General features: G+C 38.6%; 1 protein-coding gene, 1 long non-coding RNA gene and 1 pseudogene across 10 annotated transcripts; 1 reads left to right on the top strand and 2 right to left on the bottom strand.

The window, feature by feature from the left end:
* Positions 1 to 4030: 4030 nt before the first annotated feature.
* On the bottom strand, positions 4031 to 28085 carry ZNF510 (zinc finger protein 510). 9 transcript variants are annotated; one of them, XM_070589849.1, is made up of 8 exons: positions 27975 to 28061; positions 27183 to 27253; positions 26114 to 26401; positions 25282 to 25340; positions 13954 to 14050; positions 12165 to 12291; positions 11773 to 11868; positions 4031 to 9420 (listed from the first exon to the last, which is right to left on the bottom strand). In XM_070589849.1, exons 5-8 carry the CDS (start codon positions 14035 to 14037, stop codon positions 7715 to 7717), a joined length of 2013 nt encoding a protein of 670 aa, XP_070445950.1. In that variant the 5' UTR covers positions 14038 to 14050; positions 25282 to 25340; positions 26114 to 26401; positions 27183 to 27253; positions 27975 to 28061; the 3' UTR covers positions 4031 to 7714. The 9 variants fall into 9 exon arrangements, with proteins under 9 accessions (XP_070445950.1, XP_070445953.1, XP_070445952.1 ...); XM_070589852.1 differs by lacking the exon at positions 13954 to 14050 and adding an exon at positions 27366 to 27418 and having other exon boundaries at positions 27975 to 28039; XM_070589851.1 differs by lacking the exon at positions 13954 to 14050 and having other exon boundaries at positions 27975 to 28085.
* Positions 27707 to 31060, top strand: LOC139078455 (uncharacterized). Its single transcript, XR_011531407.1, has 2 exons — positions 27707 to 28146; positions 30945 to 31060. It is a non-coding gene; the product is annotated as an uncharacterized lncRNA (long non-coding RNA).
* A 19070-nt stretch (positions 31061 to 50130) lies between these two features.
* On the bottom strand, positions 50131 to 50832 carry LOC103566192 (small ribosomal subunit protein uS2 pseudogene; annotated as a pseudogene).
* Positions 50833 to 51092: the final 260 nt, after the last annotated feature.

The following is a 51092-nucleotide window of genomic DNA, read 5'->3' as shown; positions in this document are numbered from 1 at the left end:
TGTACATTATTTCTTGACTGTCACCACATAAATGCTCCCCTTCACCCCCTGTGCCACCCCCCACCCCCTTCCCCTGGTAACCACTGAACTATTTTCTATGTCCCAGTACTTGTTTATATTCCACATATGAGTGAAGTCATCTGGTGTTTGTTTTTCTCAGACTGGCTTATTTCCCTTAGCATAATTCCCTCTAGGTCCTGCCATGTTATTGCAAATGGGAAGAATTTGTCCTTTTTTCTGTTATATATATATATATATATATATATATATATATATATATATATATACACACACCACATCTTTATCCAATCATTGGTCGATGGGCACTTGGGTTGCTTCCATGTCTTGGCTATTGTGAATAGTGCTGCTATCAACATAGGGATGCATATGTTACTCTGGACTGTTGATTGCAGGTTGTTTAGGTAGATACCCAGTAGTGGGATAGCTGGGTCATATGGTATTTCTATTTTTAGTTTTTTGAGGAATCTCCATACTGTTTTCCATAGTGGCTGCACCAGTTTGCATTCCCACCAGCAGTGTATGAGGGTTCCCTTTTCTCCACACCCTCCCCAACATTTGTTATTTTTAGTCTTAGTGATTATAGCCATTTTCACATTTCTGATTGATTCTTCTCTATAGTTTCAATCTCTTTTGTGAAGTAGCTCCTGAACTTGTTTCTCTATATTCTCTTTTACCTCATTGAGTTTTTTGATGATAGCTATTTCGAATTCATTGTCATTTAGTTTACTTATTTCTGTGTCCTCAGGACTGAGTTCTGGGTGCTTGTCATTTTCCCTCTGGTCTGGAGATTTGATGTGGTGCCTGATGTTGGAAGGACAGGACTTTCCCATTGTGATATTATTCGGTTGCAGTTACAGCCTGTCTCCACTGGGCAGGGGGCAAGTGGCGTATTCTGAGCCCTCAGCCTTCAGCCGAGATGGTGCAGCATGGATTGGGGGAGGGGCACTTTCTCCTGCATGCAGACCCGGGTTTCCTGATCAGCTCTCCTATCTGGTCTCCTGGGATCTTGGCTTGAGGAGGTCACCCCACATGAAAGCTTTCACCTCGTTAGAGGGCTTCCCTTTAGGCTGCCAGGGTGCATGGGAGTCCTGGGTGATTCCACAGTGGCGCAACCCCTCCCCCACTCCTTCCCTCATGGAGCCTCCTGTGGCAGCAACCACAGTCTTTAGGGGAGAGAGCGAAGTTCTCTCTTACTCCGTTCCAGCTCCTCCAAGAGGGCTCCAGCCTCTCCACCCTCTGTCGTGTGGCTGCTGTGACTCTCTAAGGATTTTTGTGCTGTTACGGTATTATCCATTGGAATATGGTTGCTCCTTTTTGTTGTATGTTGGAGGAGAGAGAGTCCCAGGCAAGCTCACTCTGCCATGATGCTGATGTGAGGTACCGCTGGGAGTTTTTTTAAATCATAAAGTGGTGTTGAATTTTGTCAAATGCTTTTTCTGCAATGATGTGATAATGCCATTTTCCTTTTTACTTTAATATGGTTGATTACATCAATTTATGTTCAAATGTTGAATGAGCCTGACATCCTGGAATAAACTCCATTTTGTTGTGTTTACTTGTTTTTATATATTGCTGGATTTGATTTGCTAGTAGGTTTTTGAGAACTTTTGAATATAAATTCATGGGGGATATAAATATTTAGGGTTTTTTTCTTTCTTTTTTCTTACTAACTTTGTCCTATTTTGGTACAAATAATACTGGCCTCATCAAATGAGTTGTAAAGTATTCCCTCCTACTTTTTGGAAGAGTTTTTGTAGCGTTGGTGTTAATTGTTCTTTAAATGTGGAAGAATTCTCCATTGAAGTCAACTGGGCCTGAACATTTCTGGAATCATTTTTACTATAAATTCTACTTATTTACTATAAATATCTACTTATTAGAAAAATTTAGATTATCTGTTTTATCTTGAGGTTTTGTAATTTGTGGCTTCAAGGTACTGACCTTAGTATTGGTCAGTTTCACCTAAATTGTCAAATTGATGCCTACAGAGTTGGTGTTCTTTGATTATCCTTTTAATATCTGTGTGTACTGATACCATCTTTTCCAGCCCCGAAGTGGTAATTTGGATCTTCTTTTTTCTTTCAGTCATGGTAGAGTTTTATCAATTTTTTCAAAAGATCAATTTTAGGTTTCATGGATTTTCTCTATTGTTTTTCTGTTGTCAATATCATTCAATCTTGCTCTTATATTATTTCTTTGCTTCTTCTTGCTTTGGATTTATGTTATTCTACTCTTTTTGTTTGTTTCCTGAAATGAGAGTTCGACTATTGATTTGAGACCTTTCTTCTTTTCTAATATAAGCATTTGGTGGTATAAATTTTCCACTTAGCACTGCTTTAGCTCCAAGGCATAAATCTTGATGAGTTTTTCCTTTTAATTCAGTTCAAATTACTTTTTCATTCTCTTTGTAACTTCCTATTTATCACATGGGATATGCAGAAGTGTCATGTTTAATTTCCATGTGTTTGAAGATTTTTCCATCCTTTTTTACTCATTTTTAGTTTTATTTACTATAGTCACAGGTCATACTCTACAAGATATCAATTTTTTAAAATTTTCAATTTGTTTTATGTCATAGTGTGAGGTTTATCTTACTGAATGTTTCATTTATTCTCAAAATGTGTATTTTGCTGTTGCTGGGTGGAGTCTTCCATAAATGCACATTATATTCGGTAGGCTGAGGCGCGGTTCACTGTTCTCTCCTTGCTCACTTCCTATTTAGCAGTCCTATCAATTGCTGAGAGAGATGTTGAATTTGACAACTATAATAGATTTGTGAGTTTCTTTCAGTTCTCTGTGTCAGTTTCATGTATGTTGATGTTCTGTTGTTTTATGCACACAGGATTATTGTATTCTTGGCAGATACAGCCTTTTATCATGTAATGTCTCTTTCTACCCTGGAAGGATACTTTGCTGTGAAGTCCACCTTTAATGTTTGGCTTCTTTCAGTTTAGCACGTTTTGGGGTTTATCTGTATTGTAGTATGTCTCAGTACTGCATTCCTGTTTATGGTTAAATAGTATTTTGTTTTACAAATATACCATTTTGTTTATCCATGCATCTGTTAATGGACAACAGGCTTGTTTCCATCTTCTGGCTATTGTAAAGAGTGCTGGCAAGATATTTGTGTATAAGTTTTTGTTTGAACTCTTTTCCTTTTGGACATATATATATATATATGAATAGAACTGCTACAAAGCCAGGGCCAAGTAGCTTCTTAGTTTATTACTGATGTATCAAGAGTCAGCTGATAGTTAAGCTAATTATACTGTTCTGTGAGTTGGGCAGCCAGTTCCTTAGAACACTGCAAGATCACTTAAACAGCCAGTTGGCCAGGCAGGTTAATGGTACTTTGAGATTGTGCAATCTCCAACAAGAAAATAAACTTGTTTCTAGCCCATTATAGTGTGAAGCTGCCTTGGTAGAACAAAATGTATTATTTCTTCTGGGCTTTTGTACCTGGCAAGGAAGGACAAATATGGAGGCAGGCCAGAACAGGTGCTATGCCCCTTCTGTGGGGGTCAGACATGTCTCTCAGACGACAGATTCTTTTTTTTGCTGAGGAAGATTTGCCGTGACCTAACATCTGTGCCAATCTTCCTCTCTTTTGTATGTGGGACACTGCCACAGCATGGCTGCCAAGGAGTGGTGTAGGTCTGCACATGGGAACCAAACTTGGGCCACGAAAGCAGAGCACCCTGAATTTCACCAGTGGGCCATGGGGCCCAGTGAGAAACTGAGAGACATTTTCCGTGCAGCTTTCAGGAAGACGATTTGGAAGTAAAAATGAGGGGAACTACTGGTACAATGGACTAAAGGGATGATTCCCAGACCAATTCCTTTGTCTTCCCATTTGGTTGATCTTGAAAATCTGATTTACCATTACTACTGTTTTGTAAAATTGCTTGGATTGGTATTTAGAAGGTATTTGCGCAGAAGCAAAGCCAAAAAAAATAAATTAAAAAGCTGCACTTTACTATGCTAATAAAAAACTGGCATGCAGACATAGTTTTGAATTCGGAGTATTAGTTTATTGGAGGTAAATTCTGTTTTGGTGGCACAGATTTGAGGAATAGTACTGTACAGTTCTGAACGTTAAGAACAAGTTTTAGCAATTTTAGAAAACATCCAAAACAGAAGAGTCTGAGTGGGAGCTTACAGCAACAATTTTCCTTACCTATTTATAATAAATCATGACTCTAAAAAGAGAATTTCCAGCATTGAAAGGAAAAATGTTCAGATTTCATTTAGATAATTCTACCTTCAACAAGTATTTCTGAGTGCCCAATAGATAGAGGGACTGTTTCCTATGCTTGGGATACAGTATGAACAAAACAGATACAAATTCTTGCCTTCATGGAGGCTTTTTTATTAGCTTGAAGACCCTTAGTAGGCAGGCAGATAGAAAATTGACTCCTCCAGTGTCTCTAGATGAGGCATCCATCTGTTGAAATAAAAGTCCATAACCTGGAGCAATGAGCCAGGTGGGGGAAGGGAGCTATGACTACAGCACAGATCACAGTCTCCAGTTGATAATGTATGATATAGAAGAGGTGTCCTGCCAGCAAGGGCACAGCAGGTGAGGCCTGAGTGTCCAGTCAGGGGACTTTTGTCACCTGGCCTCCCAATGCATGATTCAGGCCACTTGGCTGAACTGGTTCCATCCTAGTGGGCAGATGATCCTGAACTTAATAGCAAATCCAGTCATAATCCTAAAAGATTATATATAAAAGTAGACATGATTCTAAATATCATAAGAAACCGAGAAAAAATTTTAAGACTTTCTTGATATTACCAACTATTATAAAAACAGTAAAGTTATCTCTTGATTTTCAGAGAATAGCACTAACTGGACATTATCTGCTCTTATTATAGATGCATATTCTTGGCAAGGCTGCTGGCAGCTCGAGAATAACAACGTAACTGGTCTGTGATGCTCCATTTCCAGAGTCCTAGGAGGCATTGTCCTTTACTAATCTTGATTTGAATACACTTCAGTGAAACATTATCAGGCCAGAAAGATAGGATTTTTGGTGCCTATGAGGTATGTGCCAGTCTTGTTCCAAAACATGTTATTAATAAAACAATGTAGAGAATGGGTCATGAGTAGCCATATGCAATATCTTTACAAGTGAGAATTTAGTACATAAAAATATTTAAAATCAGTAGGAAAGGGGTGAATTAATCAAATGGCATATGGAGCATTGACTATTAACCTGGAAGAAAAAAATGTAGGTTCTTCTATCAAATGACATCCAAGGGAGCACTGGATACACAGAAACCTTTCCTTTGTATCCAGTGTAAAATGGTGAATGTTTTGCCATTCAGTATGATGAGGGATCCAGGTGGCAATGCTAGCAATCAGGGTAGTGAAGCTTGATTAGCAGCTTGATTCCAGTCTTATCACAGAACATCTAGGGCATCTAGTTGAACAACTCAGACATTATGCTCAAAACCTGTGACTTTCCCCCCACAGTTCACAGCACCAAAGAGGGGTGCTCTTGTCTGTCTATAGTTTTAGAACCAGCATGTCAAATAGCTAGGCACAGTAAGAGCCCAAGAGTCAATAAAAATGCACCAAATTTCATCAAAGGGAACAGTGGCCAGAGTTGAGAACAACCTTGTGTTCTGTTCAGTGAGAGGAACAGCCACATCAATTTTGGGGTCTGCATAATACTAAGGTTGAATAATCATAGCGTCTGAGTGGTTTCAACTAGCCAAACCATCAGAGAACCAGGCCCAATTAGAGGAACTTCTATGAATAGAGGGCCTTACTGAGCCAGCAGCTATGCTCCAGGCAGCAAAGCAAGGAATAAACGTCCTGAGGGATAGTTGCTGTTTCATGCACAGCTGAGATGCTGCTGGGACCAGGACAGCTACATTCTTGATTTCACACATGAAGCTTGAGTTCTTCGCATCTTGTCAGTTGGTAAGTCCAAGATGGCACACTCCCAAATTGGAACATTAAGTCAGAGGCCTCTGCGAGTCAGGTGTAATGTAGAAGAGCTCAAAAGTAGGCCAATGACTGCGTTACAATAGGGGTATATGTGGGAGTTGTTAGGGCATCAAGTCAAACCACCCTTCCCCGCCCCCAAGCGTGCCTCCTTTTGCCAGAAGTTCCAATCAACAAAATCACCAGTCAGAGACCTGAAGCCCAAAATGGTCATTAAGGCTGTGAGACCTCAAAAGTAGTTCTTTACATGCAACTCTTCCTGACTGGGAGAATGCCCTCTGTGACTTCTGGGAAGGGGAAGTACAGCATACAACATATTAATTCCTACTACACTTTCAGATGTAGAAGTAACCACAGTACATTACACTGGCCCAAAGGACCCAATTTATTCCTAAGATTCCATTCGTTTCCCTTCCCTACTGTAAACTCTGCCCTAATGACATTACATAAATCTAGATGCCCCTACCTCTATGGGAACTGATAAGATGTTGCCTTGGGCAGCTGTCTCCCAGAGAACCATACAAGTTTGAGTTCCCCCCTTCCCTCAATGTTCCCCAGAATACTTCAGTGGGTGCCAATGGCCTTTGGTCCCTTTTCTAGACAGGAAAACCTCTTTCCCTTAAACCAGCTGAGATTGGAGTATATGGAGATGTGGAGAGTGGCTTCATGACATTAAGAAAGTCCCCTTTATTTTAGTCGCATGATGGCTACTCACCCTTCAACCAAAAATCTTCCAACTTTTTAGGTTCATCCAAAGCCCTGTATCAGGCGGTCCTGTCTATTTCAGTGCACTGAAAGAATGTCTTTTGTACAAATTCTCTGATGATCTTTGAGGGACTCCTTGACACACCAACTCTCTAATAAGGTTTGCACTCTCTGGCTGACGTAAGTTTAGCTTTTACAGTAATTTTCTGCCTTCCTAGCAGAGACATGGCTAAATTGTGTGCAGAAACAAACAGAGCCAAACATGCAGCTCAACAGAATACAAGCCTAACTCTTGTTCACAATATATTCAAGCGATAAAAATGTAGAAGAGAGAATCTTGTTCCACACATTCCAGGCACCCTGGGTGTCTTTTGGTGAGGAAATTCATGCTGAGCTAACATCTGTGCCAATCTTCCTCTATTTTGTATGTGGGATGCCTCCACAGCACGGCCACTGAGTAGAGTAGGTCTGTGCCCAGATCTGAACCTGTGAACTGGGCCTAAGCAGAGCGTGTGTTACTTTAACCACCCTGCCATAGGGCAGCCCCAGGCACAGGCACCCTAGCTTTGATCCTGTGCTGTGCTGTTAAAGCATGGCGCCCAAGGTTGTCCTGGAAGTCGTCTCCATGTTCTGACAGTGGCCTGGTAGTTTGTCAGGGAGGTCTTTCTTTGTGAGAACTGGGTGTGGCATCCACATCCCACTAGCCAGTTACAAAGCCCCAGTTAGATGACAGGGAGACTGGGAAGTTTAGATCAGCTATGTGCCTCAACAAAAAAAAACCTAAATTCTTACTAGTGAACAGATTACCAGCTCATGTGATGTGTGAGTCATCTAATAGGACATGACATCATTCAAAAGGGCTTCCTCTAGTACCTTGAAAGAAATAGAAGCTTGAGGGAATTCTTTAATATACTCTCAGGGTTGCCTCTTGGACAAATTCTTCCCACATTCATTTTTTACACAGTTTCTCTCCTGTGTGATTTTCTGATGTCAAATGGGTTGGTTTTTTAGCCAGGAGTTTCCGTACTTATTATATCAATAGGGTTTTCCCCCTCCCTGAATTCTCTGACATACATTTAGGGTTGATTTCTTATACAATTTTCCATATTCATTACGTTCATAAGATTTCTCCCCACTGTGCGTTCTCTCATGTATTCTGAGGTTTGATTTCTGGCCAAAAGTTTTTCCACACTTATTACATTGAAAGGGCTTCTCCCCTGTATGAATTCTCTGGTGATCACTAAGGATTGCCTTCCGGACAAATTTTTTCCCACATTCATTACATTTAAATGGTTTCTCCCCAGTATGAATTCTCTGATGCACTCTGAGGGTTGATGTCCTGGCGAAAGTTTTCCCACAGTCATTACATTTAAATGGTTTTTCACCTGTGTGCGTTTTCTGATGTTGAATAAGATGGTCTTTTCGCCAGAAGGATTTTTCACATTCACTACATTGATAAGTTTTCTCACCACTGTGAGTTCTCTGATGTATTCTGAGGTTTGACTTTTGGCCAAAAGTTTTCCCACATTCGTTACATTGAAAGGATTTCTCCCCTGTGTGAATTCTATGATGATCTCTGAGGGTTGACTTTTGAACAAAAGTTTTTCCACATTCACTACATTTATAGGGTTTTTCTCCTGTATGAATTCTCTGGTGTCCCCTGAGGGTTGACTTCTGCACAAATGTTTTCCCACATTCATTACATTTATAGGGTTTCTCTGCTGTGTGAATTCTCTGATGTGTACTGAGGTGTGACTTCTGGGAGAAAGTTTTTCCACATTCATTACATTCAAATGGTTTCTCTCCCGTGTGAGTTCTCTGATGTTGAATGAGATGTCCTTTTTGACAGAAGGATTTCCCACATTCATTACACTTATAGGGCTTTACTTCAGAGTGAGTTCTCTGGCATACTCTGTGGGTTGATGTCTGGTAGGATTTATTTTCACAATATTCAAAGGATTTATCCCCAGTTTGTGTTTTGCCATTACATACCAATGGATTCTTTTCTGTGACAGTTCTCTGAGGTTGAGTGAGGTGTGACTTCCTGATGAAAGTATTCCCACTTGTATTACATTCATAGTGTTTCACAGCTACATTAAATTTATTGTACTCCTTGACAACTGACTTCTCACAAAAGGATTTCCCACATTGGTTAAAACGACAGTGTTTCTTCCCTGTCTTAGTTCTTTTGTGGTCAAAGAGAGTTGTCTTATCACAGTTTTCCCTAAATTCATCATCTTTGCAGGATTTTTCTCCTGTGTGAGTACTTTTATGTGTAACAGAGACAGCCTCATTATAGAAAGCTTTTCTAATTTCATCATATTCAAAAGCTTGCTCCAAAGTTTGACACTTTTGATGCTCAGTAAGACTTTCCTTATAACTGAGGGCTTTCCCATTCTTATTATATTCAAAACATTTTTCTCCAGCATGAGTTCTCTCAAACTTAATTTTGAAAGGCAAATTTTCACATACACTACAGGAATCTCTTTTTTTGGTTGAATAGGTTCTATTATTAAGGATAAACTGAGAACTATTTTGCGAATTCACTCTCCATGAGTCACAGTGACAGGACATTTTTGTTGAAGAAACAGAAGCTATGTGCAGATTAAATGGTCTTCCCCCAAATTTCTCTTCCTCTTTAGTCAATGGTTTATTATTGATGAATATTACTTGCTGTAAGGGTTTCTCTTTGATTCTCTTATTCCTCTTGAACAGGTTATCACCTTTGCAATCTCCTAAAACTGAGGAAAATTGAAAATATGAGTCTTACATTTCTTATGGTTGGAGCTTATAGAATATAGCTGATGTTCCATTTCATTTTTTGATTTCTCAAGATTAAATAATTTGTGTGACTATATAGATATATTCACCCTCCTTCAAAAAAACAGTATTTTATCTAGTGAAAATGAGAAAGGAAACTGGTAAGAAACACATATCTGTATTTAAATTGTGATAAATTGGAATTTCCTACCAGAGTGGAGAAGGGAAAGAAAAGAAAATAGAAATTAGATTTATAGGAGTGATTATTTTAGGGAGCTGGAAAACCAAATAATGGGATGAATACACCAAGGACTATAAACAAGTAGAGTTGCAGGAAAAATTAGGAGATAATGAGCACTGATGGGCTAGACCCAACAGGGAAAGGGTTTGGTTTGAGGAAGTAAATTACAGTATAGATCCTACATTATCTAAACTATACTGGTGCAATATGCAAAGAGTCTACATACTTCCAATTTGCCATCATCCCTTATTTCCTTTCAATCATTCAACATCCAATTAAATCGATAGCACCAACTTCCTCATGATTTAAGGAAGAAGTTTATAGCTCAGGATCTAAGCCATCTTTCAGCTGTGAGTCACAGAAATAAAAACAAGTTTAAAACTGATGAAAAGAGAATCCATTCTTACAACTAAATTGGATTCACTGCTCAATTCTGGCTGTGGTACCTTTGATTCAGTCTATCAAAACTGTCAGTGAACCTGATCACCTCATCCTAAATTTCTACATTTCAATTTGATATGAGGGGTACTATTTTATTTTTTTAAAGATTGGGATCTGAGCTAACAACTGTTGCCAATTTTCTTCCCCCCCCCCACCCCCCCGCTTTTTCTTCCCCAAATCCCCCCAGTACATAGTTGTATATTTTAGTTGTGGGTTGCTCTGGTTGTGGCATGTGGGACATGGCCTCAATGCGGCCTGATGAGCGGTGCCATGTCTGCGCCCAGGATCTGAACCAGAGAAACCCCAGGCTGCCAAAACAAAGCACGGGAACTTAACCACTCGGCCCCACGGCTGGCCCCAGGGCTACAATTTTCAATGGAGTATCATGGAAGGCCTTACTGCAAAGATGACACTTGAGATTAAGGTCCAAATTCTTTATGCATTCTAGATGCCCATGCTTAATGGGTTCATTATATGAGTTGTAAATATCATCTGCTACTTCTGGCTCATCTCTTTACTCTGTTAAGCATGAAACACAATTTTTATCTGTATAAAACTTCTATTTGCAACTTAAGAGTATAGGGTGAATATTCATGGAACTAGAAACCATGTCAAGAAACAGAACACAAACGACTCTGCAGAAATCCCTATTTATCCCTGTCCAGTTACAACTTCTTCATGCTTAAGAGTTTCTCACTTTCCTAATATTTATGTAATCATTCCTTTGATTTTCTTTGTAGTTTTACCACCAATATATGAATTCCTAAAAATGTAGTTGAGTTTTGCCTGTTACTGATATTTACATAAATATATCCATACAGGCATATTTATATTTTTTGGTTTCTTTTGCTTAATGTTCTGTTTGTAATCACTGTTTAAGATTTTATGTAGTGTATAATTCTCCCTTAAGGAATATAACTATTTCTTCATTCTACTGTTAATGATACCAATTTTTGGCAAAAATAAACAATATTTCCATAAAGATTCTTTTATTCACTGTAGACAATACAATCATGCTTCCTGTAGGGAATACAGTTAGGAAAGGGACTGCTTGGTTACAAGGTATGTAAAACTTCAGCTTGATTTGATAACATCCTCCTGACTTCACAGTGGTTTTACCAATTTACATCTTCAGTCAGTGAACACCAGTCTTTAGTATTTTGCATCTTCACTAGGACTTGGCATTGCCAGATTTATTAATTTCACCTCCTATCATACATATCTCTTATCTCACCTTATCTTTGGCACTCCATGAAAACTAATGAGATCGAGCACATTTTTAAAGATTTAATGCACATCTGAAAGTTTCTGTTCAAAGTCTTTCATCTGTTCTTCAGTTCGGCTGCTACCTTTTCCTGTAGTGACTTGTGGAAGTTCTTACATTTTCAAGACACTTACCCTTTTCTAGGGTAAGTGTACTGTATACATATTCTACTCTGTGGCTTATCTTTTTATCCTTTTAATGATATCTTTTTTGAAAAAATATTCAATTTTAATGTAGTCCAATTTAATCATTTTCCTTTGATTGGTGCTTTTTGTGCTTTTGGCTTTATAAGAAAATTCTTGAAATATGAAGGTGTTCCCTAGTAAACTGACCTTTTGGACTCTAACTACCCTCCAGGATTCTGTCTGCTGGTGCTCAGTAACTCACCTTGGAGGCTCTGGTTTGAGAATTCTTCCTCTAAGAACCAAGGCTCTTCTCCTTGCTCCAACTTAAAGATCACCTCGGGTTTGTAAGTGCAGTTCCCTGTAAACAGGGAACAGTGGAGTACTTAGGCCAGATGATGAGCTCTTTCGTCTCCAACAGTGGAAAAAGACACAGCTGTGGGAACAGCATCCTGAAGGTCCTCATCTGAATTTATCATTGGGAGCTGACAACACAAACATTCCTACCATTCCTTAAATAGATGTAGTTACTTTATATTCCTGAGTGAAAAGCCTAAATAACAGTAAAATTTAAATAAAGTATTCATGTGTATTGGTGCAAAAAAGGAAATGCCTTCTATATGGAGTTATGAGGGTAAGTTATGCTTATATGCTCACCCACTAAGACTAGGTTTTTGTAGTTCTCCAGCATCACATCTCTGTACAGGGTTCTCTGAATTGGACCCATTTGTTGCCACTCCTCTTGGGTGAACTCGACAGTCACATCCTTGAATGACACTGATGCCTGCAACAGTACATTTCTGTTCAATCTGAAGGGTTCAGAATTAGGTGACATAGAAAATACCTAGGAAAACAATTCCTATGTACTGTAAAGAACTTAAAACAAATGATATATTAACATGAAAAACATTAGATTTGAAGGTAGGAGTGATAAAACATAACGAATAACAATTTATAATGATAAAATGGTCCTTTTGACAGAAGATACAACAAACATGAATTGGCATGCAATTGAAAACATAGCTTCCAAATACACTCAATCCTCATTATTCACAGATTCTGAATTTGCAAACTCACCTACTCACTAAAATTTACTTGTAACCTCAAAATCAGTACTCATAATTTTGCAGTCATTTGCAAACAAACACAGAATGATAAAAAATCCTAGCTAAGCAGAGCAAGATAATGGTTTGCCTTCTTGTTTCAGCTGTCCTAAACAAGCGTCCTTTTTGCAGTCTATATAGCACAATTTTTGCATGTTTGTGCTTTCTCCTGATGATTTCCGTCTCAAATGGCCCCCCTGTGAAGTGCAGAAGTGCTGTCCAGTGTTCCTAAATGTAAGAAGGCTGTGATGTGCCTTATGGAGAAAACAAGTGTGTTAGATAAGCTTTGTTCAAGAATTAATTATGGTGCTGTTGGCTGTCAGTTCATGTTTATGAATCAACAATAATATTAAATGAAGTGTTTTAAAACACATACATACATAAAATAAGGTAATATATTGACTGGTTGACCAAAATGTTGTGACCAGAGGCTTCCAAGAACCTAACCCTGTATTTCTCCTAGCAGTGATTCAGTATTTGTTAATTCAGTGTTAACGGCAACTTTACAAAACATAACCGCTGAGAATGAGAATTGACTGTATATAAACAAAACATGACAGAAATGAGATAGATTCACAATTATAATTAGTGATTTTAACTCTTTCAGTAACTCATAGGACAAGCAGGTTGAAAAAACCAATAGGGATTCAGAATAGTGGAGAGCAAACTACAGCCCAAAGGTCAAATCTGGTCCACCCCCTATTTTTTTAATAAAAACTTTTATTGGAACACAGTCACATTTGTTGTATGTATTATCTATGTCGCCTACAGCACTGTAACTGTAGAGTTCAGTAGTTCCAACAGAGACCGTATCTCCCACAAAACCTACTATCTGACATTCACAGGAAGTCTGCTGACCACTGATATAGAACATTTAAATGACAGAATTAACCAAGTTGACTAATTGAAATATATAGGATAGCCTGATCATAACAAATTATTTTCTAGTACTCTCTGCATATTAAAAAGCAATATGTCTCACCAAATTAGAAAAAATTGTAATCATATAGTTTGCCTTTGAATTTTAGTTCAGAGAGGTAGACAGCTGAAAAGAACAATACCAACATCCTTACAACAAGATCAAATCTGGGTAAATTGGAAATTGTCCTTTTTTGAACTCATCAGAGAAATCAAACTGCATGGCACACCATCTGAAATCAGGAAAGAGACAGGCACCTGTAGGGAGAATCAGGACCCACTTGTTTGCTTACTGAACCATATGCTACCAAACTCCATTGAAGACAGCAGGAAGACAAAGCCAGAAAAATTTTAACCTGCTAAAGGCCACATGTGTGCAAATGTTAGAGTATTAAGTCCCTGGGGAGTCACAGGGTGATTTCTACCTTCTTGTGGAATTTTCTCCAGGAATCCAACCTGTCACAGAGAGGACTGGGGGAGAATCCAGACGAAGTCTCTTTCTGCCCCATGTGATGCTGGCTACTGTTGGGGAAGAACAGTCACTGCCTAAATTCACTTAGACCCATACTGCATATCTCCACTACATAATACTTCATCTGTAAGGGGAAAGTCATCAAAACACATTAACTTTGATAGGATATCAGTGCAGTAGGGGGAAAGCACTAGCGGACATTATCAAAATGCTGCCCAGACTCACATGCCCTATCTTTTGTAAGTAATAAAATGTTGAGACTCAACTTTTCAGTGCCTAAGACTGAGGTCCAATTAGAAGATAAGCCCCATTCCTAGACAACTGTCATTATTTGATCTGTCTGGTGGTTCCCTGGAACATCTCACTCATGATGCTGTCTACATTTCTCATGACTCAAAGCTCACCCACTGCAAATAGCATTTTCCCTGGGGGCATGCCATTAGTGGGGAAAAAAAAAAATCACGGGATATTGTTTACCCTCATGGCTACTTCACATAGTTTATAATGGAAACAAGAGTCTAACTAAAAAGCTTAAAAGGAAAAGCTGGAGAATGAGATATCCCACCGGGGCTTTGAAAAGCTCAGACATATCCTTGGGAATCTAGAAGGCAACATACATGCCCTGGGCCATGTGCATACACAGGAAAGACCTGAGAAGGCACTGAGCCCCTAGCTCTCGTTAGCCTTGAGGCTCTGTGCAGGGAAAGTGAAGGCTACTGCGGAGCAGTAAAATGCCAGCTAACTGCTGAAGGCATACCCCAAGATACACACAGAGCACCTCAGCAAAGATTGGAGCCTTACTGGGTACAGGTACTTAAGGAAGTCAGTCGAATTTATTAGCTGACTCTTTAGCTAATGGAGCAGAGCCTTCAGTGGCCACACATGACAAAGAATATAGATTCTATGCTTAATTCAAAAGAGTCACTAAACAAACACATAACAGCTGTGGTGGGGGAGACTCTGATTACAAATTACTACATTATATTTGAAATGTCCAGTTTTCAACAATAATTTGAGATATGCAAACAAATGAGAATGTATGAGAAATGTATGGCTCATACACAGGGAAAAAAAATTATGCATGAAACAGTGTAGAAACTGTCCTTGAGGAAGTCCAAACATTGGACTTATTAGACAAAGACTTTTAATCAACTGTTTTAAATGCACAAAAAGAACTAAAGGAAATCATATCTAAAGAACCAAAGGAAAGAATGAGAACAATGTCTTACCAAATAAACAATATCAATAGAGAGACAGAAATTATATATATAATGAAAAGGGAGACCAAAATTCTGGAGTTGAAAGTATAATAATTGAAGTAAAAACTTCCCTAGTGGGCTCAAGAGATCTGTGCATGCAGAAGAATCATCCAATTTGAATATAAATCTACTCAGATGATCCAATCTGAGAACACAGAGTAAAAAGAATGAAGGAAAAGGAACAAATACCTCACCGACCTGAGGACAAACACAGCAACATCTACATAACAGGAGCAAAAAGAGAGGCGAGAACAAGAGAGGTGGAAAGCCAACAAATGAATGTGAAAGCAGCAGGAGAGAAGTGACTCATCACTTCCAAAGGCTCTCAAATAAGATCAACAGCTGATTTCTCATTAGAAACCAGGGAGGCCAGAAGGCAATGATATGACATTTCAAGTGCCGAAAGGAAAGCCTGTCAAGCAAGACTTCAGCATTCAGCAAAACCATTCTACAAAAATGAAGAAATTATGACACTCCCAGATAAACAAGGATTGGGAAAATTTGTCACTAGTACACCTGCTGTGTAAGAAATATTAATAAGGGTGTCATTCAGGCTGTAATGAGAGTACATTAGATAACTCAAATCCATATGAAGAAATAAAGAAAACTTCTAGGTAAAAGTAACTACACAGGTAAAAATATAAAAGGCACCATAATGTATAAATGTATTTTTATGCATTTATTTTTCTCCTATATGATTTCAAGACAACTACATAAAGCAGTAATCAGAAATCTCTGCTGGTATACATATAAGGCAGGAAAACGTAATTTGGATGACAATAACAGTACAAAGGAGTAAGGAGGGAGTGGAGCTACAGAAGAGCAAAGTTTTAGTATACTATGGAAATTATGCTGGTATTCATCTGAACAAGACAGTTATTGTTAAGATATTAATTGTAATCAACAAGATAATCACTAATAACAGACAAAAAATGTAGCAAAGACATAAAATAATGAAAATGGTACACTAGGAAATACTGATTTAACACAAAAGAAGGCAAAAATGACAAAGTAGAAAAACAAAGAGCATATCACCTACTGAAGACAAATGTTTAAATGGAAGACATAAATGCTACTTATCAGTAATTACATGTTAATGGTTAAATGCTTGAATTAAAAGGCGGAGACTAGCAGAATGGATTTTAAAAGACATGATCCAATTATATTCTGTCTGCAAGAGACACTTTACATTCAAAGACAATAGTTTGAAAGTAAAAGAGTGGTAAAAGATATACCATGTAAACAGTAATCAAAAGAAACCTGGATTGCTTACACTAGGATTAGACAAAATAGAGTTTAAGACACACACAAAAAAGGAAGGACAAAAAAATAGGCTTTAAGAACAAAACAAGGAGAAACAAGGACATTTTATGATGGTAAAAGGGTTAATACATCAAGAGGCTGTAACAATTATAAACTTACATGTACCTAACAACAGAGCTTCAAAGTGCATGAAGCAAAAACTGACAGAATTGAAAAGATAAATAATTCAACAATGATGGTTGGAGATTTTAATATGCCATTTTCATAATGGATAGAGCTAGCAGATGGAAGATCAATATGGGAAAAGCACACTTGAAGATAACTCTATATCAACCAGACCAAGATGTCTACAGGAACACACAGGCCAACACCTTCTTCTCAAGTACACATAAAACAGTCTCTGGTATAGACTAGAAGTTAGGCCACAAAACAAGTCTTGATACATTTTAAAGGTTAAAATACAAAGTATCTTCTGTGACCAAAAAAGAATGAAACCAGAAACCAGAAACCAGTAAGACAAGGAAAATTTAAAAACGTGGAAATGAAACAACACACTCTTAAAAAACCCAAAGGATCAAAGAATAATAACAAGGGAAATCAGAAAATATTTTGGGACAACTGAACATGAAAACACAACATATCAAAACTTAGGAGATACAGCCAAAGCAGTGCTTAGAGGGAAATTTGTAGCTGTAACGTCTACATTAAAAAGATCAGAAATCAATAACCTAACATACACTTTAAGGAACTAGAAAAATATTAAAACTAGCAGAAGAAAGGAAATAATAAAGATTAGAGCAGAGAAAAACAAAGGATAGAAAAACAATAGAATCAACAGAATTGAAAGCTGGTTCTTTGAGAAGATCAACAGAATTGATGAACTTTTATGCAGACTGACCAAGAAAAAAGAAGAATCAAATTTACTACTGACCCTACAGAAATAAAAAGAACTGTAAGAGAGTACTATAAACAGCAGTGCACCAACAAATTAGGTAACTTAGTGAAAAGGACAATTCCTAGAAATACACAAACTACTAAAACCGACTCAAAAGGAAACAGAAAATCTGAACAGATTCATATAAGGAGGCTGAATCAGTAATTAAAAACCTCCCTACAAAGAAAAGCTTAGGGCCAGATGGCTTCTAATGAATTCCACCAAACATTTAAGAAGAATTAACACAAATCCTTTTCTAACTCTCCCAAAAACAGAAGAGGGAACACTTCCTAATACATTCTACAAGTTACTCTGAACCAAAGCCAAAGAAATCACAGGACTAAAATTTAATATCTCTTATGAATATAGATACAAAACTCTTCAAAAAAATACTAGAAAACTGAATATAGCAGTATTTTAAAATTAAACACCATGACCAAGTAGGATTTATCCCAGGAATGCAGGATTGGTTAAACATTGATAAATCAATCAATACCATTCTATTCCTTTAACAGAATAAAGGAATAGAATTATATTATTATCTCACTAGATGCAGAAAAAGCACTCGACAAAATTTAATACCTACGTGTGATAAAAACTCTCAGGAAACTAAAAACAGAAAGAGAACTTCCTTATTCTAACAAAGGACATGTACAAAAAACCCTACAATTAAAAGCAGACTCAATGGTGAAATATTGAGTACTTTACCCTCTAAGGTGAGGTTTAAGAAAATGATTTCTATTATCATCACTTGCATTCAACATTGTACTGGAAGTACAAGAATAAAGCTTAAAAAAAATTAAACACATAAATATTGGAAAGAAAAAAGTAAAATTACCTTTATTTGCAAAGGACATGATTGTACCTATTTAAAATCCAAAAGAATCTATAAATAAGCTACTAGAATAAGTGAATTTGACAAAATGCCTAGACAAAAGATCAACATGAAAAAATCCATTGTATTTTAAGATTAATCAACAATAAACCACTAGAAAGTGAAATTTAAAAAACAGTACTATTTAAAGTAATATAAAAATAGATCAAATATGTAGGAATACATCTAATGAAACATGTCAAAGACTTCACCTCTACTATGAAAAACCACCCAGCAGGATTTTCTGTAGAAACTGATGAAATTTCTATGAAAATGCAAAGGAACTAAATTAGCCAATAATTTTTTTGAGGAAGTAAAACTTTAAGGCCTTATACTACCATATTTCATGACTTACTGTAATGCAACAGTAATTATGACAGTGAAATACCAGCAGAAACAAATAACTGGATCAAAGGAAGAGAATATACAGTCTAGATATAGACTCACATATATATATGGTCACCTGATTGACAGCAGAGGCCTTACTGCAATTCAGTGGACAGAAGATGGTCTTTTCAACAAATGGTCTAAAGCAACTGGGTATCTATATGGAAATAGGAATCCTGACACTTACCTTATACCATACACAAAAGTAATTCCAGGTGGGTCAAGCTCAAATAATCAAGCATCTACTCACAACGTAGGAAAATATCTTCAGGATCTTGGAGTAGGGAAAGATCTTTCAAACATTATACACAGAGAACTACCATTAAACTTCATTAAATTTAAGAACTCTGTTCATCAAAAAAATTACTAAAAAAAATAGTCAAGCTACAGATTTAAATATATTAGCAATACATACAGCTGGCAAATGACTTGTATTGATAATAGAGAAATAACTCCTAATCAATAAGAAAAAAAGCAAACAATCCAATTAAAACACAGAACTGAACAGATACTTTACATAAAAGGACATCCACATGGCCAAAAACCAAATAAGGGTGCTCAATATTAGTATTTATCACTGAAAAGCAAATCATAAATTTCAATGAGACCACTAAACAGCCACCAGAAAGGCCAAAATCAAAAAGGCTGACAATAACAAGTGTTGGTGAGAATTTGGTACAGCCAGAATGCTGGTGGGAGTATAAACTGGTTCAACCACTTTAGAAAGCTACTTGTAGTATATATTAAAGCTGAATATGTTTATTCTATGAATTAGCAATTCCATTTCTAGGTATAACAAGAGAAATGAAGAAATACCAAGAGACACAAAGTAATGTTCACAGCAGCTTTATTCATAATAGTCCCAAACTAGAAAAATACAAATGAAAAACTCACCAAAATTGAATGAGCAAATAAATCATGTAATGAAATACTGCTCAGAATAAAAAGGAAGTACTGAAACACACAGCAACATTGATGATCTAAAAAATGTTATGTACAGAGAAAGCAGACAGACCTCCTTTTCCTCTGAAAAAAGAGTACACATCATATGATTTCATTTCTATGATGTTCAAAAAAGAATTTATCCTTTTTTTTCTGACATGTGAAGTTAGAATAGTGGTTGCTTCTGCAGAGGGGACAGCGATTATTAAGTAGAAATTGGAAGGAAGGAAATTTCAGGAGTGATGGAAGTGTTCTCCATCTTTACCTGGGTGGTAAATTCCATGTGTATACATATGTAAAAATCCAGGCAGTTCACACTTAAGAGTGCACTTTACTAGTATTAAAGCTGTACCTCAGTTAAGGAAATGATAAACAAAAGGAAAAAAATAGAGTGCAAGAGAAAAATTTAACAAAATTTTATAGTTGGTAATTTGGGAAGGTAGGAACATGTCTATTACAACATTATCCCTTGCATCTTTCTATATTTAAAAAATTTCTCAAAATGCCACTAGCAAAAATGAAATAACTTGGTCTAGCAGACAAAATATGTCCAAAGACAAATGATGAAACAGGGAAAAATATCCGTCACACTTGTCAGAAAAAAAGGATAAATTCTTTAATTAAAAAGCCTCTAAAATTAGCAAAAAGGAAGACTGATTCACAAAAAAAGAAATATAAATGACTTAAAAAATATATGAAACTATGTGCCATCTCAGCTCTCATAAACTTCTAGAACAGCGATCACCATTCTGCCCTCCTGTCTGAAAAATTCTGGAGTCATCTTGACTCTCACCTCACTCCTTTCATGTCTTTCACATTCCATTAGTATTTCCAGATTAAAAACAAAACTGCTTTGATTACATGCATTTCTTCCCCATGTTATGTATTAGAACTCATGATAAAACCAAGCCCTTAAGAATGGCATCCAAGGATTTCTAGTGATAACGGGCTTTTTGTCCGACCCCAAACTCACATACTGAAGTCCTCACCCCCCGTACTTCACGATATTACTGTATTTGGAGACAGGGTCTTTACACGGTGATTAAGTTATAATGACGTCATCAGGGTGGGCCCTAATCCAATATGACTAGCGTCCTTATAAGATGAAATCTGGACACAGATGTGTACAGAGGGAAGATGAAGTGAAGACACAGGGAGAAGACAGCCATCTATCTGCAAGCCAAGGAAAGAGGCCTGGAACAGATTCTTCCCTCACAGCTCTCAGAAGGAACCAGCCCTGTCCATAGCTAGATTGCAGACTTTGAGTCTCCAGACCCTGAGAAAATAAATTTCTTGTTTAAGCCACCCAGTCTGTGGGTCTTTATTATGGTAGCCCTAGCAGACTAATACACCGAGTCTGGTCCCAACATTTATCTCCATCTCTATCGCTTATTATTCCCTAAGAAGAAGTCCACAGTGTAACAAGCAGTCTTACTGGACCTTCCTGCCTTGTTTAGTCCACTTCATGCTGTTCTCTCAAAATGCAGTAACCTCCCCACACTCTGCAACAACTCAAATCCCACCTGTTCTGCAGGACTGACACAATCCTTTCCAACTCTCCATCCATGATCAACTGAAACTACACCACCAATGTGTTCTTTCTTTGACAAATTGCAAATCCTGATGCCGACTCAATTCAAATGACTAATTAATCAGCTAATTCCTTTAATCATGACTTGATTATTTCCCTTGTATGAGGAAGAAATCTTCACATTATTCCTAGTATCTCCTCCAAGGGGACTGTACTTGCCCACAGGAAGTTTAGTCCTTACCAGCAAACAAACAATCTGGAAGAGATAAGGTCTTAAAGATTAGGAGGCTACATGACAATGCATGAGAGGAAACACAAGACAGAGAGGAAGTCAGGAAACCTTCCTCTTGGAGGAGTCCTTCCTTCACAAGAACAGGCCAATTTCTCACGGGTAGAACAAGTGTGCGCAGGTTCCTAGGAGAGAAGATAACAATGGCATGGGCTCCACGTTGTGAGAAATGAGGTGGTGTTCTAAGAACGGAAAAACAGATTCTTTCAGTGGCCCAGTTCTGTATTCAGAGGAGATCATCTTTTATTCAGAACAGAATTTAATGAGCAATCTGAACTAGAGAAGCTGAGGGCCTGGCAACAGAGCCTATGAAATGAACCTGTGGTGGTTCCAGACTGTGAAGGTAATGCTCTAATTGGAGAGACAAATACATATCAGCTTATTTCCACCAATGTGTGAAGTGCCGACAGGAGCAAGACAGGGGGCTATGTGGATTTAGAAGAGGAAGGGAAATTAGTCCAGCAGGAGATAGGGGGAAAGAAAACAGCATTGTTTCCTCGCTGAGGCAACCAAAGCTGACTCATGATAGGTCAAAAGTAAAGAGCCAGACCTCACAGCCATTAGAATGGCTACTATCAGAAAAATAGAAGTGTTGGTAAGGACCTGGAGAAACTGGAACCCTTGTGCATTGCTGGTGAGAATGTAAAATGGTGCAGCCACTGCTGAAAACAGTATGGCAGTTCCTCAAAAAATTAAACATAGAATTATCACATGCTCCAGCAATGCCACTTCTGGGTATATCCACACAAATGAAAGGCAAAGTCTTGAAGAGATATTGTATACCTATGTTCACAGCAGCATTATTCCCAACAGCCAAAAGGTGGAAGCAACTTAAGTGTCTGTCATCGAATGAATGAATAAGTAAAATGTGGTATATACACACAATGCAGTATTATTCTGCCTTAAAAAGGAAGAAAATTCTGATAAATACTACAACACAGATGACCTTTGAGGCCTTTATGCTAAGTGAATTAAGCCAGTCACAAAAAGACAAATACCGTATGATTCCACTTACATGAGTAGGGAAAGTCAGACAGAAAGTAGAGTGGTGGTTGCCAGAGGCTGAAGGGAGGGAGGAATGGGGGGTTGTTTAATGGGTATAGAGCTTTAGTTTTGCAAGATGAAAAGAGTTCTCAAGATTGGTTGCCCAATAATATGAATGTACTCAACACTACTGAACTGTACACATAAAAATGGCTAGGATGGTAAATTTTATTTTTGCAGTTACCACAATTAAAAATAAAATGAAAAAAAAAAAGGAAGCAATTGAGCCAGGTGTCTTTTTTGCATGGGCTGCCATAACAAAACACCATAGACAGAGTGGCTTACACAACAGAAATTGATTTCCTCACAGTTCTAAAGGCTGGAAGTCTGAGATCAGGGTATCAGCATGCTTGGGTTCTGGTGAGGTTCTCTTCCTTGCTTACAGATGGGCACCTTCTCCCTGTGACCTCACACATGGTCTTTCCTTGGTGCCAGGGCAGGGAAAGATAGAGAAGCTTCTATCTCTCTCTTCCTCTTCTTATAAGGCAACCAATCCTATCAGATTAGGATCTTACCCTATGACCTCATTTACCCTTAATCACCTCCTAAAAGCCCCACCTCCAAATACAGTCACGTTGGGGGTTAGGGCTTCAACATACGAACGTGCGGGGGACACAATTCAGTCCATAGCACCAGGTAAACAGAATGAGGACACGGTTCTAAAGATCACTCCAGAGAAGACAAAGAGAACATGATACGAGGCAGAGTCAGCAACAGAAGGATGCGTTTAAGAAAGTAAATGAGGTTTGGTGGTGTTCTAGAATAGTCACATATTGAATTTTTTAATGTCTTCTTTCCCACTGAATGATATTAAGAAAGAAAAGTATCTGTACTGTGTAAGCTGTGACTATAGCACGTGTCACTTCCCTGGAACACCTGCTGCTCAATAAACAGTTGTCAAAAGTCGGAGCAGCAGTAAAGGAAAAAGAAAAAATGGGAAGGGGTAACGCCTCCCAAGCCTGAAGGTCGCCCTGAGACTGGGGACTGTACCGTACGGGAGTGAGGAGCCATGCAGTGATTCACACACGCAGGAGACGTGACCTCATTCGCACTGAGACGAACTTCTCCTGTGGAAGAGGGGCTTAGGAGGTGAAGACAGAGGTGGGCAGATCAGCAGAGAAGCTATTCCAACAGTTCAGTCAAGAGGCCATGAGACAGCAGTAGGAGGGATAAAGTAGAAGAATGCATTTAAAATGTCTTAGGTTGAACCATATAAAATTGCTGTTATCTTCGACCTACACAGATAAGAAAAGCAGCAAGACACGACTACAGACCAGACGTGGCAGGAGATGAGCGTACGAGCAACAGGAGCCAAGGACGTATCCCACTTTTATGGCTTGGGTGTCTGGCTGAATGGGCTTGTATCATCTAACAGGGAAAGATGGGGAGGATCTGTCTGGGAAGGGCTGTAAATATTAACTCTGATTTTGAATCAGCTGAGCTGGAGATGCCCTTTAGATACCCACAGAGATGTGGAGTCAACCATGTCCAACATGGTAGACATCAGCCACACGTGATTATTTAAAACTTAAGTTAAAAACTCACTTCCCCAGTCACACTAGCCACATTTAAAGTGCTCAACGGGCACATGTGGCCAGTGGCCACCATTCTGGACAGCGCAGATACAGATCATTTACATCATCACAAAAAGTGCTATTGGTCAGAGTGGGCTGAAGAACCACATTGTGGAGAAGCAGCAAATACATCATGGTTAAAACCAGAGAGGGGATGAAATGGGTCACAAAGATTAGTTCGAAGAACAACGAGAAGGAATCCAAACTTGTGGATGAGACACGTGAAAGGGGAAGAGAAGGAAGACGACTCCATGCAAGAAACACAAGAAGACAGTGGCAGGAGGGTGTCACAGACACTAACTCAGGAGACTGTCCCGAGGGAAAGGGTCGGGGCAGAGGCAGGCGCAGCAGAGAGGTCCACTGAGGTAAGGACTAGGGAAGACCCACTGGATTTGACTTTCATTAGGTGACTGGCGAGTGCGGGTCACAGGCATACGAGCAGAGACACCAAGGCCTCGTGCACTGGTCGTAACTGGGAACAGCAAGTGTGTAACAGATGCCAGAGAAGAGAATTTAAACAGTCTCTGAACAACTTGTTATGACAGGTACTTGAGAGACATATTCACAGAGCTATTTTAAGGACATGAACATGCAGGCCATTCAGTGGACCTCTAGTTAGTTTTGGTAGTATTCCTAGATCCAGCAGGATAATCAGAAAAATGTTTACCTCAACTTCTGTTTTAGTTACCTGAACAAGTGTGTTATCAAAAGCCCTGCTTTGGCAATATGCCCACTACTTCCACTGAGGGGAAAGTGGGAACAACCGCCTGCATTTATTTCAGGGTTGTTATTGGAAAGATTTGCACTATCACCCACATGAAGACCAACAAATACATTTTTCCTAAGTTTGATGACTTTAGATTCCATGAGGAATGTTTGGTTGAAGCCTCTCATCAATGCAAATCTTCAAACAAATATAGTCTGTCTGACTCCGCCAGGGCTATCAGAAAGGTCAGGACGAAACCTGCAGCTGCACTTCGGACAATCTGTAGCATCAGAGGACCTGCATCTAGGCATCGCCACCTCTGCTGCGCTCCTCCTCTGCTGCGCTCCTCCTCTGCTTTCCTCCGTCTTCCTTCAATGATTCTGATCCACTGCTCTTTCTGCTACGCTGTGTTAATGTATATGGTTCCTTAACCACCTTTAAAATCCATTATTAAAAAACGTGGTAATCAATAACTCACCTGAGATATGTTCATTTTCTGCTGCTCTGGGGAAAGTGCAGAGAAGTGTGCGGGATAAGCTGGGGGTAAGGAAAGAGGAATGGAGGCATGAGAGGTCTGGTGAGCTTCTGTATTCACTTGCCTCAAAATCTCATCACACCAGTTAGGGAAAAGGCCTCCCTACAGAGAACGTTCTGCTGACCCTTGAGAAGGGGCAGGAAGCACCACAGAGACAGCACTTCCTGATAGGATCATGTGGATGTAACCTTGCTGTTTTTCACTGGATGACTGTAAATTATCTTCCTATTGACTTAAAAAAATGTATGTCCCCTCTAATTAACAAAAAATTAAAACAGGATTAATATTAATATCCTAGAATATTATTTACACCTTGAGTTAGAAAAGCAACACAAAACTCTGGAAAAAAAAGATAAGATGCTTAATGACAAAATATTTTAAAATCTCTTTGTTCCAATTTGTTGCAAATTCTCAAAAAGACAGAATGAATAGCACTGTGCTTTGCTCCTAGCTCTATCTTAGGTGACCAGGGGACATACATCTCAGGCTCAATATTTTTTTAAGGTTTCAAAAGAGTCAGAAACGGAAGTCCCTTCCTATACTATCATTTTGTGATTTATTATGTTCAGAACAAAGGAATCTTCTGCATATCTCCAGATGCCACATGTGATGGACAAGGTGTGAGAGTGGCTCAGAATCTGGAAAGAGTGAGAGAAGAATGAAGAAAATGGGGGGCTGTTTCCGGAGTGAAGACAGACCTTTCTCAGCTCTGGCTGTGGCTGGGGCATTTCCTGTGCAGCCTGACAGTCCCCCAGCCCTCTCAAGCCCAGCTTACCACCTGCTGGAAGCTGGTCCAGTGTCCACTGTCACATAGTCTATGACGGCTTCTGGATGTGGGGACATCACCAAGTCTGGCTCTCTCTGAGCAAGGTGATTAACAACAGTGACTGGTAGAGCAAACAGGACCCGCTCCTTTCTGAGTTCTTCTGCATCTGTTCTGAAGCTCTGGTGAGGGTGGTCCCTGTCAGATGGGCTTTTCTTCCATGTGGGACTCCTGTCCCCAGGGCTCCGTCCTTCCTTCCAAACAAGAGCGACTTTGTTCCTGAGATATTGAGACTTAGGCCTAGGAATCAAATCCATTTTAGTTGAAACTTCCATCGGCAGTATTTCTCAACTTCACTACTGACATTTTGGGCTGGATAACTCGTTGTCATGGGGGGCTGTTCTGTGCATTTTGTAGGATGTCTAGCAGTATTTGTGGCCTTTACCCACAAGATGCTAGTAGCACTCCTCCCAGTTGTGACAACCAAAAACGTCTCCAGACATTTCCGGAAGTCCTCTGGGGAGCAAAATTACACTGCTTGGGAACCAGTGGTATAGAGCCTTACACCTAATTCTCTCGGAATTCATTAGAAGTGTTCAATCCGTTATTGTAGTCACCAGCCACATCCGACTATTGAGCACTTGAAATGTGGCTAGCCCACATGCTGAAATAACATTATGGATATATTGAGAGAAACACATGTTCCTAAAATTAACTTCGTATGTTTCACATTTAAAATTACATATCTGGCTGACTGTGTCTTTCTGTGGGACAGCAGTGCACCACGATATCAGACTGAGCCTTCCGGGGACGGGCAGCCTCGACAGTGCAGGAGGTGCCGGAAGCCTTAGTCTTACCCAGAGGCTCTGGAGACACACTAGAAATCCCAGAACAAGTACACTCGCCACAGACTGAACCTCCGTTCACACTGACTTGACAATGACAGCGCTGGGGACGTGGCAGAAAGTCCCCCTGCGAGCGCTGCGCAGGCTGCCGCACTGGGTTTGAGGCAGGCCTGCTGTTAGGAACAGCCTGATGGGGGGCGGGGAGCCCATCTGCGTTTGCATCCTAGCTTCCTCACCTTTGCGACCTTGGGTCTGGAGCTGCACTCCTCTGAGCCCATTTTCTTATGTTTTAATGAGATGGTTATACCTATAATTAGGGTGGTTGTGAGGATTAAACGAAATACGAAATAAAAAGAACAAAGTGTCTTCCAAACATGACGGGAGCCGACACTACACGTTGCTTATCAGGCGGTACTTACCAGCGCTTATTAACTAGCACTTGGCTAAACGCTTTACAGACGACGACTTCTCTCTGCGTAACGCCACGAAGCAGCTTTCACTAATACCCTTATTTTCAGATGACACACCTGACCGATGCCCGAGCGACACACGCGGAATCGCCCGGGCCCTCGGTCCCCTAAGCTCAGCCCCGCCACGGCAGGCTCTCAGGCAGCCGCGCCGCGCCTCCCGCACGCGCACGCCCAGCGACTGCAGTCCAGGAGGAGGCCCTCACGCGCCCCTGGGCCTGGACCCGCCCCCGCCCGCCCCCGCCCGCCCAGGACGAGGCTCTCTGACGCCCCCGGGCCTGGGCCCGCCCCCTCCCGCCCGCGCCCGCGCCCGCGCCCGCGCCCGCGCCCGCGCCCGCGCCCCCTCCCGCCGCGCACGCCTAGCGTCTGCCCCCCAGGACGAGTCCTTCTGACGCCCCTGGGCCTGGGCCCGCCCCCTCCCGCCCTCCTAGGGCTGCGTCCGGGCCTGGCTCCGGCCCCGGGCGGGGGGAGTCCTTCCTGTTCCCTTCCCCTGGGCACAAGCCCACCCCTCCACGCTGCCCCCCGAGCTGCGCGGACGCGCAAACCCGCCAACGCTCTCACTTGAGGCGCGAAACCTCCACACTCGAGAGGCCGGAGACGGCGGAAGCCGAAAAGCGGGGCTGACTGCACATGCGCAGGAAACGCAGGCCATCCGTTCCCAGAATGCTGCGCGAGAACCCGTAAAGTTCGAGACTACGTATCCCGTAAAACACCGCGATCGCTCACATAATGCGTGAGTGTGGGGGCGTGTGTGGACGTGGGTGGGGTGGCGTGGGGAAGAGTTAGGGAGTAATGAGATGTTATAAACAGTCTCTACTGATGACTGGTGTCCCGACTCTGCCAAAGCCCAGAGGTTATGGGTTAAATTTTGCCATAGCACATATACCGTGTGGGTCCGTGATCGGATCCTGGTTGGAGAAAATCGGGGAAATCTGTATATGCATTGGATATTAGAAATATTAAGGGAAGTTGTTACTTTTGTTGATTGTGATAACATTGGGATTATGTAGGTAAGTTTATTATTTTTTTAGAGCTGCGTATTAAGGTACTTAGCATTGTATTATATACTTGTAATTAAAAACAAATAACTTAGAAAAGGCAAATATAGCAAATTGTTAAGAATTTCTATCTCTGGAATATGGTATGCTCATTTTACTATTTTCGGCTTTCGATGTGTTTGGAAATTTTGTAATGTAAAGTTCATAAAGGGAGAATTTTGAACTGTCTTTTCAAAAGTGTGCCTTTTAACTCAGAGCTGCCAAGAAAAGTAAAGATATATGTGTCAAATAACAAAACCAAGAGAATTTAGCAATGAGTTTGATGTCCTTTATTCAAAGGAAAACAATCTATGGATTACGGGAGTACAGTGCCTAACATGCAGTGGAGCACTCTTCTGAGGGATTTTGGGCAAGAGTGAATTTTCTAGAATGTTAGAAGAGGAAACGTGGAAGCGGAGCATGATTGGTAGGAGGTCAGAGATCTTGAAATTTTCTAGGGTAAAGTAAGCTGGCTAAAACTGAGTTGGAGGATTGTGGTTGTTGTAGTTAGTTTTCCTTGACAATGAGACGTGTCCCACAAGTGCGGGCTGACTGAGGTTTAGATTTGTGACATGAGCCCCCACTTTGTGGGTCCCAATATACAGTTGACTTTATCATATGTAAACAGCTTTTGTAAATAAAATTGTAAAATGTAACAAATACTAGAAAATGGAGCCTGTCATTAGCATAAAGGAATAATATCTATAATCCTCAGCATTTTTCTCTGGGAAAAAAAGAAAAAAGTACATAAGCTGTTCAGTCTTACATAAGTAATACCTGAAATTACACACAACTCGATAAGAAAATGATTATGCAAATTATGCATCTCCTAGGGATGAATTTGCTTAGAATTTATGTGCACACTTCTGAAATTAGAAGCCAAATTAGGAACCTCTGAACACATTTTATGACCTTTATATGTACATATACTTATAAACACACAGACTTTTCTTGGTTAATATTTTGTAATATAGATAATTTTATATTGCAATGCTAAAAAGACAGAGACTCAGTTTTGGTGAGCAAGTAAAAAATATTAATGTTACCAGTAAGTTAGTGCAGTTTATGCGAATCAAGGTGTAAAACTTTGTTCTGTTGACACTTAAACTTTAATAAATAATAGTTTCCTAGATGGAAAGAATAAAATTAAAGTTCCAATCAGAATTCTAAAAAAAGTTTTGTGTGTTTTTTTCTCTTTGACATTTATGTATTTTGTTTGTTAAACGTAAAGTAACAATTCCAACTTTCATTCCAATAAAGACTTTTAGTAATGATCAGAAAAGAATTGAGAATGTATTAACAGTGTGTCTATATTAACATGGATGCTATTGCTAAAATATTTGAAAACTGATCCTGGGGCAATAAAAGTTCAAGTCCGGGAAGAAAAGCAAGTGAGACAGTAGTATGTATCAGAGCCGGGGTTTAAGCAGTGGAAAGAGAACTTTCAGTAACCTTGTAAGAACAATGAGGTAGGTGCTGGAACAGAGTAAGGTTATATCTATGGCATAACTTTCATAGGGATTCAAGCTATATGCAATTAAAAGACAATTTCTAAGTTTTTAAATTAAATTTCTAAATTAAGTGCTTAAAGAATACTAGTGTTTTTACAATGTAAGACCTCTCAGCTCCTTTCCTAGGAAATGCTGGCCCTTCACTCGTATCCTCTGCGTGAGACCCTGCCCCACGCCGGGTTGCCTAGCCTGCATGTGCTAAGAAGGGCTGCAAACCTGAGCTGCGCCCCACCTCGTCCGAGTCTGGTGCTGCCAGTGTAAGATGGGGCACCACTACAGTAACTAATAAATATTTGCGGAAAGATATTTTGAGGCTATAAAACATCTTGTTTCTACTCAAAGTATCGCCCACCAATTTAGCATTCGTCAGTGGATCTTGCCTACATCAATTATTACTCTGGTGTTCTAATGGTGATTTTCAATTTCCCTCATTGGTTTGAGGAAATATGAAGCAGCCTCTGACATGCAGGAACTGACTGACACTCAGAGCCTGGCTGTGGCTAACTGCTGTTCTGGTGCTCACAGCGAAGAGTGATGTTTTCCTGTTGGACCTAAATAATGTCACTGAACACCAATCAGACAAGGTCATTCTGTGACCTTGTAAGACAGGCACAACCACTTTATTTTTATTTATTTAAAAGATTTTATTTTTTTCCTTTTTCTCCCCAAAGCCCCCCGGTACATAGTTGTATATTCTTTGTTGTGGGGCCTTCTAGTTGTGGCATGTGGGACACTGCCTCAGCGTGGTTTGATGAGCAGTGCCATGTCCGGGCCCAGGATTCGAACCAACGAAACACTGGACCGCCTGCAGCGGAGCGCGTGAACTTAACCACTCAGCCACGGGGCCAGCCCAAGGCACAACCACTTTATAATTTTGCATAAGTATGGACAAAAACAAGGTCGCTCTACCACTCTCAAAATGCTAAACATGATTCTCTCAGCTGATATGAGTGACTGTTGCTTTTTTTAAATTTTTTTTACAGCATCCAACCCAGAACAAATTCAACTGCCTTGGAACCTCTGCAAAATGAACTAACCAAAGCTCAAGTCGTATAATTCCTTTCTAACACCATTTTAATAAAACATTTTTTGGTTCCCATATGGTGTTCACTCTTTCTCATTGCAATGACTATTAAAATACAAATTGTTCTACTACAAGTGTGTTGCTGGTGGTATTTGGCTGAAGTTCACTGCCGTTTTCTACAGTGACTCATTAGAATCTGTAAGAAAGACTTGTCCCGTCTCTATTTATTTATTTATTCAATTATTTGTTTTTATCTGTATGGACACATGGAGTTTTATTTCATTCTTTGGGCTATAATCCATTTCTACATTTATTATTTTGCTAAATATGTTCCAGCTTTAGCCATTGGGAGCTCTTTCAGGCTGGCTCTGAGCAGAAAGTACAGAGAGTTCCTACATACTTCTTGCCCCCATACACATACTGCCTTCTCCTCTGTGAACATCCTGCACCAGAGTGGTACATTTGTTGCACTCAATAAACCTACATTGATACATCATTTTCACCCAAAATCTACAGTTTACATTAGAGTTCACTCTTGGTGTTATACATTCTAGGGGTTTTGACAAATGTATCCACCATTAGAGTATCACATAGAGTAGTTTCACTGCCCTAAAAATCCTCTGTGCTCTGCCTGTTCATCCCTCCCTCCCCTCTAACCCATGGTAATCACTGATTTCTTACTGTCTTCATAGATTTGCCTGCCTCAGAATGTCCTTATAGTTTGAATCGGACAGTATGTAGCCTTTTCAGATTGGCTTTTTTGACTTAATAATATGCATTTTAGGTTCCTCCATGTCTTTTCATGGCTTGATAGCTCATTTCTTTTTAGCACTGAATAATATTCTATTGTCTGGATGGACTCCAGTTTATTTACCCATTCACCTACTGAAGGGCATCTTGATTATTTCCAAGTTTCGGAAATTATGAATAAAGCTGTTATAAACATCCATGTGCAAGTTTTTGTGGGGACTTAAGTTTTTCAGTTCATTAATGCGGGATCATATGGTATGAGTAAGCATAGTTTTCTAAGAAATTGCCAAACTCTTCCAAAGTGGCTGGACCATTTTGCATTCTCACCAGCAATGAATGAGATCTCCTGTTGCTGCACATCCTCGCCAACGCTTGGTGTCAGTGTTTTGGATTTTGGCCATTCTAATAGGTGTGTAGTGGTATCTCGTTTTAATTTGCATTTCCCTAACGACATATGATATTGAGCATCTTTTAATATGCTTATTTGCCATCTATCTTTGGTGAAGTCTATTCGTATCTTTGCTCATTGTTTAACTGAGTTGTTTGGTTTTTTATTGTTGAGTTTTGAGAGTTCTTTGTATATTTTGGATAACAGTGCTTTATCAGATACATCTCTTGCAAATATTTTCTTGTAGTCTGTGGCTTGTCTCCTCATCTTCTTGTCTTTTGCACAGTGGAAATTTTTAATTTGAACGAAGTCCAGCCTATCAATTATTTCTTTCATGGATCATGTCTTTGGTGTTATATCTAAAAAGTTATTGCCAAACCAAGATCATCTAGATTTTCTCCTATGTCATCTTCTAGGAGTTTTAAAGTTTTGCACTTTACCGTTAAGTTTATGATTTACTTCAAGTAAATATCTGCAAAGGATATAGGTCCAGACACAGTTTTCTCTTTTCTCTTTTCTTTTTTTGTCTTTTTTGCATGTGGCTCTCCAGTTTTTCCAGCACCATTTATTGAAAAATCTCTCCTTTCTCCATTGTGTTACCCTTGTTCCTTGGTCAAAGATCTGTTGACTATATTTGTTTGAGTCTATTTCTCAGTTCTCTATTCTGTTCCATTGATCCATCAGTCTAGTCTCTCATCAATACCACAGTCTTTGTTACTGTAGCTTTATAGTAATTCTTGAAGTTGGGTAGTGTCAGTCCTCTGACTTTGTTCTTCTCTTTTAATATTGTGTTGGCTATTCTGGGTCTTTTGCCTCTCTATATAAACTTTAGAATCAGTTTGTTTATATCCATTGTTTATATGTGGGATTTTGATTGGAATTGCATTGAATCTATAGTTCAAGTTGGAAAGAACTGACATCTTGGTAATATTGAGTCTTCTTATCCATAAACATGGAATACCTCTATATTTACTTACTTATTCTTTCATCAGTTTGTAGTTTTGCTCACATAGATCTTGCATATATTTGTTAGATTTATATTTAAGTTTTTCATTTTCTTGGGATGCTATTGTAAATGGTATTGTTTTTAATATCAAATTCCACTTGTTTATTGCTGGTTTTTAGGAAAATGATTGGCATTGTATATTAACCTTGTATCCTGCAACGTTGCTATAATTGCTCGTTAGTTCCAGGAGGTTTTTTTTTGTTGATTCTTTCAGCTTTTCTATGTAAGACAATCATATCATTTGTGAACAAAGATGCTTTTATTTCTTCCTTCCCAGTCTGTAAATGTTTTGTTTCCTTTTCTTTTCTTATTGTATTAGTAGGATTTCCAGTATGATGTTGAAAAAGAGTGGTGAGAGGGGACATCCTTGCCTTGTTTCTGATCTTAGTAGGAAAGCTTCTAGTTTATAGCATTAAGTATGATGTTAGCTGCAGGTTTTTTGTGGATGTTCTTTGTCAAGTTGAAGAAGTTCCCCTCTTTTGTTCCTGGTTTGCTGAAAGTTTTTATCATGAATAGGTATTGGATTTTGTCAAATGTTTTTTTCTGCATCTATTGTTATAATCATGTGATTTTTCTTCTTTAGCTTGTTGATGTGATGGATCATATTACATTGCATTGATTTTCAAATGTGGAACCAGCTTTGCATACTTGGGATAAACCCCACTTGGTGGTGTATAATTCTTTTCATCCATTATTTGATGCAATTTGCTAATATTTTGTTGAGAATTTTGGCATCTCTGCTAATGAGAGATATTGGTCTGTAGTTTTCTTGTAATGTCTTTGTCTGGTTTTGGTATTAGGGCAATGCTGTCCTCATAGGATGAAAGGAAGTATTCTCTCTGCTTCTATGTTCTGTAAGAGATTGTAGAGATTCCTTAAATGTTTGGTGGAATTTACCAGTCAACTCATCTGGGCCTAGTGCTTTATGTTTTGGAAGGTTAGTAATTATTGATTTAATTTCTTTAATAGATATGGGCCTGTTCAGATTGTCTATTTCTTCTTGTGTGAGCTTTGGTATATTGTGTCTTTTAAGGAATTGGTCCATTTCATCTAGGTTATTACATTTTTGGGCATAGAATTGTTTGTAGTATTCCTTTATTATCCTTTTAATGTCCATGGGACTTGTAGTGATGTCCTAACTTTACTTTCTGATATTAGTAATTTCCGACATTAGTATTGTGTCTTCTCTCTTTTTTCTTAGACTGACTAGAAGTTAATTTTATTTATCTTTTTAAAGAATCAGGTTTTAGTTTCATTGTTTTTCTCTCTTGACCTCATTTTCAATTTCACTTATTTCTGCCCTAATTGTTTCTTATTTCTGCTTACTTTGGATTTAATTTGTTCTTCTTTTTCTAGTTTCCTAATGTGGAATCTTGGATAATTGATTTTAGAACTTTCTGCTTTTCTAATATATGTATACAAGGCTATAAATTTGCCTCTAATCACTGTTTTCACTGAATTCCACAAATTTTAAGTTGTATTTTCATTTAGTTCAAAATATTTTTAAATTTCTCTTGAGATTTCTTCTTTGATTCATATGTTATTTAGAAGTGTATTGCTTAATCTCCAACTACTTCGGAATTTTCCAGCTACCTTTATATCTTGATTTCTAGTTTAATTCCATTGTGGTCTTAGAACATACATTGTATAATTTCTATTCTTTTAAATTTGTTAAGGTGTGTTTTATGATGTAGAATGTGGTCTGTCTTGCTGAAGGTTCCATGAGAGCTTGAGAAGAATGTGTATTCTAGTGCTTTTAGATGAAAGAGTTTATAGACAATAATATCCAGTCGATCCATGGTGCTGTTGAATTCAACTATGTCTTTACTGATTTTTTTGCCTGCTGTATATGTCTGTTTCTGATAGAGGTCTGTTGAAGTCTCCAACTGTACTAGTGGATTCATCTGTTTTTCGTAGCAGTTCTATCAGTTTTTGCCTCACATATTTTGATACTCTGTTGGTAGGTGCATACGCATTAAGGACTATTATGACTTCTCAGACAACTGACCCCTTTATCATTATGTAAACCCTCTTTTTTCCCTGATAATTTTCCTTGCTTTGAAGCTGCTCTGTCTGGATTCATACAGCTACTACAGTGTTCTCCTGATTAGTGTTAGCATGGGATACCTTTCTTCATCACCTTACTTTTAATCTATATGTAGCTTCACATTTAAAGTAAGTTTCTTGAAGACAATATATAGTTGGGTCTTATTTTTTGATAAACTCAGACAATCTCTGTCTTTTAATTGGTATATTTAGGCCACTGACATTTAAAGTGATTATTGATATAGTTGGATTAATATCTACCATATTTGTTACTGTTTTCTACTTATTGCCCTTGTTCTATGTTCTTATTTGTCTTCCATTCTTTTTCTGCCTTTTGTGGTTTTAACTGAGCATTTATATAATTCTGTGTTCTCTCCTTTTTAGCATATCAATTTTACTTCCTTTTTTACTTTTTTTAGTGGTTGCCCTAGAGTTTGCAATATATATTTACAACTAATCCAAGTCCACTTTCAAATAACACTATATCACTTCACGGGTAGTTCAAGTACCTTATAAAGACAAAATATTCCTAATTCCTCCCTTGCAGCTCTTGTAACATTGCTGTCATTCATTTCATTTATATATAAGCTATGATCATTGAATACATTATTGCTATTATTATTTTGAACAACTGTTACCTGTTAGATCAATTGGGAATAACAGAAATAAAAGTTTTTATTTTACTATCACTTGTTCCTTTTCTAATGCTCTTCCTTTTGTAGATATGAGTTCCTGACAAATAGAATTTTCTTTCTCTTTGAAGAACTTTAGCATTTCTTGCAAGGCAGGTTTACTGGCAACAAATTTCTTCAGTTTTTTTTTTTTGTTTGAAAAAGTGTTTATTTCTGCTTCGCTTTTGAAGGATAATTTTGCAGGATATAGAATTCTAAGTTAGTGGGTTTTTTCTCTCAACACTTTAAATGATTTTTTCTACTCTTTTGTTGTTTGTGTGGTTTCTGAGAAGTCAGATGTAATTCTTATCTTTGCTCCTTATAGGTAAAGTATTTTTCCTTCTGGCTTCTGTCAAGATTTTTTTCTTTATTTTTTATTTTCTGCAGTTTTAACATGATATGACTAGGTGTAATTTTTTGGGGTATTTATCTTGCTTTGTGTTCTCTGAGCTTTCTGGTTCTGTGGTTTGGTATCTGACAATTCAAGGAAATTCTCAGTCATTATTACTTCAAATATTTCTTTTGCTCCTTTTTCTCTTTCTCCACCTTCTGATATTCCCACACTTTTTGGATGTTCTGTTCCACTTTTTCAGGCTTTTTTTCTCTTTGTTTTTTAGTTCTGGAGGTTTCTATTGATATATCCTTAAGCTCAGAGATTATATCCTGAGCCATGTCTAGTCTACTAATGAGTCCATCAAAGGTATTCTTCATTTCTGTTACAGTGTTTTTGGTCTCTGGCATCTGTTTTTTTGAATTTCCCTCTCTCTGCTTACATTGTTCATATGATCTTGCATGTTGTACACTTTTTTCCATTAGAGCCCTTACCACATTGATCATGGTTAAATTGCTGGTCTGATAATTCCAATACTCCTCCCATATCTGACTCTGCTTCTGATGCTTGCTTTGTCTCTTCAAACTGTGTTTTCTTTTACCTTTTAGTATGACTTGTAAATTTTTGTTGAAAGCCAGACATGATGTACCAGGTATAAAGAACTCTAGTACATAGGCCTTTAATTGTGTTGTTGTGAGGTGTTGCGGGAGGGGAAGTGTTCTAAAGTCCAGTGATTAGGACTCAGTCTTTTAGTGAGCCTGTATGCCTGGGCTCTGTACTTCACAAGTTCTCATTAGTGCCCTTCCTCACATTAGGAAGGGGAGTGAGTTCTCCTTCCTAATGGAGGCTGGAGTTGGGTATTTCTCTCCCTCCAAGTCATTTAGGTTCTGATAAAACCTCAGCAGGTTAGCCTCTGATCACAGTTTCCTTTGAGGGCAAACCTTTTGTTAAGAAGAACAGAATGCTCTGGCTGACTGTAAAATGGCTACTTTCCCCCTCCCCCTGCCTGAAGCATGAGAAGATTTTTCTCCAGTCTTCACTGGGAGAACTTGATAGAGCTTCTGGAGGTAAAACTCATGAAAGTGTGAGGACACTCCCCTAAGGCTGGGCCACCTTGAAGTTTCTGATCTCTTAAACTTGCTCCTACCTAGCCTCTAGCAGTTCATCAGTTACAGTTCAGACTTTTCTCAGTGCTGGTTTGCCATGGAAGTTTCTGCTTACGGGTCTCTGTTCCAGTAAGTCATGATTCTCTGTATCTGCCTCTGTGTCTCTTCAATTTTTGGGGCTGTAGTTTGTCTTGTGACTTCAATTCTTTGATGTTTCTAAGAAGAGTTGTTGACTTTCAGCTTGTTCAGCTTTTTACTTGTTACTGGGACAGAGTAACAGCTTCCAAGCCAGACATTCAGACTATCTCCATCCTCTTTTTTCTTTTTCTCTTTTTTAATTTAATTGTTCTCTGGCACTAAAGAAACTCCAGGTTAATGTTATATTTTCCTTGCCCCCTTCATCAAATCAGCAATTTCTACAAGGAGCCCTTGCTCCTTTCATTTAAGAACCCAAGATATGGGCACTAGGTATGCTTATTACTATTGGGGTATCACTGCTTCTATGTACTCTCAGCAGACAGAGCTAGAATATATTTATATGAACCCACACTTAACTTAAACATGAGTTCATACTAATGTTTCTGACTCTAATCTAGCACCACAGAGTCCATTGTAGCATCTTCCCTCTTGCTAATTTGTAACTTATTTCTCTGACAGAGAGAAACCTAGCTCTCTACAATATATTTACTTATTTGCTCAACTCTCATATACATGCAGCTTCAGAATTGCTAAACTCTATCCCTGTTAGAACAAATTTGCTAGCTAAAGTAGTGGTTATATATAATTCATTTTGTCTTTGGCCTTATCTTATCTAGACAAAACATTGTTTTCTGGATTTATATGGGTCAGCTCCTTCCCAACCACGTTCAGTGAGGTTATGTCGTTTGTCATAGTCTACATTCCATCCTGAGTTCCTTCGACTCCAGTCAATTTTTAAAATTTGCATGTAGTAAGTCACTCTTACTGGGCTACAGTGCTAGGGGTTTTCAGAGATGCACAGAGTCACGTATCCTCTGCCATACAGAACAGTGCCATCACACTAAAAATTCCCTTGTGTGGCACTTTTGTTGTCAATGACTCCCTATACTGCCAACCCCTGGCAACTACTGAACTATTTTTCACTCCTCGTTTGACATTTTACAGAATGTCATGTAAATTAAATCATAGAATATGCAGCTCGTGAGGTCTGGCTTTGATCATGTAGCAAAATTCATCTATGTTGTTATGTGTGTCCATAACTTACTTATTTTTACTGAGGAATAGTATTCCAGGGTATGGATACACTAAAGTTTGGTTGAAGGACACTTGGTGGCTTCCAATTTTTTACAATTATAAATAAAGACACCGTAATGTAACATTCACATACAGGTTTTTGTATGAAAATTAGTTTTCAATTCTCTTCTTAAAATCTTTTCTTCTTTGAATTGTCTTATATGTCTATTCTTTTGTAGATATGCTGTTTGGATTACTCTACCTTTATAGAAAGTCTTGGAATCTCTTAGTGTGAATCTTCCAATTTTGTTCCTCTTTTGCAGAATTGTTTTAGCTCTTCTCGTTCCTTTACTTTTCCATGTAAATTTTAGTATTAGTATGTCAATATCTATAAAAAGATTTCAGAGATTTGGGAGAATTGATATCTTAATCCTTTAATCCATGGAAATGGTATATCTCATTTAGCTCTTTGATTTCTTTCATCTGTGTTTTGTAGTTTTCAACATACAGATCCTGCACATATTTTGACAGATTTATGCATAAGTGTTTTTTTCCTCTCCTTTTTTTGTGTTATTAGATTTTTGTATGAATAGGTTTTTTAAAAAAACATAAGAAGTGGGGTTCAAGATGGCAGTGTAGGAGACTCTGAACTTCGCCTTCTCTCATGGACACAACAAATTTGCCAGTACATATGAAATAATTTTCCTCTGAAAAGGACCTGAGATCTAGATGAACAGTGCCTCTAAAACAAAAGGGAAAGAGACACACCACCTCAGGCACAGTGACCCACATTTGGGAAAGTATCCCCCAAATACAGAACTTTCCCTCAAGGAGTGAAGGGATTGTGCTGCACATCTGGCACCCCAACCCTTGGGCCTGGCACCAGAAAGGCAAGCCCTCAAAATGTCTGTTTTGAAAATTAACAAGGATTAAGTCCAGGGGAACCATGGAACTGTAGGGAATGGAGAATCTGCTCTTAAAAGGTTTGTGCACAGACCCACTCACCCTGAGATCCAGCACAAAAGCAACAGTTTGAAAAGCACCAAGGCCATAAGTGAGGGAGTGCCACTTAGTAATCCTAAAGCAGCTGCTGAAGAGGCAGGAACCTGCAGTGGCTTTCTCTGGGGATGGAAGCACTGGTAGGCACCATTTTGGGTGTCCTCCCTCTAGGCTGCTAGCACTGCTGGGTGTGCCCCACACCCCACATTCCCCATGCAGTAGCTGTGCCACAACTGTGCTCCACCCACCCACACCACATCCACAACCCTGCCACAGCTGGCCAACACACATAGCCCACACAAGGGCTCTAGTGGCCAGGGAAGATATGCTTCTGAGACCCACAGATCATCTCCTACATAAGACCACTCCTTCAAGACTGGGAGAGGTAGATATTTTGCCTAATACATATAGACAAACGTAGAGAGTAAGGCACAATGAGGCAGAGTAATATGTTCCAAGCCAAAGAACAAGACCAATCCCCAGAAAAAGACTTGATGAAATGGAGATAAACAGCCTACTTGATAAAGAGTTCAAAGTAATGGTCATAAAGATGCTCACTGAACTCAAGAGAAGAATGGATGAACACAGTGAGAACTTCAACAAAGAGAGAAAATATAAGAATGCACCAAATAGATGTTATAGCTTAACTGAAAAATACACTAGAGGGGTTCAACAGCAGAATGGATGAAGTAGAAGCATGAATCAGTGAGCTGGAAGACAAAGCAATGGATCTCACCCAGACAGAGCAGCAAAAAAAAAAAAAAAAAAAAAAAAAAAAAATTGAGGGGTCAGAAGATGGGCACGGATGTTAGCTCAGAGCTAGTCTTCCTCAACACAAAGAGGAGGATTGGCAGCAGATGTTAGGTCAGGGCTAATCCTCCTCAAAAAAAAAAAAAAGAAAGAAAGAAAGGATGCCTTAAGGGACCTCTGGGACAACATCAAGTGGAATAACATTTGCATTATAGGAGTAACATTTGTATTAGAAGGTTTGCATCTCAGAGAAGAGAGAGAGAAAAGGCTAGAAAAATTATTTGAAGAAATAATGGCTGAAAACTTCCATAATCTGGGGAAGGAAACAGATATTCAGGTTCTAGGAAGACTGGAGAGTTCCAAATAAGAAAAGCTCAAAGAGAACCACACCAAGACACATGATAATTAAAATGGTAAAAGTTAAGGATAAAGAGAGAATCTTTTTTTTTTTTTTAGGAAGATTAGCCCTGAGCTAACTACTGCCAGTCCTCCTCTTTTTTGCTGAGGAAGCCTGGCCCTGAGGTAACATCGTGCCCATCTTCCTCTACTTTACACATGGGACGCCTACCACAGCATGGTGTGCCAAGCGGTGCCATGTCCACACCCGGGATCTGAACTGGTGAACCCTGGGTCGCTGAGAAGCAGAACATGTGAACTTAACCGCTGCGCCACTGGGCCAGCCCCTAAAGAGAGAATCTTAAAAGCACCTAGAGAAAAATAACTTCTTACATACAAGGGAAATCCCATAAGGCTATCAGCAGATTTTTTAGCAGAAACTTTAAAGGATGAAAGGGGGTAACATATTCAAAGTGCTGAAAGAAAAAAATTCCAAGCAAGAATTCTCTACCCAGCAAGGTTATCATTCAAAATTGAAGGAGAGACTAAGAGTTTTCCAGATAAGCAAAAGCCAAATAAATTCACTACCACTAAACTGGCCTTACAAGAAATGTTAAATGGACTTCTCTAAGCTGAAAAGAAAAGACACTAATTAATAATAAGAAAAATATAAATATAATAATCCCACTGGAAATGGTAAATATATAGTAAAGGTAGCAATCAATCACTTATAAAGCAAGGATGCAGGTCAAAAGACAAAAGTAGTAAAATTAAGTAAAATTAATTCATTAAGGGATGCATAAAATAAAAAGATGTAAAATGTGTCATCAAAAATATAAAACGTGGGGGCAGGGGAGTAAAAATGTAAAGCTTTAGAATGTGTTCAAACTTAGGTTGCTATCAACTTAAAAGAGACTAGGATATACATAGGATGTTATATGTGAACCTCATGGTAAACATAAAGAAAAAACTTATAGTGAACATACAAAAGAAAATGAGAAAGGAATCTAAACATAATACTAAAGTAAGCTATCAAACAACCTGGGAAGAGAGAAAGAGAAGAAAGAAACAGAGAAGAACTATAATGATAGAGAAGGGAACTCTTCCAAACACATTTTATGAGGCCAGCCTTAACCTGATACCAAAACCAGATAAGGACACCATAAAAAAAGAAAATTACAGGCTAATATCCTCGAAGAACATAAATGCAATTAGTTTACGACAAAGGAGCCAAGAACATACATTGGAGAAAGGACAATCTCTTCAATAAAGGTGCTGGGAAAACTGGACAGCAACGCGCAAAAGAATGAAACTAGACCACTATCTTACACCATAGACAAAAATTAACTCAAAATGGGTTAAAGACTTGAATGTAAGACCTGAAACTCTAAGACTCCTAGAAGAAAACCTAGGTGGTGATTTCCATGACATTGATCTTAGTGATGTTTTTGTGGATCTGACTCGAAGGGCAGGGAAACAAACGGAAAAATAAGCAAACAGGACTAATCAAACTAAAGAGCTTCTGCACAGTGAAGGAAGCTATAATGAAAACAAAACGACAACCTACCAATTGGGGTAAATATTTGCAAGTCATATATCTGATAAGGAGTTAATATCCAAAATTTATGAGGAACTTGTACTACTCAACAAAAACAAAAAAACAGATTAAAAAATGGGCAGAAGATCTGAAAAAACATTATCCCAAAGAAGACATACAAATGGCCAAAAGGCACATGAAAAGTTGTTCACCATCACTAATTATAAGGGGAATGCAAATCAAAATCACAACGGGACATCACCTCATAACTGTTAGAATGGCTATGACCAAAAAGACAAGAAATAACAAGTGTTGGAGAGTATGTGGTAAAACAGAACCCTCATACACTGCTTGTGGGATTGTACATTGGTGCAGTCATGGTGGGAAACAGTATGGAGATTCCTCAAGAAATTATGGATAGAAATACTATATGACCCAGCTATCCCACTAGCAGGTATTTATCTGAAGAATACAAAAACACTAATTCAGAAAGATATCTGAACCCCTATGTTCATTGCAGCATTACTTACAACAGCCAAAGATACAGAAACAACCTAAGAGTCCATCAATGGATGAATAGATAATGATGCAGTATATATGCAGTGGAACACTTTTGTTTTTGTTAGTGCTGTTGAGTCATTTCTTTTTTTTTTTTTAAGATTGGCACCTGGGCTAACAACTGTTGCCAATCTTCCTTTTTTTTTTTTTTAAAGATTGGCACCTGGGCTAGCAACTGTTGCCAATCTTTTTTTTTTTCTGCTTTATCTCCCCAAACCACCCCCGTACCCCCCCCCCCCCACCGTACACAGTTGTATATCTTAGTTGTAGGTCCTTCTAGTTGTGGGATGTGGGACGCCTCCTCAACATGGCCTGACGAGCGGTGCCATGTCCGCGCCCAGGATCTGAACCCTGGGCTGCCGCAGCAGAGCGTGCGAACTTAACCACTCGGCCACGGAGCTGGCCCCTGTTGAGTCATTTCTGACTCCTAGCGACCCTGTGTACAGCAGAGTGGAACCCTGCCTGGTCTTTTTGCACCATCCTCTATTCTGGTGCCATATCACAATTCTCCACTGTTGTTCATAGTCTTTCATGGCCAATATTTTCAGAAGTGGGTGGCCAGGTCCTTCTTCCTAGTTTGTCTTAGTCTAGAAGTGTCACTGAAACCTGTCCACCATGAGTGACCCTCTAGGTATTTGAAATACTGGTGGCATAGCTTTTAGCATCACAGCAACATGCAGCTGCCACAGTATGAAAACCAACAGATCAGGAAAAAACCCAGGCTGCAATGGTGAGACCACTGAATCTTAACCACTAGACCATAAGGACTGGCTAATGGAATACTAGTCATCCATAAAAAAGAATGAAATCTTGCCATTTGCAACAACATAAATGGATATTGAGGGTATTATGCTAAGCAAAATAATTCAGAAGGAGAGAAATATTGTATGATTTCACTCATATGTGGAATCTGAAAACAAACCAAATAGAACAAAAACAAACTTATGGATATAGAGAACAGATTGGTGGTTACCACACAGGAAGGGTTTGGGATTGGACAAAAGGGGTGAAGGGTGTCAGTTGTAGGGTGATGGATGGTAACTAGGCTTTTGGGGATGATCACCTTGTAGTATATATGGATGTTGAATTATAATGTTGTACACCTGAAACCTGTATAATAAAAAAGAGAAATCCCCTCATCAAGTTCCTATTCATTACTTGTATACAGGAATATGATTGACTTTAAAAAAGATTTGAATTGAGGTAATATTAGTTTATAACATTATATAAATTTCAGGTGTACATCATTATATTTTGACTTCTGTATAGACTGCATTGTGTTCACCACCAAAAGTCTAGCTTCCATCCATCACTATACACATGTGCCCCTTTACCCTTCTTGCCCTCCCCCGGCCCCTTCCCCTCTTGTAACACCAAGCTGTTCTCACTATTGATGTGTTTGTCTATCTTCCACATATGCATAGAGTCATATGGTAATTGTCTTCCTCTATCTGACTCATTTCACTTAGCATAATACCTTCAAAGTACACCCATGTTGTCACAAATGGCAAGATTTCATCTTTTTTATGGCTGAGTATTATTCCAGTGTGTGTGAGTGTATGTTTGTGTGTGTGTGTGTATATATACACACCACATCTTTATCCATTTGTCCCTGATGGGCACCTAGGTTGCTTCCAAGTCTTGGCTATTGTGAATAATGCTGCAATGAACATAGGAGTGCATATATCTTTTTAAGTTAGTGTTTTTGTGTTCTTTGGATAAATACCCAAAAGTGGAATAGCTGGGTTATATGGTATTTCTATTTAAAAATTTTTAAGGAATCTCCACACTGTTTTCCACAGGGATGCACCAATTTACATTCCCACCAGCAGTGTATGAGGGTTCCCTTTTCTCTACATCCTCTCCAACTCTCATTATTTTTTTGTCTTTTTAATAATAGCCATTCTAATGAGAGTGTGGTGATATCTCATCATAGTTTTGATTTGCATTTCCCTATTAATAGAGATGTTGAATATCTCTTCATGTCCCTGTTGGCTATCTGTATATCTTCTTTGGAAAGATTTGTGTTCATATCCTCTGCCCATTCTTTGGTTAGGTTTTTGTTTTCTGTGAGGAAGATTGGCCCTGAGCTAACAACTGTGCCAATCTTCCTCTATTTTGTTTATGGGTCACCACCACAGCGTGGCTTGATGAGCACTGTGTAGGTCTGCACCTGAGACTCGAACCCATGAACCCCGGGCTGCCAAAGCAGAGCATGCGAACTTAACCACTACGCCACTGGGCTGGCCCCAGGTTGGTTTTTGTTGTGGTTGTTGTTGAGTTGTATGAGTTCTTTATATTTTGGATATGATCTCATTATTAGATATATGATTTGCAAACATTTTCTCCCAATTAGCATGTTGTCTTTTTGTTTTGTTAATGATTTCCTTTGCCGTGCAAAAGGTTTTTAGTTTGATGCAGTCCCATTTGTTTACTTTTTCTTTTGTTTCCTTTGCCTGAGGAGACATGATATTCAAAAAGATACTGCTAAGACCACTGTCAAAAAGTATACTACCTATGTTTTCTTCTAGGAGTTGTGTGGTTTCAGTTCTTACATTCAAGTCTTTAATCCATTTTGAGTTAATTTTTGTGTATGGTGTAAGATAATAGTCTGCTTTCCTTCTTTTGCAGGTGGCTGTCCAGTTTTACCCACACCATTTATTGAAGAGACTTTCTCCATTTTATGTTCTTGGCTCCTTTGTGGAAAATTAGCTGTCCATAGATGTGTGGGTTTATTTCTGGACTCTCAATTCTGTTCCATTGATCTATGCATCTTCTTTTCTGCCAGTACCATGCTGTTTTGATTACTATAGATTTGTAGTATATTTTGAATTCAGAGAGTGAGATACCACCAGCTTTGTTCTTTTTTCTCAGGATTGCTTTGGCTATTCAGAGTCTTTTGTTGTTCCATATACATTTTAGGATTCTTTATCCTATTTCTGTGAAAATGTCACTGGGATTCTGATTGGGATTGCATTGAATCTGTAGATGGCTTTAGGTAACTTGGACATTTTAAGTATGTTTATTCTTCGAATTTATGATCATGGAATATCTTGTCCTTTCTTTATATCTTCAGTCTTTCAACAATGTCTTATAGTTTTCAGTGTACAGGTCTTTCACGTCCTTGGTTAAATTTATTCCCAAGTATTTTATTATTTTTGTTGTGATTGTAAATGGGATTGAATTCTTGATTTCTCTTTCTGCTAGTTTGTTAGTGTATAGAAATGAGACTAATTTTTGTATGTTGACTTTGTAATCTGCCATTCTACCGTATTCAATAATTATTTCTAATAGGTTTTTGGTGGATCCTTTAGGGTTTTCTATATACAGAATCATGTTATCTGCAAGTAGATAAAGTTTTACTTCTTACTTTCCAATTTGGATCCCTTTTACTTCTTTTTCTGAAACTTCCAATACTATGTTGAATAAGAGTGGTGAGAGTAAGCATCCTTGTGTTGTTCCTGTTCTTAGAGGAATAGCTTTCAGTTTTCACCATTGAGCATGATGTTGGCTGTGTGTTTGTCATATATGGCATTTTTAAGGTGTACTTTCCTTATGCATCTTACTGATAGTTTTTATCATAAATGGATGTTAATCTTGTCAAATGCTTTCTCTGCATTTCTTAAGATGTTGATGTGATTTTTATTCTTCATTTTGTTAATGTCGTGTATCACATTGATTGATTTGCAGATGTTGAACCATTCTTGTGTCCCTGGAATAAATCTCACATGATCATAGTATATTATCCTTTTAATGTATTGTATTCGATTTGCCAATATTCTATTGAGGATTTTTGCATCTATGTTCATCAGTGATATTGGCCTGTAATTTTCCTTTTTTGTGTTATCCTTTCTGGTTTTGGCATCAGGGTAATATTGATCTCATAAAATGGGTTAGGAAGCATCCTGTCCACTTCAATTTTTTGGAAGAGTCTGAGAAGTATAGATATTAAATCTTCTTTGAATGTTTGGTTTCACCAGGGAAGAATTCATCGGAGAAGCTGATTTATCCTGGATTTTTGTTTTTTGGGAGGTTTTTAATTACTCTTTCAATCTCTTTACTTGTGATTCATCTATTCAGATTCTTTATTTCTTCTTGATTCAGTTTTGGGAGGTTGTATGATTATAAGAATTTATCCATTTCTTCTAAGTATCCAATTTGTTGGTGTATAGTTTTTCATAATATTCTCTTATAATCTTTTGTATTTCTGTGGTATCCATTGTAATTTTTTCTCTTTCATTTATGATTTTATTTGGTCCTTCTTTTTTTTTTTCTTAGTGAGTCTAGTCAAGGGTTTGTCAATTTGTTTATCTTTTCAAAGAATCAGCTCTTAGTTTCATTGATGTTTCTATTGTCTTTTTAGTCTCTATTTCATTTATTCCTGCTCTGATTTTTATTTCCTTCCTTCTACAGACTTTGGACTTCATTTGTTCTTTTTTTCTAGTTCTTATTGTTAGATTATTTGATATTTTTCTTGTTTTTTAAAGTAGTCCTGTATTGCTACATACTTCCCTCTTAGAACTACTTTTGCTGCATCCCATAGGTTTTGGTATGTTTGTGTTTTCATTTTCATTCGTCTCCTGGTATTTTTTGATTCCTCTTTTGATTTCTTTGTTGATCCAACAGTTGTTCAGTAGCATGTGATCTAGCCTCCAGATATTTGTGACTTTTGCAACTTTCTTCCTGTAGTTGATTTCGAGTTTCATACCACTGTGGCTGTAAAGAGGCTTGATATTATTTTAATCTAAATTTATGGAGACTTGTTTTGTCTCCTAATATATGATCTATCTTTGAGAATGTTCCATGTGCACTTGAGAATGTGTATTCTGTTGCTTTTGGATGGAATGTTATATATACATTAAGTCCACCTGGTCTAATGTTTCATTTAAGGTCATTGTTTCTGTGTTGACTCTGTCTGATGCTCTATCCATTGATGTTAGTGGGGTATTAAAGTTCCCTACTATTATTGTGTCACTGTTAATTTCTCCCTTTAGGTATGTTAATATTTGCTTTATATACTTTGGTGCTCCTATGTTAGGTGTACACATATTAAGTGTTATGTCTTATTGGTGGAATGTCCCCTTTATCATTACATAATGTCCATCTTGTCTCTTATCATTTTTGGCTTTAAGTCTATTTTGTCTAAGTATGGCAACACCTGTTTTATTTTGCTTGCTATTTGGAGTATTATCTTCTATCCCTTCACTCTGAGCCTATGTTTGTCTTTAGAGCTGAGATGGGTCTCCTGAAGGCAGCATATTGGTGGCTCTTGTTTTTCAATCCATCTATCCACTTTTGTGTCTTTTGATTGGTGATTTCAAACTACTTACATTTAAGGTTTGACATATGGATTATTGGTATATGAGGGCTTATTACTGCCACTTTATCTTTTGTTTTCTGGTTGTTCTATATTTCCATAATTTCTTTTCCCTTGTATTTCTGTCTGCCATTTCAGTTTGGTGATTTTTCTGTGATGTGTTTCTCAGTTTCCTCTTTTTTTTTTTTTATTTTTAATGTTTCATGACTCTGCTCTGAGTTTTTGTTTTGTCGTTACCATGTAGTTTGTATAAAAGATATCATAGATGAGATGGTTCTTTTTCTGCCAATAGCATCTTATCTCCATTTGCCTATGCAGGTTCCATCCTTTTCCTGTTCCCCCTCTATGTTTATGTTGTCGCAAATTATCCTTTTCTGTATTGTGAGTTTGTTACCAAATTAAAATGGTTATAGTTATTTTTGATGCTTTCTTTCCTCCAGCCTTTATAATTAATTGTTTTCTAACCTATTCTGATATAGAGTTGCAATTTTCTGATTCTGTCTATCACCTTGCTCAAAGCTGTGTATACCTTTGTTATTTTGTTTCAGGTAGGAGGGCTCCTTTCAACATCTCTTGTAAGGCAGGTCTGGTGGCAATGAACTCCCTCAGCTTTTGTTTGTCTGGGAAAATATTTATTTCTCCTTCAAATCTGAAGAATACCTTTGCTGGATAGAATATTCTTGGCTGACAGTTTTTAATCTTTCAACATTTTGAATATATCATTCCAGTCTCTCCTGGCCTATAGAGTTTCTGCTGAGAAATCCGCTGATAGCTTAATGGGGGTTCCTTTTTCTAAGTAATTTTCTTCTTTCTGGCCACTTTCAATATTTTGTCTTTGTCATTGACTTTTGGCAGTTTTAATATAATGTGCTTTGGAGAAGGTCTCTTTGTGTTGAGACAACTAGGTGTTCTATTGGTTTCATGTACTTTTATATCCAGTTTCTTCCCCAGGTTTGGGAAGTTCTCAACTATTATTTCTCTAAATAAGCTCTCTGCTCCTTTCTCCCTCTTCTCCTTCTGAGATACCCATTATCCTTATGTTGCTTTTCCTAATTGAGTCAGATACTTCCCATAGAATTGCTACATTAAAAAGCAAATCTTAGTTCTCTGTCCTATTCCACCTGAATCATTTCTAGAGTTCGATATTCAAGCTTGCTAATTCTATCTTCCATATTACCTGCTCTATTTTCAATACTTTCTACTTTATTCTTCAGCTCATTAATTGTATTCTTCATTTCCAGAATTTGTGTTTCAACCTCTTTGGTGAAGTACTCCTCCTGTTCATTAATTTGATTTCTGAGCTCAGTAAACTGTCTTCCTGAGTTTTATTGTAACTCATTATTGTAATTTCTTCATGACACCTATTTTGAATTCTCTATCAGACCACAATCTTCTGTGACTTCAAGTTTGGTTTCTGGAGAGCCATCATTTTCTTCTTGTGCTACCATGTTACTGCAACTCTTCATGGTGCTTGATGAGTTGTTCTGCTGCCAGTGCACTTGTGGTAGTAAACACCTTTCTTATTTGGATGCAGCTTTGGTTACTTTGATTCTAAGCTGATTCTTGTTGTATTTGGGAGCCTCCATTTTTCGCCCTCCACTGACTCTGCCAGAGGCATTGACAGTTCCCTCCTTGTGCTGCCTTTGCCTCTAAGATTGTTGATGCCTTGCTGCTTATATCACTGTAGTTGTGGGTGCTGCCACTGGGGTCATCAGGGTGCAAGCACCTTTGCTGCTTCTGGGGTCACCTGGATGTCATGTTACCTCAGCATGGTGGAGGGAGGTGGTGAGGTGAGAGCTGGGGTCATGCGCACCTTCACCACCTCTGGGTTTATTGGCTCTGCGGGCACCACTGACACATATGGGGCTGATGTGGGCACGTCTACTGCAGGGGACTGGGGTTGTGGGCTCCACTGTCAGTTTCCTGGCTCTCTTCACAGGCTCAGGTGCTGCTGCTCCTGGGTTAATCTGAGGGTGCTGACAGCACTACTGCCAGAGGTGCTGAGTTCTTTGGTGTTGCCACTGCTGCCAGGGACCTGGGATCTTGTGTCCATCCCCCATTGCCAGTAGGGCTGGTGTTGGTGGTGCCATTACCGGGACCTGGGTCACGTGAACTGCTGTGGCTCCTGAAGCCTCAGGTCACAGATGCCCCTTTCCACTTCTGGGGGAGAGGGTGATTGTACCCAGCACATGGGAAACTTCCCAGGTCAGCATCCACCACATCAGACCCACTTAGTGAGCTCCTTTTCTGTTGCACAGGATGGCATGTCCACCTAGTGCAGAGTAGACTCTGTGTAACAAAGAAAAATGGTAGGCACGTTAACATAATATGCCTCTGTGAGAGGATGGCGGTCAGTCCTGAGATCAGTACCAGAAGTCTCGGCTCCTGGAAGGCTGCCCAGATCTGGTAAGTGAAGGTTACAGGAGTGAAGCAGCCAGCAGTGAGTGTCTCCAGTGGCATCATCAAACTTCAGCACAGCTTTCTGGATAGTATTCATCAACAATGTGACACTGTCATCAGCTGGGTTTTCAATGGCAACAATGGCACAAAGTGCCAGCAGAAACATCTTCCAGGTTCTCTTCAGATTTATGATGTAAGTGCCTTCAGTTTTCCTTTTGTAGTTGAACTGTTCCATTTGGAAGTCAAGATTGGTGCCACCTAAGTGGGTTCCTGCTTCAAGGAACTTGAGAACATCCTCCTTCATTTGCAGGACATGAAGGGCTCTAAACATTGTGGAAGTTTCCCTTTAAGTTATGATGGGAACTCAGAACAATGCCATATCTACTCCTCTCTGGGTAGTGCAGAAAGGCCCATTTGGTGTATAGTGTAGTTCAAATCCAGTTTCCTTACTGATTTTCTGTTTGGATGATCTATCCATTGTTGAAAGTGAGGTATTAAAGTCCTCTACTATTATTGTATTGCTATTTATTTCTGCTTTTAGTTTGTTAGTATTTATATATTTAGTTGCTCCAATTTTGAGTGACTATTTTTAATTTTATCTCTCCCTGAAGAACTGACTCCTTTATCATTGTATAATGAGCTTCTCTGTCTCTTGTAATCTTCTTATTTTGGCGAGGAAGATTGGCCCTGAGCTAAAATC

This window comes from Equus przewalskii, chromosome 22, assembly GCF_037783145.1.
Source record: "Equus przewalskii isolate Varuska chromosome 22, EquPr2, whole genome shotgun sequence".
In the NCBI taxonomy this organism is placed as follows: domain Eukaryota; kingdom Metazoa; phylum Chordata; class Mammalia; order Perissodactyla; family Equidae; genus Equus; species Equus przewalskii.
This window is presented reverse-complemented; position numbering and strand designations above follow the sequence as displayed.

Coding starts and splice junctions, on each gene's coding strand:
- ZNF510 (XM_070589849.1), bottom strand. CDS start 14,037: ATGGGGCAGAAAGAGACTTCGTCTGGATTCTCCCCCAGTCCTCTCTGT. Junction 12,292..13,953: donor GGAGAAAATTCCACAAGAAG/GTAGAAATCACC, acceptor GTACTGTTGCAG/GCATCAGTGTCATTCAAGGA. Junction 11,869..12,164: donor CAAAAACCTAGTCTTAGTGG/GTGAGCATATAA, acceptor CCCTGTTTACAG/GGAACTGCACTTACAAACCC.